Source organism: Ursus maritimus, unplaced genomic scaffold (genome assembly GCF_017311325.1).
Source record: "Ursus maritimus isolate PB19 unplaced genomic scaffold, ASM1731132v1 scaffold_12, whole genome shotgun sequence".
In the NCBI taxonomy this organism is placed as follows: domain Eukaryota; kingdom Metazoa; phylum Chordata; class Mammalia; order Carnivora; family Ursidae; genus Ursus; species Ursus maritimus.
Genome location: NW_024423564.1, coordinates 13,953,076 through 14,014,023, shown reverse-complemented (window position 1 = coordinate 14,014,023; position 60,948 = coordinate 13,953,076). Strand labels below are relative to the sequence as shown.

Here is a 60,948-nt window from a genome sequence, read left to right as displayed (position 1 = left end):
AAGAACCTGAGAGGCCACCTGAGCCTCCCTGAGCTACAGAAAAGCCCATGTGAGTGGGAAGCCAGCGTCAGGCTGGAATGCAAGGACTAGACAGCCGAGGGTCTGCTGGGGGCCAGCCTGACCGTGGTCCTGGCCACGTGGGGACATCTAGGTGACTGGCAGGACATCTCTGGGACTGCACTTCATAACCCTGCCCTTTGCTGGGACTGGTTCTGGATTTAGATTCACGACTTAGTCATTGATTCATTTCCACTTGAGCTAAGGGGTCTCAGCCACGTGACCGAAGGGCTGAGGCCTCCACAGGCCATGACGGAAACAGGTGTCCTTTTCTCTGGCCCTTGTCCTGGGCGGGAGTTCCCACCCACTGATGGTCTGTTCTCCAAGGCTGTCCTGGGAGGAATTTTCAGACTGGCCTGAGTCCTGGGCTCCCCTGGGACAGGCGCTGCTTTAAACTCCCGATTTAGGGACAAGGCTCTTTGGCTCTAGCTTGGAGCCAGAAGCTCTCTGGTTCCTGGGATCTGGGCAGCGCAGGGGCTCGGCGGAGCGATGCTCAGGGAGAAGAGGAGGGACAAGGGTGCCCGCTCTCTGTGATTCAGGCTCGTCTCTGAGCGCCCCGCCGGCTCCCAGACCTGGAGAGAGAGCTCTGGACGGGACCGGGAGCCGCGGGCTGGCGGAGAACCAGGGGCGCCCGAAGCCAGGAGGCCCTCCCCCAGGACGCCCCTCCTGCAGCCCGCGGATGCGGGGCAGACCGCGTCTTCGGGCGCGTAGCTCCCCCGCGGAGCCTCAGGTGGCGGAGGCTGGCAGGGGCGGGGCACAAGCTGGCAGGGGCGGGGCACAGGCGGGGCCTGGGGCGCAATCAGGCCCCGCCCCGGGCCGGCCCACACCCGGACGAACTTGCAGCCCAGTTCGGTCTAGGCCTCACCCTAAGACCGCGAAACGCTCGCTGACCATGGCCATGATCTTGGGTTACTGGGATATCCGCGGGGTGAGCGAGGGGGCCGCCGGGCTCGGTGGGAAGGAGACACACGGGGGCAGGAAATGCGCCGCGCTAGGCACCAATACTACCAGAATGTTCCTGCTCAGGGCTGGCTGCAGTTCAGCCCTTTACAGCGGTCTTTTCCTTCTCAGGTGGGCGTGTTTCTGACTCCGTGTGTGTGTGTGTGTGTGTGTGTGTGTGTGGACAGAAGTGCGGAGGGGGTGCCAATGCATGTGTCTGAATGTGCCTGCCGGTGGGGGTCCTGGGGTCTGTGCGGTTACCTGCTGCAGAGAAAGGCACCAGGCAGGACTTCATCTCTGACCTCCGGCTTGGGCGTCTTCCCAGCTGGCTCACGCCATCCGCCTGCTCCTGGAGTACACGGACTCACACTATGAGGAAAAGAAGTACACGATGGGGGACGGTAATGGCATCCACGTCGCATTCTGACTTTTACCCTCTTGGTACTGAGCAACCCTTGCTCTGGCCAAGTGCTGCTCACTCTGCCGCCCTCCACTGGTCGGAGCAGGGCCTGCGCTTCCCTGACTCCTTTGAGGTGCAGCTGGCCTTAGGAGGCAGGACATGAGAGGGGGGTTGCTGGAGCCCCTGTATCAGTCATTGGGGTGGGCTTCCCTTAGGGCTTGCATAAACGGTTTGTAAGCTTATTCACACACGTTCCAGAGCCTTCCAAGCGTTCTTTGCCCCCAGACCTGGAATGTGAGACTTAGTGTTCCAGATTCCAGATCCCCCTTTTGGGGAGCTTTACCACTGATCCTTGGTGGGTGCCCCACCCTGCCCCTCCCCAGGCCCAGTGACAGTGGGCTGTGGGGAGGTTTGTTTCACTCCATCTTCTCCACCACAGCTCCCGACTATGACAGAAGCCAGTGGCTGAATGAAAAATTCAAGCTGGGCCTGGACTTCCCCAATGTAGGTGCAGGGGGTGGGGGGATCCGGGGACAAGCGAGAGGGGTGTCTACTCCCCCTGCTTTCCCAGCTCAGAGGTTTCAGGATTTGCTGCCTCCTGCTAGCTTCTCTGCTTCCTGGTTCTTGTCCCTGCCTGTCCCCCACGCTCTGTGTTCCAGCTCATTCATCCATTTTACAGTGGTTTGATTTAGTGCCGACCATGAGCCAGGCACGGGGAACGCCCTTGTTCAAGGGAGGGGTGTCGGGGGCCTGTGGCCAACCCACCTGCCCTTTTGCCTTACAGTTGCCCTACTTAATTGACGGGGCTCACAAGGTCACGCAGAGCAACGCCATCCTTCGCTACATTGCTCGCAAACACAACCTATGTGAGTGGGGCAGGGTGGGATGCAGGGAACAGTGGTGGGTCCCTGGGCTTGCCTGCGGTGGGATGCTGAGGGCGAGTCTCTGTTGTGTGGGCCGTAGGTGGGGAGACAGAAGAAGAGAAGATTCACGTGGACATTTTGGAGAACCAAGCTATGGACACCTCTAATGAGCTGGCTAGGGTCTGCTACAGCCCCGACTTTGTGAGTCCCCTCCCGGGGGACGGGATGGACAGGCTTTGGACAGGACACTGGAGTCTTGTGTCCCCTCTACTTTGTATTTACTTGCCATTTGAACCCAGTGGAGATGATGACCCCCCGACCCTGAACTGTCACCAGAGTGAGAATGCATGGGGTGAAAACTCTGCCTCGGTTCCTACTAAACTTAAGTCAGAGTTCGCCTGTACATATGGAGCCCAAGTCTCCGGAGCATTACAACTTTGTTGGAAATTCAGTTCCTGGACAGTGTGTTTGCCTTGTGCGCTCAGCACGGTCTTCCTGACACCCCCAGGCCCGAGCACATCTGCCCAGCAGAGCGCGCAGGGCCGACTAAGGGATTTGTACCGCCTCCTTCCTCTCCGTCTCGCAAATTCTACATTTTTCCAGATACTACTCAAGTGTCCACTCCTATCTGTGCCCCACTAGGTAGAACTTAGGATTTCTTTCCCCTTGCCATGTCACTTGTGTGCTTCTTGCCTCCTAGAGATGAGTGGTGACAGATTCAGGGCCAGTGAGGTGGTGTTCTCGGCTTCCACAGCCTCTGACAGATGGACTGTGTGATGGGCTGAACAGAGCTTGGATAAATCATCGCCTGGGCAATGACCCCATCCGTGGGGCACATGGCTGCTGACCCCTGGCAGCTGGGGGTCATGCAGAGCCCGGGGGAGACCTGCCTCTCTGTCCAGGAGGTCCGATTCTGCGGGTGGTGACGGCTGTTCTGTGTCTCAGGAGAAACTGAGGCCCGGGTACCTGGAGGGACTCCCTGACAAGCTGAAGCTCTACTCACAGTTTCTGGGGAAGAGGCCTTGGTTTGCAGGGGAGAAGGTAAGGGGAAGGCTTTGGGGGTGGGAAGCTCTCATTTCCCCACGTTCAGACTTAAGTGCTCACTCCTTCTTTGCTTTTCCTTAGCTGACCTACGTGGATTTCCTGGTTTATGACATCCTTGACCTGCATCGCATATTTGAGCCGAAGTCTCTGGAAGCCTTCCCAAACCTGAAGGAGTTCATGGCCCGCGTTGAGGTGATTCCCCTGAGGCTGCTTAATCGTTATAGGTCTTCTGTATGGTCTCCTTTCTCTAATACTTTTCTAGCCTTACAGCCACAACAAAGACTAAGTAGCATTTATCCAGGGTTTGCGTAATGCCAGGATCTGTGCGCACATCTGACATACAGTGTGTGAAATGAAATCTTGACAGCATTCCTGCACAGCAGACGAGTGATCGCCTGCATATTACAGATTAGAGCAATGAGGCAGAAAGGGTCAGTCATTTGTGTTGGTCACAGGGGCAGTGCCGGCTGTCCTGGGCTCACAGGCAGCGGCTGGTTGCTGTGGGCACCAGGGAGCGGCTCTCCCTTTCCTGGACCAGAAGGTGCACCTTGGATCCATTTCTGTCTGGGTCACACAGCTCAGGACCCCAAGGACGTAGCGGGGTTCAGGAATGTGTGTGCAGCTGGCATTAGGAGAGCAGAGCCATGGTAGGGATGACAGTCCCTAAGAAGACAGCATTTCCTGGGGATCCCCGGGCAGCTTGGCAGCAATCCGATTCCCATCTGGGGCCGCCCTGAGGTCCCCAGGAAGGTCGTTGGTCCTGGGCTGTGAGCACATAGGTGGGGCCCCTGTGGAGCGAGTCTGTCTTGAGGCTTCTGTGGTGGGCTCCTTCCCTGCCTCCCTGTCTCCCTGCCCTTCTTCTTTCCCATCACTGGAGATTCTGAGTCAGAGATGGGGCAGCCCATCTATTTTCAGTCCTATTGGCCGAGGGATCTTCTCCCGGGTGTGAGGCACTGTGTCGGGCACCGTGGGGATGCCAGGGTGACCGGCCCTGGAGCCGCCGTCCTGGGGCTCAGAGCCCTTAGAGAGCAAGAGGAACACCAGCCGTGTGGTGTGGGTGGGACCAGGTGGGTGCTGGAGGAGCCCAGGCTGGACGTCACCTGATGTCACCGGTCCCCCTCAGTCCCTCGCTGGAGGGCACCCCGCTGTGAGCTTTGTGAGCGATGTGGGGCTTGAGGCCCTTGTGCTACAGGATTCCAGCCTGCAGTCTGTGTCTCTTTCCATTCGTCATCAAGAGATGCGCTTTTGGAGCTGGTTCTTATCAGCCCTGGTGGTGGGTCTGGGTGACTGGCCTTGGGGTTGCTGCCAGAGCTCCCGGGACTGGCTGGCAGGAGAGCAGAGGACAGCTGTGGGCTGCAGTGTGTGGCCCACTGGGTACAGGCAGTTCCAGGATCTTTGAAGTCTTTAGAACTCACTGGGCCTTTCCGTGTGTTGGGAAGATGGTGCTCAGATACCCCTGAGAGCCATATGCCCCCCTGGCTGCGGCAGGACTCGGCAGGAGGAAGTTGGTGTCCATGACATCGGCCCCAGGCGCCAGGACAAACAATGGACCTTCCCATTAAGAGGAGTAATTAGGGTCTGGCCTGCCCTGGCTTTCATGCTCCCCAGCCTCTCCCCCTTCATGCAGGCTTTGCTGAGTCTCCTATAAGCTGAGTGGGCATATTCTGAACCCCTGTTCTGCTGGGGTTCCCTCTGTGGCAAATGCTGAGAAGTCAGGATGTTCCTTCTGTGAAAGGGGGATTTTGTAAAGAGGGAGGTACAGGGCCTCCTGGAGGGTGTGGGAGGAGGGAGGCCAGCAGGGAGAGCACAGCCCTGGCAAGAGAGCCAGCTGCCCTCCAGCCCTTCCCACCTGCCAGCCCTGGGAGCCTGAGGGGGCCGCTGAAGCCCGTTGGGCCTCTGCTTCCCTTCTGCTGAATGGTGATGGTAGGGCTTGTGCTGTAGGGTGGTTGGTGGGGTTCCCCAGCTGTATGAGCATTTCTGGGGGAGCTCAAGCGCCTGTACCGGTAGTCTTTGTATCTTAGTCAGATGTGCCCTTAGTTACTGGAAGCGGGAAGAAGCAACGTTCCAGAGCGGGGGACCCCAGGGAGACGGTGCCATGTCTCAACACTGACCTCACAAGAAGGCTCCCGACCTTGGTGCACCTCGGTGGGGCTGCGTGAATCCCAGTGAGGCAGCAAACCCTGATGTTGGACCTTCTTTTTCCACCCTCAGGGCCTGAAGAAGATCTCTGCCTACATGAAGTCCGGCCGCTTCCTCCCACAGCCGGTGTACACAAAGATGGCTGTATGGGGCAACAAGTAGGCCTGCGTGAGGGGAAATGTGGGCAAGGAGCCAGTGCTGTGTTTTGTGCAGGGGTCCTGGATCATAGCTGGGCCTCCCTGTTCCCTGGAACCAGCTGCTTTCTCCTCTTTTCTCTCTGGAAACTCCCACCCAGCCTCATTGGGCCCCTTTACCTTATCCAGTGACATTCATCCAGGACCTTTCCAGGTGTCCAACGCCCCACTTTTCTTCACCCATGTGCCCCCCCCCCCGACATTATCCTTCCTGCACTCAAGGCAACCAGACCTCTCTTCTCTGACCGGCGGTTGGACACTGTGGAGCCCGACCGTCTCCCTGGCCCTTGGGCTCTGCCTGAGTTCCTCCAGCGCTGCGTGAGGACGGGAGTGCAGGCCTGGCTCCCGCAGCGGGGTCCCTCCCCGGCCCTGCCTGATTGTCAGTAAAGCCTTCATCCTGACCACTGCGTCCTGTCTTCCCTCCAGGGCACCTGTCTCTCTGCCGGCCCTGCGGCCCCAGGGCTGACGGGGACCCTCGGTGGCTGCTCCGTGGGGGCCTGTGTGGGAGGTGGGTGTTTGCAGACTTCTTCTTCCTCTGACAGCTTCAGAGCAGGAAGCCTGTGGCCTGTTCTGAATTTTTGCATTTCTTGACACTGTCTGATGTTCTGGAATGTACCGTATTCCTCTGGTTTGTTGACGTTACTGGGGTAGGTCCCCCAGCAGACACTAGCCGGCAACTGGGTAGGGCAGTGTTATACTTCCGTCAGATTCTTCTGTTGTTCCACGGGGAGAGTGTCTGATTGTGCGGCCACACCGGGAGGCGAGTGGGTCTGTGTCAATACCGTGGGCGCCCTGGCTCCACGAGGTCATCTCAGGCGAGCGTCCCATGATCCTAGTAATCCCGTGAGGTCCTCCATCTTTACGTTTTGCTAATGGCTCATTGGCTCTGCGTGTTTCTGCCTGATGAGCCCCTGTCCGTGGGTCTCCCTGTGGAGAGCTCTCTGTGACCATCTTGACCCACGACTGATTCCATTCCTGGATCACGGTGAACACTGAGGGGGTGGCCGTCCGCACCGTTTTTTTTTTTAATTTTAAATTTAAATTTAAATTTCTTTTATGTAAAGTTTGATGATTCATTAGTTGGGTATAACACCCAGTGCACCATGCGATACATCAGCACCGTTTTTAATGCACTGAATTATTTAATTGTGGTTCTGTTACAGACTTCTTATCATATAACAAGAAAATACACAATGTCATCACGATTCTCAATGAAGGTGCTGGTTACACCAAACAGACATAAAAGGTAGAAGCATAGCTGAATTAGACTGGACAGGCTGGCAGAAGAGTTGGAGTGAAGATACCATCCTTTCTCAGTGGTAGTCTCCTTGACCACTGCCACCTTCTTATGATTTTAAAGCGGCACCATCTGCCTGCACATTTTGCGAACCTGAGGTGTGTGAGTGTCCCTGGGAGCCCTGGCATGGCAGGGAACCCAGAGCACTGAGGATTGGCAGGGGTGACGCGTGGGGACCACAGGCAGCAGGGACAGAGCTCTGCTGGGCTCGGGTGACACGCCCTCCCTGCTCCCCAGCCGGGCCCAGATGGACAGACCTCTGACTTCTGAGATTGACGAGCGATCGGCTGCAGCCTCTTTCCCCACTGCATACTCCATTCCAGTGCTCGGAAATCCTCACACAAGACTGGGCTCACTCTTTGCTGTCCTAACACAGTGTCAGCTAATTTGAAGCTTATTTATCTGTGTCGCAACTTGTAAGAACGTTTGTTTTTCAAAGTTCCCTTCTTCTGTGTTCACACATCCACGAAGCCTGGCAATACCCTTTATACGAAGGGAAATGAGCCACAGGCCAAGCTCTGTCCCACTCGCCTAGTTTGAAATAGTCTCCTGGCTTCAAAGAAGAAAGTTGGCAGGCAGGACGTTGTTGTTGTCACAGATCACAGATCGCAGGAGAACCTGAGAGGCCACCTGAGTCTCCCTGAGCTACAGAAAAGCCCATGTGAGTGGGAAGCCAGCGTCAGGCTGGAATGCATGGACTAGACAGCCGAGGGTCTGCTGGGGGCCAGCCTGACTGTGGTCCTGGCGGGGGACCTCCACCCTCCTGCTGACCATCCCTCTGGCTGCCCTCTGGCAGAACTGGTGCCTGGCCAGTCAGAGGACTCCCCTTCTCTCTTCTGTCACATTCTGTGTGTGACATCACCACACTCCTGGTCACTGTCCTGGCCACGTGGGGACATGTAGCTGACTGGCAGGACATCTCTTGGACCGTACGTCGTAACCCTGCCCTTTGCTGGGACTGGTTCTGGATTTAGATTCACAACTTAGGTGCTAAGGGTCATTGATTCATTTCCAGTTGAACTAAGGAATCTCAGCCCTGTGACCAAAAGGCTGGGGCCTCCACAGGCCATGAAGGAATCAGTGAGTCCACGTTTCCTTTTTCTGGCCCTTGTTGCGCAGGAGTTCCCACCCACCGATGATCTGTTCTCCAAGGCTGTCCTGGGAGGAATTTTCAGACTGGCCTGAGTCCTGGGCTTTCCGGGACAGGCGCTGCTTGAAACTCCTGATTTGAGGGACAGGGCTCTTTGGGCATAACTTTGCCAGAGGCTCCTACAGTTGGTGTGATCAGGGCAGTGCAGGGGCAAAGGGGAGCGATGTCTAGTGATGAGGAGATGTGCCTTCTTACTTTGTGATTTAGGTTCATCTCCAAGGGTCCTGTCTGATTCTTATCTAGAAAGAGCGCTCTATTGCATGGTGAGTCAGGGGGCGGAGGGGAACCAGGACCCCTAGAGGCCAAGGAGCCTTCTGCATACAAGGCAGGCCCCGCCCCCAGAGGCTGGGGGACAGATGGGGGAGTCTTGTTAGGGCTGTGCCTTAGCCAGGGTTGCTGGGCTTCTTGGAATTCGTGGGGGCGGGTCTAAGATAAGCTGTGCTCTCTGGGCCCCTCCTACCCGTTCTCCGAATAAATTGCCAGCACTGCTCTTGGAAGCCCTTCTGCTCAGCGCAAAAGCCATCACCATGGTCATGATCCTGGGTTATTGGGACATTCGCGGGGTGAGCGAAGGGGCTGCCGCGCTGGGGGGGATGGAGGCGCACGGGGGCAGGAAATGCTGCGCCCTGGGGACCGTTCGTACTAGAAGTTCCCCTTTAGGGCTGTCTGCAGCTCAGTCCTTTCTAGCAGTTTGTCCTCACGTGGGTGCGTTCCTGACTCCGTGTGTGTGTGTGTGTGTGTGTGTGTGTGTGTGTGTGCCCGCGGGTGGGGGTCCTGGGGTCTCTGCGGTTACCTGCTGCAGAGAAAGGCACCAGGCAGGACTTCATCTCTGACCCCTGGCTTGGGCGTCTTCACAGCTGGCTCACGCCATCCGCCTGCTCCTGGAGTACACGGACTCACACTATGAGGAAAAGAAGTACACGATGGGGGACGGTAATGGCATCCACGTCGCATTCTGACTTTTACCCTCTTGGTACTGAGCAACCCTTGCTCTGGCCAAGTGCTGCTCACTCTGCCGCCCTCCACTGGTCGGAGCAGGGCCTGCGCTTCCCTGACTCCTTTGAGGTGCAGCTGGCCTTAGGAGGCAGGACATGAGAGGGGGGTTGCTGGAGCCCCTGTATCAGTCATTGGGGTGGGCTTCCCTTAGGGCTTGCATAAACGGTTTGTAAGCTTATTCACACACGTTCCAGAGCCTTCCAAGCGTTCTTTGCCCCCAGACCTGGAATGTGAGACTTAGTGTTCCAGATTCCAGATCCCCCTTTTGGGGAGCTTTACCACTGATCCTTGGTGGGTGCCCCACCCTGCCCCTCCCCAGGCCCAGTGACAGTGGGCTGTGGGGAGGTTTGTTTCACTCCATCTTCTCCACCACAGCTCCCGACTATGACAGAAGCCAGTGGCTGAATGAAAAATTCAAGCTGGGCCTGGACTTCCCCAATGTAGGTGCAGGGGGTGGGGGGATCCGGGGACAAGCGAGAGGGGTGTCTACTCCCCCTGCTTTCCCAGCTCAGAGGTTTCAGGATTTGCTGCCTCCTGCTAGCTTCTCTGCTTCCTGGTTCTTGTCCCTGCCTGTCCCCCACGCTCTGTGTTCCAGCTCATTCATCCATTTTACAGTGGTTTGATTTAGTGCCGACCATGAGCCAGGTACGGGGAACGCCCTTGTTCAAGGGAGGGGGTGCCGGGAGCCTGTGGCCCACCCACCTGCCCTTTTGCCTTACAGCTGCCCTACTTAATTGACGGGGCTCACAAGGTCACCCAGAGCAACGCCATCCTTCGCTACATTGCTCGCAAACATAACCTATGTGAGTGGGGCAGGGTGGGATGCGGGGAACAGTGGTGGGCCCCTGGGCTTGCCTGCGGTGGGATGCTGAGGGCGAGTCTCTGTTGTGTGGGCCGTAGGTGGGGAGACAGAAGAGGAGAAGATTCGCGTGGACATTTTGGAGAATGAGGTTACTGACACCCGAATGGCCTTCGCCATGCTCTGCTACAACCCCGACTTTGTGAGTCCCCTCCCCGGGGGTGGGATGGACAGGGTTTTGAGGGCGGACTGGACTCTTGTGTGCCATCTACGCTGGATCTCCTCTGTTGTTTGAACCCGAAGGAGTGACTATTCTCCAAGCCACTCCCTATACTTTCACCAGATTGACCCTCATAATTCCCTGGACTGGATGAGTACTCTGACTCAGTTCCTTCTAACCCTCGGGGAGAGGCTAGTCCCCAGGTGGAAATTCAGTTCCTGGACAGCGTGTTTGCCTTGTTCGCTCAGCACGGTCTTCCTGACACCCCGAGGCCTGAGCACATCTGCCCAGCAGAGCGCGCAGGGCCGACCCAGGGCTCTGAACCTGCCTCTCCTTCCCTCAGTCTCTGATTCTACACCTTCCCAAGAACTGCTCGAGGGCCGCTCCTACCTGCCCCCACCAGGTAGAACTTAGGACTTCTTCCCCCAGGCCATGTCACTTGTGTGCTTCTTTGCTTCTGCCTGACATCTGCATCCAGAACTCTGCCGGGTCCTCAGCACTCCTGGGTCTGACCTCTGGGAGGCCGTTTGGTGATGTGTGATGACAGATTCAGGGCCAGCGAGGCGGTGTTCTCTGCTTCCACAGCCTCTGACAGATGGACTGTGTGATGGGCTGAACAGAGCTTGGATAAATCATCGCCTAGGCAATGACCCCATCCGTGGGGCACATGGCTGCTGACCCCTGGCAGCTGGGGGTCATGCAGAGCCCGGGGGAGACCTGCCTCTCTGTCCAGGAGGTCCGATTCTGCGGGTGGTGACGGCTGTTCTGTGTCTCAGGAGAAACTGAGGCCCGGGTACCTGGAGGGACTCCCTGACAAGCTGAAGCTCTACTCACAGTTTCTGGGGAAGAGGCCTTGGTTTGCAGGGGAGAAGGTAAGGGGAAGGCTTTGGGGGTGGGAAGCTCTCATTTCCCCAGGTTCAGAGTTAGGTGCTCACTCCTCTGTTGTCTCTCCTTAGCTGACCTACGTGGATTTCCTGGCCTATGACCTCCTTGACCTACTGCATATATTCGAGCCCAGGTGCCTGGAGGCCTTCCCAAACCTGAAGGAGTTCATGGCCCGCTTTGAGGTGATTTCCTCCTACTCCTTACTGTTTGTATCTCTTTTGTGTTCCCTCCTTTTGCTTGATGTTTCCTTTTCATTCACGTGAAGTGAAGAATAAGTAGCATTGACTGAGGTCATCTATGTCATGACATGTGCTGTGGATCGTAGATATTTGTGTCAAATTAAGTCTTTACAACATTTCTACACGGTAGAAGAATGATCACCTATTTTTCCTGGTAGGGAAACTGAGTCTGAAAGGGTAAGTCATTTGCTGAAGGTCACGGAGCCAATATAGTGTGTGTTGGGCTCCCATTCAGCCTATGGCTTCTGAGGGCAGTAGTCCTTGGCTCTCCTTTTCCTGTGCCTGAAGGAAGGTTAGATTCTTTACTAGTCTGGGACACGCAGCTCCGTACCCCAAGGACGTAGCGGGGTTCAGGAATGTGTGTGCAGCTGGCGTTAGGAGAGCAGAGCCATGGTAGGGATGACAGTCCCTAAGAAGAGCACAGACAGCATTTCCTGGGGATCCCCGGGCAGCTTGGCAGCAATCCGATTCCCATCTGGGGCCGCCCTGAGGTCCCCAGGAAGGTCGTTGGTCCTGGGCTGTGAGCACATAGGTGGGGCCCCTGTGGAGCGAGTCTGTCTTGAGGCTTCTGTGGTGGGCTCCTTCCCTGCCTCCCTGTCTCCCTGCCCTTCTTCTTTCCCATCACTGGAGATTCTGAGTCAGAGATGGGGCAGCCCATCTATTTTCAGTCCTATTGGCCGAGGGATCTTCTCCCGGGTGTGAGGCACTGTGTCGGGCACCGTGGGGATGCCAGGGTGACCGGCCCTGGAGCCGCCGTCCTGGGGCTCAGAGCCCTTGGAGAGCGAGAGGAACACCAGCCGTGTGGTGTGGGTGGGGCCAGGTGGGTGCTGGAGGAGCCCAGGCTGGATGTCACCTGATGTCACCGGTCCCCTTCAGTCCCTCGCTGGAGGGCACCACGCTGTGAGCTTTGCGAGCGATGTGGGGCTTGAGGCCCTTGTGCTACAGGATTCCAGCCTGCAGTCTGTGTCTCTTTCCATTCGTCATCAAGAGATGCGCTTTTGGAGCTGGTTCTTATCAGCCCTGGTGGTGGGTCTGGGTGACTGGCCTTGGGGTTGCTGCCAGAGCTCCCGGGACTGGCTGGCAGGAGAGCAGAGGACAGCTGTGTGCTGCAGTGTGTGGCCCGCTGGGTACAGGCAGTTCCAGGATCTTTGAAGTCTTTAGAACTCACTGGGCCTTTCCGTGTGTTGGGAATTCGGTGCTCAGATACCCCTGAGAGCCATATGCCCCCTTGGCTGCGGCAGGACCGGACAGGAGGAAGTTGGTGTCCATGACATCGCCCTCAGGTACCAGGCCAAGCAGTTGGACCTTCTCCTTTAAGAGGAGTAATTAGAGTCTGGCCTGGCCTGGCTTTCATGTTCCCCAGCCTCTCCCCCTTCATGCAGGTCTTGCTGAGTCATGGGTGAGGTCTGGCCTCTCCTGCTAGCTGTGTGGGCATATTCTGAACCCCTGTTCTGCTGGGGTTCCCTCTGTGGCAAACCCTGAGAAGCTAGGATGTTCCCTCTGGGAAAGGGGGGATTCTGTAAAGAGGGAGGGACCGGGCCTCCTGGAGGGTGTGGGAGGAGGGAGGGTAGCAGGGAGAGCACAGCCCTGGCACGAGAGCCAGCTGCCCTCCAGCCCTTCCCACCTGCCAGCCCTGGGAGCCTGAGGGGGCCGCTGAAGCCCGTTGGGCCTCTGCTTCCCTTCTGCTGAATGGTGGTGGTAGGGCCTGTGTTGTAGGGTGGTTGGTGGGGTTCCCCAGCTGTATGAGCATCTCTGGGGGAGCTCAAGCGCCTGTACCGGTAGTCTTTGTATCTTAGTCAGATGTGCCCTTAGTTACTGGAAGCGGGAAGAGGCAACGTTCCAGAGCAGGGGACCCCGGGGAGACGGTCCTGTGTCTCAACATTGACCTCACAAGCAAGGCTCCAGACCTCAGGTTGCCTCCCGGGGGCAGCTGACCGGAGATCTGATCTTTTTCCCCACCCTCAGGGCCTGAAGAAGATCTCGGCCTACATGAAGTCCGGTCGCTTCCTCCCCGGCCCTCTGTTTCTAAAGATCGCCGTGTGGGGCAACAAGTAGGGCTGTGTCGGAGCAGATGCCAGCCAGGAGCCAGAGCTGGGCTTCCTGTGTGTCCTCGAACAGCTGTCTTGCTTCTTCGTCCTTTGTGACGTTCCTTTGTCCGCATGAAACCCCTATGGGCCACTCTTTCTCCCTCCCAACCCTGTCTTCATCCTGACCCTTTGTCGTCAACACCGGTGTTATCCCTCCTGCCCTAAATCCACCCAGACCATTCTGCTCTCTGTCGTTGCTCTACCTGCAGGAGCTGGGCTGGACTCCCGGCCTCAGCCCCGAGCGCCCCCGCGCTGCCCCGAAGCCCCATATGGCCTGGAGTGCCGGCCTGGCTCCCCCAGGGTGGTCCCTGCGCAGCCCTGCCTGATCCCCAGTAAAGCCTTTACTTACCCTGACCGGCTTGTGTGTTTTCCCTTCTGTCCGTTGGATTCGGGACCGAGCGTGTCTGGGGACATGGGAGTTCCCTTTTCCGGTGTCTGTTGTGCCAGCTCGTTGGATCAGGATGTCTGTATGGCGCCAAGAAAAGGGACACGTAGGATTATAAGGATTCTTGCTTATTTCTATTTACTTCCTACACTTCCGTGCCTCAGCATGGGGTCTCTACAGACAGAGAGAGGCCCTTCTGTGCCTGGGTCCCTCCTTAACGCAGCATTCCTGGAGTGCCTTCTGGAAGCTCGCAGTAAGTACTGTGCTGCGGTCCGGGGGCTCTCAGGGCTTGGGCAGTGCACTGATAGTGTGGGGTCCTGGCAGCCTACACACGGTCACCCTTCCCTGGGTGCTCTCCCTGCTTGGGAAACCCTTCCTCCGCGCGTCACAACTGTGGAAGGTGAAAGGACATGGAATCGCTTACGTTAAGGGGTTTTCAGAAGTGGCCAGGAGGCTATTAAGGAGATGGACCTTATGTGCATCCTCATGAATGAAACCTTGAACTTTGAACTGGGCCACATTGCAAATATTCCAAGGACCCCGCCCAAATGCCTGCAACTTTCTTTGGAAATTCGTATAGATAACACTTCAAGGGGGATACCCTGCTGGTTTTGAGTGGATATATGAACTTTTTAAAGAGATGAGTGATAGAGCTAATCCTTATCCGTAAGTTTTGAATTTATGTTGTTTCTTCCCATGTACAAAACCATTGTTTTCCTACAAATAGTTCTGGTTTTGCTTTTTTTGTGTTGGGGGATGTAAAAGAAAGCAGAATGTTTTATCATGATTTTTGCTTCAGCAACTTGGGACAAGTTAAAAGTCCTAAACTCTGGTGCCAGAGGGGGGAAAAGAGAGAGAAATTGAGAGAGAGAGAGAGAGAGAGCTTGCTCAGTAATGGCCTTAGCAAACCAATTACATTCGGCCAAGATTAGTTTTCTGCCACCGACACCAATCACAATTCTTTGTAAACAACACATACAAATATCTTCTTTTTGAAAGATTTATTTATTCATTTGAGAGAGAGAGAGAGAGTGTGTGTGTGTGTGTGTGTGTGTGTGCAAGTGGGGGAAGGGGCAGAGGGGGAGGGAGAGGGGAAGCAGACTCCCCACTGAGCATGCGAGGCAGCCGTGACCACACTGGGCTCCATCTCACCACTCTGAGATCATGACCTGAGCAGCAGCCAGCCCGATGCTTAACCGACTGAGCCATCCAGGCGCCCCCCTACAAATGTCTTTTAAAACCTTTGAATTTTGTCCCCCAGGGGAATACAATTGGGGTTGCTACCCACATCTGTGCTCCCCCAATTAAACTCTGAGACCCCAAACACATGCTTTTGTCTTATTTCAGCTCTGCCTCTTGGTCAACATACATATCTCAATAGAATGAGAAGGGATACGAATAAAAATGAAAGAAGTAATAGAAATTAGAAGTGACATGGGGCGCCTGGGTGGCACAGCGGTTAAGCGTCTGCCTTTGGGTCAGGGCGTGATCCCGGCATTATGGGATCGAGCCCCACATCAGGCTCCTCTGCTATGAGCCTGCTTCTTCCTCTCCCACTCCCCCTGCTTGTGTTCCCTCTCTCGCTGGCTGTCTCTCTGTCGAATAAAAAAATAAAAAAAAAATCTTTAAAAAAAAAAAAGAAATTAGGAGTGACATTAAGTTAAAAGATAAGCAGAGAGAACAAAACTATTAAAACAGAGTAAAATAGATCCAGACCTAGAACAGGAGTTGGCCGGCGTTTTCTGTAAAGGGCTAGATCATGCATGTTTTTGGCTTTGTGGGCCATGTGGTCTCGGTTACAGTTACCTCTAGCACTGTGGTCTTTCAGTTTGCAAGCTCCTTGGGAACTTCCCAGATGTAATTTGAGACGGCCCCCAGTACTAGGAGGGCAAGCACGGACAGAAGAAGCAGGTCATTCCAGTTTGGTAGGTGGCAGATTTACTAAGCATGGGAACTTATCATGTGATGAGGAGATCTCCACACCCAGCTATCAGACCTTAAAAAAGTTGATACAGAGGCCTTAACTGGGTTCAGTCTTGTGTACCATCCAGATGGTCTCAACATCACATCACTATCTGAAGACTATGTCCTTGGGGCAGCCTTTGGGAGCAGAGAAGGCAATGGGAGGCACCTTCCAGGGATGGGGACTGAGGAGTTTCTGATTGCTGGGGTCCAGCTTATGAGTCAACTAGCAGTCACCTCCCCTGGATGACCGCCCCCAACTTAGGGGGAAGGCAGCCATGGATAATACATCAATGAATGGGTAGGGATGTAATCCAACACAAATTCAAAAACAGGTGGCTGTAGTTTCCCGACTCCTGATCCAGAAACTCAGATTAAAAGGGCATAGCTATATGAAAGCTTTAATGTTAACATTTGAAATAAAAAAGGTGGTTATCTGGGCACCTGGCTGGCTCAGTAGAGAATGTGACTCTTGATCTCAGGGTCATGAGTCCAAGACCCATTTGGGGGTAGACTTTACTTGAAAGAAAGAAAGAAAGAAAGAAAGAAAGAAAGAAAGAAAGAAAGAGGCAGAAGGAAGAAAAGAAGGAAGGAAGGAAGGAAGGAAGGAAGGAAGGAAGGAAGGGAGAGAGAAAGAAAGAAAGAAAGAAAGAAAGAAAGAAAGAAAGAAAGAAAGAGAAAAAGAAAGAAAAAGGTGATTATTGAAGAAAAGAACAGAATAACTCAGTCCTTTAAAAAGAGGGAAGATGTGATAACAAAGAGAGTTGCAAATGAAAGCAATTTTCTAAACATGGTCAAAATCATAAAAGTAAAACAGTACATTTTCTTTTTTTTTCTTTTATTTTTTTAAAGATTTTATTTATTTATTTGACAGAGAGAGACAGCCAGCGAGAGAGGGAACACAGGCAGGGGGAGTGGGAGAGGAAGAAGCAGGCTCCCAGCGGAGGAGCCTAATGTGGGGCTCGATCCCAGAACGCCGGGATCATGCCCTGAACTGAAGGCAGACGCTTAATGACTGAGCCACCCAGGCGCTCCAAAACAGTGCATTTTAAAGTGGTAGAATGTATATACTGCAAACTGAGGTAACCAAAAAAGATTATTTTATTGTGGCTAGGATCTAGCAGAGGCCCCAAGACTTGGGATTCCTTGGCATTTCCCATTCTAGAATGGGGAACCCAGACACACTCTGAGCCCACGGCTGCCTGCATGGGTGGCTCAGCGTGGATCTGTAATCACTTGCTGTTAATTACAAGTTCCCTGCTTAGTATTTCTCCATTATCATTTTGGCAGCAGAGAAAGATAAAGGTGGTAGAGACCCCAAGACAGCCGCTTCTAGAACATGGAAGTTGATTCTCATTTCACGTTTCATGGGGAATGGGCCAGGCTGGTGAGGTAACCCAGCTCTGTGAAATTATCCAGGGACTCAGGCACCTTTCATTTTGTGGCCCTGCCTTTCCTGACGGTGTGGCGTAGCTGTATCATGGACAGGGGAAGGAAAAGAGAACACCCAGGGAAGCAAGTTCCCATTACGCAAGGGAGGCAGAAATCGCACGCGGTACAACCATGCACATTCCACTCATGAGCTTCAGCTGCGTGGCTATGCCTGGTCGTGAGGGTAGACCCCGATTTTGACAGAAGAATGGATTTTGTTGGCCAACTATAGTCACTCCCACACCCAGAAAAGTGAGGATAAAGGTTAAATTCAAATCCAGGAGAAATCTTGGGTTTCCGCCAGTGGTTTAAAACAGGTAGGATAGAGTTTAAGATATGAAACACAAGATCTTGATTTTTGATTAAACCTAAGGGGAGTGCCATGTCCCTTAGGGTTCCTTGTTGCTGAAACAGGAAAATGATTTATTAGAGGTATCAGGTTGCTCACTGACTCCCTGAGAGGGCCAGTGAGTTGGCCTTGGAAGCTGGGTAGCCGGGAAATGTGCCTAACCACATGTGAGATTGTTCTAGAGAAAGCCTCACAGCCATTGCTGGGTGCAGACACAGGAGCTCCTACCCCCTGACATGTGGCCAATGTCTCACCACTGCTGCCTCTAAAACCCTGACCCCTCCACGCCTATCCTTGCCAGAAAATAAATTCTCAGCACCTGCTTCTTTAGAACTGAAACCCTGCACCCCTGTGTGCAGTTAACAGAACCTGGGTCTACAGCTACAAGGAGGGGCTGGAAAAGCAATCGGATTAATTAGGATTAAGTTCTGCTGTATATAACTAGATAATAACAGTGGCTTAAATGGTTTACTTCTCATGCAAAAAATAAAAAAAAGGTCTGGAGGTAGCCAGGTGAACACTGGTGATGTTGGCTTCATCGTAGCCTTGATGACCTAGCTTAACTTTATCCTCCATCATTCTCAGCATAGGGTGTCCATTCTTTATGTCACCTCATGGCCCCTAATGGCTGCTAGAGCCCCCACCACATCTGCATTCCAAACAGCAGGGGGAAGGAAGAGGAATGGGGGTTGCTCTTGAGCAACCTCTTGAGGAAACTTTCTGGAAGTAAAGTATAACACTTCCATTTATACTTCACTGGCCAGAACTTCATCAGGTTGGAAATGACATCTTTCGCCTAAGAAGTAATGTGCCGGCAGAAATGGAGGGTCTGAGAACAGAAGCTGGGGAGACGGATCTCAAGAGTCAATTGGCAGTCTTCTACCGTGAGGAGATGGGACTTAAAACATGAGAAATTCCCCACCTGTAGGAAGGACGTTTCAAAGATACAGAAGACAGGGGCTCCTGGGTGGCTCACTCGGTTATGCGTCTGCCTTCGGCTCAGGTTATGGTCCCAGGGTCCTGAGATCGAGCCCCACATTGGGCCCCTTGCTCAGCGGGGAGCGTGCTTCTCCCTCTGCCTTATTTACTTGAAATTCAAATATACACATATCCATTTAATCTTTTCTTCTGGATTAAATCCCACATGCGCCACCTGTAATTATTTCCATTGAAAATGCCGAAAGAACACTGACAGCCTATCCCTGCTGGCTTTCAGAAATGTTCCATTCCACGCATGCCCGGGTGGCTCCGTTGGTTGAGCGTCCGCTTTTGGCTCAGATCGCGAGCCCAGGGTCTTGGGATGGAGCCCTGTATTAAGCTCCACAGCAGGGAGCCTGCTTCTCCCTCCCCCTGCCGCTTGTGAGCTCTCTCTCTCTCTCTCAAACAAATAAATAAAAATCTTAAAAAAAAAAAAAAGAAAGAAAGAATTGTTCCGTTCCAATTTGGCCTAAGCAAGGAACAAGCTGGACTCTGAAATCATAAAACCCACTCTCCATGCTTGGAGCTCTTTGCTGATCCTTGGGATCTCCTTGAACCTGAACTTTTGTCCTGACTTTAAGCACTTCTACCCAGACATTATCTCCCTTTTTTTACGAACAGGCCGTTCCGTGTTTCCAGAAGAGAAGAGAATGTGAAAAAGTTTTTTGAGAGCATTAAGCACTTACTTGAAACAAACTCCCTTTCTCCTTCCGATTCTCATTAAGACAGAGTGGAATGAAGGCATTGTGAGCGCCTGCTTTGTGTTGGGCTCCATACAAGCCCTAAATATAAAAATTTGCTTAAGACACAGTCCCTGCTCTCGGGCAACTTATCGTTTAGAGGCAGAGACAGACATTTGAACAAGCAATTAGAGTTCAGTGTGGTAAGTTGATGGAAGAAAACATCAAATCCTAAGGGAAGAGATATTTAAAATAAGTGCATTTAGGGGGCGCCTGGGTGGCACAGCGGTTAAGTGTCTGCCTTTGGCTCAGGGCGTGATCCCGGCGTTATGGGATCGAGCCCCACATCAGGCTCCTCTGCTATGAGCCTGCTTCTTCCTTTCCCACTCCCCCTGCTTGTGTTCCCTTTCTCGCTGGCTGTCTCTATCTCTGTCGAATAAATAAATAAAATCTTTAAAAAAAAATGAAATAAAATAAGTGCATTTAAATTTGCCTGGGGGAGGTGGACAACTGTCAGTCTTCAACCAAACCTCAGTGTTTTTTGTTTTTGTTTTTTAAAGATTTTTAAATTGTATATATTTGAGAGTGAGCGCACAAGCAGGGGAATGGGCAGAAGGAGAAGCAGACTCCCTGCTGAGCAGGGAGCCTGCTGCGGGACTCGATTCCAGGACTCCAGGATCATGACCTCAGCTGAAGGCAGATGCTTAACCAACTGAGCCACCCAGCACTCCATCAGGGGTTTAATATATGTTTATTTCTTACTCATGCTTCATGTCGGATGTGGCCTCCAGAGGCAGTGACTTCTAAGCTTACCGTAGAAGATGAATGAATGGGCATTAGGCAGGCAGGGCTGGAGCAAAAGCCTTCTAGGCAGAGGGAACTGCAAGTACAAAAGCGCGGAGATAAAAGAGAACATGGTACTTTTGGATAATTCATATTCATAAATATAAATTATATTTTATATATACTTTATATTCATAAAGTATAAAACATTGGTCTGTTCTGAGTGCTCTAGAAATATCAGCTTCATTCTCCTAACAACCCAGTGAGGGAGGGTTCATTTATGGGAGAAAGCACTGAGGCACAGGAGGCCGGAGTTTACTGGGGCAGAGCCAGGATCTCTAAACTGGCAGCCTCCAGACTCTAGAGGCTTGCTTCTCCCTAGGGAATTCAGCAAGGCTGGCACCCAGTGCTCAGGGGCAGGGACAGGAACAAGCCCAGAGACGTAGCTGGAAAGGAAACAGAGGTCAGATTATGAAGGATAATTAAAGCAGGGGAGGGACATGAGCACCTTTGCACATTAGAGAAATCACCACTAACGGTCCATTCCTTCTCTCCTCGCTACCATCCATCTGAACTCCCTAAATCCCTTTTGCTGGTGTGGCTCAATGACCCACCTTGTCCTGCAGATGAAGGACAAGGAATGTGTAATTTCTGTGCAAAAGTGCAGACATTCTCACAGGCCCTCGAGCTGGCTGTCAAGCCAGAGCCATCCACACACATCAGTGTCCCCTAGGCTACTCATCCCATTAATGAAATAACTCTACAACTCATTTTTCTTGAATCGTATAAGCTATTTCTGTCTGAAATGGGAGTGCCTTAGGCCAGTTGCTCAGCCTTCATCAATGAATGCAAATGAATTTCCCAAATTCCTTTGGGAGAACTGCCCCACCACATTTAAGGCACCCATCACAAGTTTTTGTTTTTGTTTGAAAGCTCTTATGAAGGTTCCCTGCCCAACCCCATCGCTGGCAGACTAATTTCTCAACGTGTGTGTGGACTCTGTGCCTCTGGGCTGAGAGGGCATCCACTTCCCTTCCTGGCTTGGAGGCCACCATGGTGACAGTAGTCTCTTCCTGGCCTGTGTTAGAGTCAGTCTTGGTGGTGGGTTGGAGCCTGTGGGAACCACACACCCTAGAACGGATCTCTTCCTCTCAGTGGCCTTCCCAGCTTTCTGGGCCAGTAAGGTCACTGGTTTTGCATAACTGTTGAGTGGATTTTCACTAACAAACATAATAACTAGGGAAAGTTGGAACACCGTTGGAACAGTGAATCATCCATTATCTACCTGGAATTCACGTGAAATCCGTTTCCTCGCAGACCTATGCTTTTTAAACTTCGCCCTTCTCGCTGCCTTGTCACTGTCTTCGGTCACCTTTCCCGGGAGTCTCCTCTCAGAGGACCGCAAGGCCAATTTCCTGTTTTCTTGCCTTCTTCCCTGTGGTGAACAGACGGTCCCCCATAATCCCACCCTTTGGTACCCACGCCCTTGTGAGAAATCCTCTCCCCTTCAGTGTGGGTGGGACCGGAGATCTGCTTCTACTAGAGGACCCCAAAGGGGAGGGGATGTGGCTTCCACGATTACATTACACAGGGCTGTAGCATTGTCTTCCCAGGAGACTTTCCCTTTTACTGGTGTGGATGAAGCAAGAAGGCCTCTTTCCGAGAAACTGAGGGTGGCCCGCAGCTGACAGTCAGCAACAACCCGAAGCCCTCTCTCTGTCCAACACGTCATAAGGAATCAAATTCTGTCAGCGATCTCGTGTCTCAGAAGCAGATCCTCCTCCAGCTGAGCCTTGAGAGGGGGTCATAGCCCCAGCTGACACACCGACTGCGGCTTTCAGATGAGCCCCTTGAAGCAGAGGACCCTGTAGAGATGTGCCCGGACTCCTCACCCACAGAAACCGTGAGATAGTGTGTTTTCAGCCGCTAAATTGGTGGTAATATTGTTACACAGCAATAAATCATTCATTCCCTTTCTGACTTCTGGTCAGATCCTCTATCTAGTGACAGAGGCATTCTCAACTCCTCTGGCCTTTCCTAAATCCACGAAGTCTTCCCTTCCCTTAGGGCACACTTCACCCACTCACACTATAGAAATTCATATCAGTAGTTCATGGGTCACAGAGAAAACTCCACCTTTGTACCTCTCCTGGCCAATGGCTCTCCATACCCAAGATACGGCCCTAGATACCTAACTACTGCCAGCAGGGGTTGAAACCACCTACTTAATACTGTGTGTCTCACACCTCCTCAGGCTGCCCTCCTGACATCCCCTGGCCATTCAGGCCCTCTTCCCCTCCAGAGAGAGATCTTTGTCTTCTGGTCCACCAGGGACAGCAGTCTGGCCCTCAGCTCACTGTCTAAGGCTGGAAACTACTTAGAGACTTTGCAGATGGAGCATGGTACCAATTAAGACTCCAGAGGAGTTCACTTCTCCTTGGTTTCTCTTACATAGTAATATATGAATACACTCCCCTCCGTCTCTAAAAAAAAAAAAAAAAAAAGACATCCTGATGGCCGAAAGACACATGAAAAGGTGCTTGACATCACTCATCATCAGGGAAATGCCTCACACTTGTCAGAATGGCTAGACTCAAAAAGACAAGAAATAACAAGTGTTGGTGAGGATGTGGAGAAAAGGGGATCTTTGCACACCCTTGGTGGGAATGTCAACTGGTGCAGCCACTGTGGAAAACAGTATGGAGTTTCCTCGAAAAGTTAAAAAAATAGAAATGCATATGATCCAATAATTCCACTATTGGGTATTTTCCAGAAGAAAACAAAACCACTAATTTGAAAAGATACATGCACCCCTGTTTCTAGCAGCATTATTTACAATAAAATGTGGAAGCAACCCAAGTGTCCATCAACAGATTAATGGATAAGGAAGATGTGGTATGTATATACAATGCATAGGATATAATATATAATATACATAATATGATATATCCACGTAAAAGAAGAGATTTTGCCGTTTGTGACAACATGGATGGGCGTCGAGGGTATTATACTAGGTGAGATAAGTCAGACAGAGAAAGATTTTACATTTTGTGGAATCTAAAAACCAAAACAAAAGAAATGAAACAACCCCCAACCAGACTTAAATACAGAGAACTGGTGGTTGCCAGAAGGAAGGTGGCGGGTGGGTGAAACAGATAAATGCAGCTGGACCCCAGTAGCCTGAATGCTGTTTATTGAAAAGAGCAGAGGAGAGTCCGCGCCCCCTAGGGACAGGATGGAATAAAACAAGCAGGGCGAGTCCACCTCCCGCTCAGCAGATTCTCTTGTTGCCCCACTGGGCCATCTTGTTGTTGACGGGCATCTTCAGGAAGCGGTCGGACTGCATGTAGTTAGCGATCTTCTCCAAAGCCTGAAGGGCAAGCACACCACACCTGATAAAGACTCTAACTCAGTCCACCAGACCCATCCCAAACCGGGGACATTGACGTGCTGCCTGTCTCTATACGATCCCTCCCTGCCCTGGCCATCGTTTCACGTAGACAGTGCCTTTAGGGTGTAGAAGCCAGAACCTTCCCAAGACTTGAAGGTTTAGAAGTGTCCAACCATGGATCCCTTTATGCAAATGCTGGTGTTGAGAAAGAATCTACCACAGTGGGGTCCCTTGGGGACCAGGGGAGCCTGTGAGTGTTTCTGTAAGGGAAAGGGGCAGGCAGCATCACCTCAAAACGGCACATGAAAGCCTTCAGATTTGGAAATTCATCCAGGCACTTGGGCTCAAACATACGGTTCTGATCTAAGACATCATAGGTGAGGAAATCCACAAAGGTGAGCTAGGGAACAATAAGACGGTCAGGTCTGCAGAGTTCAGGAATACTGGGAGACAGAAAGGCATCTTCCCCCTTTCCTTTCTTCCTACCTTTTCTCCTGCAAACCATGAGAATTTCCCCAGGAACAAGGAGAACTGTTTCAGCTGTCCAGGTAGCTGTTCCAAGTACTCAGGCTTCAGTTTTTCCTGGGAGAGAGGGGAAAAAGAGAGGGAGAGAGAGAACAGCTGTCGCCATCTTCAGAGCTAGTCAGGGCATGGGCCAGTGAGGGATGCTTAGGGGTCCCCTTCTCCATGTGCCTCCCTCTTACTGCCTTTAGTAGGGGTGGCAGGACAGAAAGGAAGAGGGGCCAACACCAGAGTTATAGGACAAATGGACCCCCCCCCCCCATTTCTGACAGACTGGGTTGGTGGGAAAGCAGAAGTAGCAGAATGGAGCAGAATGAACCCCGGGGTTTCTAAACGTGCCTTCTCCTCGATGCCCGCCTGCTAAGGAGACTCACAAGGTCAGGGCTGTAGCACAGTCGTATCAGCTGCATGCGGAAATCCATGATTTGGTTCTCCATGATGTCCACTCGAATCTTTTCTTCTTCAGTCTCGCCACCTATAGGCCGAAGGATGAGAAATCACCCTTGGAATTATCCACCTCCTGCGGAGAACAGCCAGCCTGGCCTCCCTCGCTGGCCCTGCCCCACTCACACATATTGTGCTTGCGGGCGATGTAGCGCAAGATAGCATTGCTCTGGGTGATCTTGTTCTTACCATCCATGAGGTAGGGCAGCTGGAAGGAAAAGGACAGGTCAGATGAACAACCAGCTCTCTCTTGCCTCCCTGCCTCTCTCTCCTGGGGAATTTGAGACTTGCAGGGAAGTGAACAGTAGAGAGAAGATGCTGTGTTAGGAGGAAGAAGAAAATTAGTAGAAAGGAGCGATTGGGTCCTCACCTGGTTCTAGACCAGCGTTCTTAGTCTCTGTGTGTGTGTATGTGTATGTGCATGCTATGGACCCTTTGTCAGAATAAGATTTTTAAATGCATAAAGCAAATCACATATATTTTCACAATTTATAAAGCATTAAAGAAACAAAATTATCATAGAGTAATAGGTGCCTATTAATGAGTTAAATAACAAGCAGGTGTAACAACAATCATAATTTCGAAGTATGATGCACGTTAACTAATATTTATGTACAAGGTCTGCCACGCATGTAATATAATATGAAAATACCCAATTTCTACTAGTGACAAGGTCACAGGCATGTTTAATAACCAATGTCACTTATTACCTATAATCACAAGGACGGAATCATTCACTTTTCGTTAGTGGAAATGAGAATAACTTTTTTACTCTGTTCAAGTTCGGGCACCCTTCAATTTTATTTTATCCAGGTTAAGAGCCCACATTCTAGGTCCCCCTAGACCAGAGAGGAAAGCAGCACGGATATTCTTGATGGCCTTCCCTTCTGCCCCCTCTTCTCCTACAGCCACCTACGTTAGGAAAGTCCAGGTCAAGCGTGAATTTCACATCCAGCCACTGGCTTCTATCATAGTCCGGAGCTGTAACAGAATGAAGTGGGACCCAACCTCCTTAACATCCTGCCTGAAGAGAGTGGAAAGATCTAAAGAAATAACCAGATCCTAATACCTCACATTCCCAGGACCCCAAGGTTAACCATTTACTCTCCAGGCCTATTTAGTAAAGGGTTCACACGTGGTTGGACGGAGGCAGAGGGAGGATCCCCAGCTAGATAAAGGATGTATTCATCTCTCCCCACACGGGACACAGGAGGGGGCTCCCGGGTGACTGGGGCAGACGTCCCACCCGATTTAGGCGTGATGCCTCCCTCGGGCAGAAGACCACAGGGACAGTTGGAGGGCCGGGGGGCTTAGCACTGGACATGGGATCACGGACACGGGACGCATTACCTTCCCCGCACGTGTACCGTTTCTCCTCATAGGATGTATCCGTGAACTCTAGGAGCATGCGGATGGCGTGCGCCAGCTGGGGGAGGAAAGACCCGCCGTCAGCGCCTGCGCAGCGTCCACCGGCCCCCAACCCCCGCCCGCCAACGTCCCCCTGCCCGGGGCTGCCAAGACCGTGCATCCTGCCAAGGCGGTCGTTAAGCGGCCCCCCTCCCCCCGTGATCGGCCCCGGCGGCTTGCTGTCCTCGGCCCTCTCCCGGGCCCGGCGGCGATCCCAGAGGCCAGGCGGCGTCGGTCTCCGCGTTTGGGGAGCTTGGCTGGGGCGGACTGCGCCGTGACGAGGGACGGCGGGCTCTGGAGTATCGCCCCTGCTCTCAGAGACTGCTGACCCTGAGCCCCCGGTCGCCTCCGCGACCGTCTCCCTGACCCAGCGGCTCGGCGGTCGAGACGGCACTCACCCCGCGAATATCCCAGTAACCCAGAACCATGGTCGACTTGGACAACGACATGATGACGCTACTTCCTTGCCTTCGAGCACTGGGGATAAACCGCGAACGGGCGGGGCTTTATACCCGACGTAAGTAGGCGGGGCCAACGCGAGCGCTCTGACTCCGCCCCCACCCATCTTCGTCCTCTCCCTCCGTGAGTCCGCAGGAATGGCGCCGGGCAGTTTCTGCAGCCTCCGGGCTTGGAGGCTGGGCGGCGGCAGAGGCCGCTTGGTTTAGGGCTTTGCGCTCCCCAGTGGTGGAGCAGCGCTCTGGTGGTTAATAGTGCCAGTCAGGGTAAGAGGAGCACCAACAACCCAGGCAGTGAGGGCCCTGGTGAATCCCTGGAGGGTGAGATTCCTGTTGTAACTATGTTGGGGGCGGGGTGGGGAGATGGGCAAGCACCAACAGGTGATAAAGGAAAATTTCAACTTTCAATGTTTGTGGGCCCTGCTCCTGGGCTCCCAGAGAAGCTCTACTGTTACCAAGGTCAGAATGACTTCCCGAACTTCAGAGCATGGGCTCTATTTCTGCCCCGAGCACACATTGTTCGTCTGTTAGCAAATAACCTAAAAGAAACATTTCAAACTAAAGATAAGAGTAAACGTCTCCCTAAGTTCTGTTCTCATAGCTCTGAAGCCTGTACCCTTGCACATATTAAAAGCATAAGCTAAAGTCTGTGATTTTTCTGAAATGTCCTTCATCATGATGATTTTTAACTCTTGATGCAACAAAAACCCGTATATAACCCTGTAGTGAACATTCCTTCTCAGGAGGACTTGCTTCTTTGTGAAGATTGTGTATCCCGGCAGCTGTCCTCACTTGGGCTCGAATAAAACTCTCTTCCTTTTTTTTTTTCTTTTGCAGTTCTGAAAGGTTTGTTCATTTTGCTGTGGATAGAGGGGCTGGGACTCTCGACCACCGGGAAATTGCTATTGTCGAGGGTGGTGGGAAGGCAGCTGCTCAGGAGTTTTCGCTTGGCCTCCACGGCATGGCATGGCCACTCAGGGCACTGAGCCTCCAGCCCCCTAGCCCGCGTGTGGGCAATCGCATTTCCCCCTTAGCTTGCTGAAGCCAGGTTGGGACTTTTTACAAGGACACCTCACTAAAACGAAGAAGGAAAAAAGTGCAAACGCATAGGGCCGTATGACTTCAGATGCCTGGATTTCTCTTCCAAGATAACAAAAAGCCAGTCACAAATTAACCTGAGGTAAAAGATGAACATGTTTTGTTTTTTTAAGATTTTTATTTACTTAGAAGGGGAGGGAGAGAGCACGAGCAGGGGGAGGGGCAGAGGGAACGGGAGAGGCAGACTCCCCTCTGAGCAGGGAGCCCACTTGGGGCTCCATCCCAGGACCCCCAGGATCATGACCTGAGCTGAAGTCAGACACTTAACCGACTGAGCCACCCAGGCGCCCCCAAAGATGAATATGTTTTGAACACCTACGATAGGTCGAGCAAGAACCTAAGGATTTCATATAGGTTGGCTGACATTTCAATTCGAGCTTCATAACAATTTTGTGAAATAGGTTTTATGCCCATTTTGTGAAGATAAGCGATGCCTGGAGAGGTTACGTTGCTTTTCTAAGCTTCAGTTCTCATGGGTGGCCTGGGATTCAAATCTAGGTCTGTCTACTAGCATAACCTCTGCCAGTTCCACTGAGCTCAGATGTCCTGGCAGCCCCTCATCTCGTTTCAGTCTTTGCTGGAAAATCTGGGGAGCCCTGTGCTAAAACACTTTTTTTTTTTTTTCCGGGTCCTGAAGTCTTTCCCTGTGTCTAGGATTCCTTCAGCTCTATGAAGCCCCAAAAGGTGATGGCTTAATATCTCCTGTCCTCATCCCAAGAAATTAACTTTTCTGGGTTAACTTTGCCCCTTGACGGTCAGACTCTAAGAGTCTTACCTTTTTTCTCTTTTGGGAAGGAAAGCTTTGGCTTTCCTATTCAGTATGACCAACTAAGAGAGGGGATTTTCAGAAGCCAGGCATCTGAGGGAATGGCACAGGCAGTCCAAAAATAGGATATTCTGGAGCTAGACAAAAGAGAGACTTAGGGGAACATCTTAAGAACACTTGGGGGGGGGGCCATTGATCACAGGCACATCAAGCCTTCTCTGTAGCCGAAATCAATAAAAGTATAACCTCTGTTCTGTAGGGAGGAGAGTCCATGACAGTTATGAGACTTAAAAAGACTGTGTATACTAAATATTAGAAGCCACAAACAGTCCAAAGCCTTCCCTTAACTAACTTTGGGAAAATAGGGACCCAGAGTGTGAAGTGACTTTACTACAGTTCAAACAGCCGATTGGTAGACTTTCAGCTTGCAGTCCAATGTTCCCTATGCGCCGCCACTAAAGAGACAAGCTGGGGGGAGGAGGGAGCTCAGGGTTGGCTCACCCGACAGGAGAGGACCACTGTCGTAGTAGAAGAGGCAAGTTGCCAAGTCGAGCCTGGAGCAGCTGACGTGTTTGTTCGTGCTTCTCTGGCTCCTCGGCCAGGGTGATCCAAACCAACCGCTGTCAGCCCGAGTACTCTTTTCCTCGTGAAGACTTGTACCTCAGCCTTCCTGGGTGCCTTGGGACATACCGGGAGCAGTGTGCCCAGAAGGAGAAAGACGGCGAGCAGAGCCTCATTTGGGAGTTTGTTAAGAGAGTACGGAGAGCTTGGGCCCCAGTTCTCTAATTCTCTCAGCTCCAGCTTTGCCGTGGGAATCCCCGCTCACCTTCCAAGAGCCTGGCCCACGGGTGGGCAGGGGGGGCTGCTGTTCCATGCCCAGGGCCCCCCCTCTTCCTGCCTCCCTGCCTTTGGCCCCCATCAGGCCCGGAAGAAGCTGCAAAGAGGCACATACCAAGCTCGAAGCTGCTTTTATTGGGGAAGAGAGGGACTGGACGGGAAGAGAGGGACTGGACGGAGTCCTGACAGATCTAGCCTAAGTGCTCCAGGCTTAGGAAAGAGATACAATAAATAGGTGATAACTCGGGAGGGCTCTCAACCTCTGGGCTTGCTCATCCTCTTTGCTGTGCGAGCTGGGGTGTGGGGTTCGCTGCAAACTGGGGACACGAGAGCGGATTTTTCAGGGCTCCCAAAAGTATCAGATCTGCCATCTTGCTTGTTGTGACAGGGTCTTGGTCTCAGAGGTGTCTGGGTGGGTGCCTAATGGCTCATCTGAGGGAAGAAAAGGATTGAGGTGAGGCAGGTGCCCGGCGAGGGATCCCCGGGGCTCGTGCCAACAGTCTGTTTGGAGCCTCCAGGCCTGCCCGAGCACGTGAAGTCGAGCCTCTGGGGGGACTCTCCTGTACCTGCCGCACTCCGTTCTAGCCCAGGGCTGGGCCTGCGGGCTTGTCCACCTGGCATTCTCCCTCCCACCCGGGGAGCATCCTGCATTTCCTGTGGGGGTCAGGGCCCCAGGGTGTCCTCACCCCCAGCATCCTTCTGACGGCTTCTAACCGTGCCAGGACCCGTGGGGCCTCCTGTGGACACAGCATCTGTAGCTCCGCGGGTCTCATGTGAAGCAGCTGGCTCCCTGTGAGGAATCTGAGGCTCTTCACCGTGCTGGGAACGGAAACAGCAGGCGCGGTCAGCGGGAGAGCGGAAGGACTTGCGCCTGCCTCTCTGGGCCTTGGTATATTCTGGAGTATTGGATGAGGAGTTGTTGGGGCTTGGGGGCTGGGGTTACAGGAGAATTCAGGGAATAGGGGCTCTGGCGGTGAAGGAGTAAGATATGCATGTTGGCGTAAACCAATTTCAGGACTCCTGGGTTTGAATAGAGAAATGCCCTGGAAGAGAAGTTTGTGGTGGGAAGGGGTGGCTGGCAGCTGAAGTTCCTCCCGGGTTCCCGGGGAGCCTGTTCTCTTCCCCAAGGCAGAGGCTCCTCATTCAGTGCTCCAGCAGGGGCATGGACACACCCGTTCTTCTGCTCTCTCTAACTCAGCAGAAGGGGGTGCGCGTCTCTTCTGTACCCCGTATGTTCTGGGTCTCTGGCTTTCCTTGGCTATTATCTGAGTCCTTCAAAGAGGTTCTCCCGACATGTCCTCTGTGGGTAGGCACTTACATGGTGGAGAAGTTCTCGGCCTGCAGCCAGGCTGTGACCTCCTCAGGCGTCGAGCTAAGTCGAAGCATTGGAGCCTAGAGTCAGGGGAGCTGAGGGTAAGAGGCCATCTCATCTCATTTCTACCCACAGCCCCCTTCATCCAGGCCTCCGCTCTGGGCTCCCGTCAAATCTCTTCTCTCACTGCATGGTTTGCTTATCTGGTGGGGACAAGGCTTGTTCTCTGCTCTGGCCCCATGATAAACTTGGCGCACAGTAAGCCCGTGATCATACCGATGAACTTGAACCAGGACTGTCTCCTCCACTTGTCATTGAATCCTTCCTGCTCCCACCCCCGACTTATAGCTTCTGGATAGTCTAGGCTGAGTAGTACCCGAGAAGGCGACTGGCTCTGGCTCCTGGAGGCCCCCGACTGTAGGGGCTCTAGGATGTTGCTGGGAATGTAGCCGCTCTGTCCCTTCTCATTCTGCACCAGCCACCACCGCTTGCTCTGGTTCAGGACCTGCCAAGAGTCACTACCACAGTCACCCGAGCCTCTGTCCACACCTGGCAGCCCCTCCCCGCCAACAAGGCTTTCTTCCTTCCTGCTCTCCCACCCGCCTTCTTCTCCCTATCTAGGCCGTCCATCCCAGCAGCCCCATACCCAGACCACCAACGCCAGGCTGCCTATTGCTCCCACCAACCACCACCTCCTTTTCTAGGCTCAAGCCCGTGTCTCACCTCCAGCACCTCTCCCTGGGCCACAGTCAGTTCCTGTGGGTTCCTGGCCTCAAACTCATATAGGACTTGCATTTTCAGAGCTGGCTTGACAGATCTGGGGCTGGAGGGCACGTGGTTGGGGTCCCCAGGCTGAGGGCCACGGCGTGTCTCCTCTTGAGCAAAGTAGGAGGTGCTCCCTGACCCAGGGCTTCCCCCCAACCACACACAGAGTCAGGATGGCTGGAGAATGGAGCCTCAGAGACTGAGTCCCTGTCCCAGCCCCAGAGACCCAGCTGTCTCCTGCCTGGAGTCTGGTGGTGACTGTTTGGCTGCCACAGAGTTTAATGTCAGGTCAGTGTAAGGCGGGGCTTGGGGTGGGGGCTCCTGCAGTCAGGAGGGGCCTGAAATGTCACTGATTTCTGAAGACTCTGCTAGCAGTGGACGTTTCTATGTCTGAGCTCTCCTCTGAGTGCTTTATATCTGACCTCTGGGAAATCAGAGACACGTGCAGGTCGTATAACACGAAGGATTGGAGTCTGGGAAGATAAAACACTGCTTTTTCACCCAAGGTAGGGGAGCACGTGACTGGCTAAAAGTGAGCCCAGAGGGTCTCTGAGTTGTAGAATCCGCAGATCCACAGGGTCAGTCCCTCCTCTCCCTCCCCAGAATCATACAGTCCCGACTGAGCCCAGGGCTTACCGGAGGGAGGGAGCGCTCTGGTATCCTGAGGGTGCCTGAAGGGAAAAACACAGAAAGAGCAAGAGCAGGGAGTCAGCCAGCATGGTGGTGGGGAGCTGGGGTATCAGACCACAGATCTACTTGCACACACGGCCTTATATCTCCTCCCCTGCCTGGCCACCACACAGATCCGGGTCCCTCCGTGAACCCACCTACCACTTAGTGGTCACGTGACTGTGGTTTGGCCTGAGAGGGCAGAAGCCGCCAGAAACCAGGGTTTTGAGCAGGGCTCTTTGCGAAACTCCCCTTACCTGGTTGGAGGGCTCTGGAAGCTGCCAGCCATCATAGAATGTGGGTTGGTAGGGCGGGGGCTCAATGCCTGTCCAGTCGGCCCTGGGGAGAGAACAAAGCTGAGTTCACTCCGTGCCAGGCTGTTGGAAGTCGAGAGGGAGGAGATGGCAGGGCCTAGCCTCAGGATCTTCCAGGGAAGGGAGGACATGGTCCGTGAACACAGGTGAAAGGCCCCAGACACCCACACAGGGCCTCACGGTGAAGCACGCATGGCTCCCGCCAAGTGGGCACCTGCAGCCCGGTCTCCCCTCTGCCCATGAAGTGCAGAGACATCAACTCCGTACGAATAGGCTGGCACTTTATCGCGCAGACTGGGGGTTTGGATCAAAGGGGTGGAACCACAGAGCGTCGGGCCTGGAAGACCCCCTTGGGGGCTCAGGCAGGGCCTCTCTGACCTGTTTTTCGTTTCATGGCGGCGGCTCTGTTTCTTGTTAGCTAACGAGTGGGTGGAACTCCACCTTGCGGTCCAGGGTGGGGGCTGCTACTTGCTTCCCAGTCCCACCCCACTGCACCCCCCCTGCAGGAAGGGCGGTGCTGTTTGTGGCGTCCAGGCTCGTTCTGCCAGGAGTCTTCTCCACGTGCGTGTCCCCAGGGAATCCCCACTCACCTTGAGGAAGTCCCCTCCCTTCCTCACCAGGGCAGAGGTGAGGATTTCCTCTTGGAACAGCCCAGATTCCTGCTCCTCTCCCACTGTATCCCATATGCTCCCCCCGCGTCTGCGTTTCTTACTCTAGGGAGCCCCTTGAGCGCGTCCTGAGTACCGTGGCTGGTACACTGGAGGCAGGTAGTATCTACGCAACGGGAACGAGTACATCATTCCGTCTTCTGAATCTTTTTAATAAGTTCCCTTTCTTTACCCTAAAAACATGCGCAAGTCTTTCCTTGACCCTGTTAATACTCCTTTTAGGCGGTCATTTTAGGACCTTCTCCTTTCTGAGAATGCTCTGCCTACCTTTTCTTACCTCCGGGTCTTTCCTTATTTTTTGCAGCCTGATTTTTACCTCTGCTATTACTCTATTGAAACTTGTTCTTGGCGCGCCTGGGTGGCTCAGTCGGTTAAGCGTCTACCGTCGGCTCAGGTCATGATCCCAGGGTCCTGGGATCGAATCCCGCAGAGTCCCATGTCAGGCTCCCTGCCCAGCGGGGAGTCTGCTTCTCCCTCTCCCTCTGCCCTTCCCCGCTTCTTGTGCTCCCTCTGTCTCTCATGCTCTCTCTTTCAAATAAATAAAATCTTTAAAAAAGAAACAAACAAAAAAAGAAAGTTGTTCTTCAAAAGTCCCGATAATCTCCCGGTTGCCAAATACAATGGCCTTGTACGGTCTAAATGCTTCTGGATTACCACAGCATTTAGTGCTCTTTATAACTTCTGGTCAGTTTGCCCAAAAGCAAGTCACCTGAATAGAATTTGCCAAGACTCAACTCTTTTGAGGGTTTTTACATTTTTTTGGTTAGTCTCTTTTCTGTTTTGTCTTTCAATTCATTCATCCACTGAGTTTTGGTTATTTTAAGAAATCGGAAAACATTTTAGGGCACATCTGGCTTCCTTTTATATTTGAAATAATAAACAGGGACAGAAGAGAGAAGAGAAATTACCAGGGACTGGGGAGAGGGAGGAATGGGTACAGAGTTCTGTTTAATTGTTTAATGGGTACACGGTTTCAGTTTGGCATGATTTAAAAAGTTCTGGAAACAGATAGTGGAGACGGTTGCACAACACTGAGGACGTACCTGACACTATCGAATTATACGCTTTAAGTTGGTAAATCTTATCTTACGTCTGTTCTACCACAATGAAATCAATAGATTACATTGGATCGTAATTCATCCCTTTAGATGGATTGGACAAAATCTCTTTTAACGAGGCCGCACAGGGAAGGGCTGCCCATTAGGCAGGAGACTCACTAGCACAACTGGCTGATTTCCTGGTCGACTCCTCTCTCTGTCTCTTTCCAAAACCCTCTTCTCTCCTGGTTTTCATGCCTCTCCTTTTTTGTTTCTCCTTTTAAGTCTCTGGAATTTCTCTTGGCCTCCTTGACCCTTTCCCCCCTTTGCCACCTACATGTGAAGTGTCCCTTCCTCTCCAGGGGCCTGGAGCCGGCCTCGCTGGTGTAAGAGAGTTCCTGGGGCTCCCTCTGGAGCGTTTGCCTCTAGGTGGCTCCAGATGGCACTTCTGTGCTGACCGTTCTCAAACCCACAGGCCAGCTGGGACCTGTCTCCTGAGTTCCGGGCCGTCTGTATCTGGGGAATGTTTCACTGACGCCCCAGCTCGGGGCACCCCTAGCTGGCTCGACCTCCCGCCTGCTCCCCGCAGCCCGGTCAGCGAGGCCTGATTGTGCTGAGGCCCATCCCGCGGCTACACCCGTGGAATATCTCTTTCTCTCTCCACCCCTTGGCCGGTTGGTTGCCAAGTCTTACTGATGTTACACTGGCATCTCTTACGTCAGCAATCCCTAAATTCTGGCTGGATTGAGACAAAGTTTTCACTTTGTCCTTGACCAAAATGAGAAAATATTTTAATAGCAGGTTGCCAACTCTGCATTCTTAAGAGTTGTTCTTTTTGCCTTCCGTGGTGTGGGTGATGGTGAGTGGCCGGTTTGTGGTGTTTTGTTTTGTTTTTTAATTGTTTGTACTTAGTCTAATAAAAAGTTGGGAACTCCATGTAGAGTGCCCCCGAATTTGTTTTGAGTTATTTCTGGTTTGTGACAACGTAGAGCCTGCCGTCTCCAATGTCCTGCCCGATGCCCCCGTGCCCCTTGCCCCAGTTCGGTTCCGGCGTTGTCCTCACTCACCGGCTGGTGGTCCAGGCCGCACCCAGCCTCTTCCAGAAGTCAGTCTCAGCCGGGCTGAGGCAGGACTGCAGCAGGTCGATGGCTTTGGGGGTGAGGAGGGGTGAGATCACTTGGGTTGCTAGGCCAGGCTCAGGGCAGTGGGCCAGGATCTAGGAGAGGAATGCAAGGTGTCAGGAAGCCTAGGCTCTCTGAGGGCCAAACAGGAGCTGGAAGGGGCCCGGAATTCCTGGATGCCACATTGCCTCAGGCCTGCTGCTCCTTCCTGTCTCCCTGGATCCCTGGTGTCCTCCGACCGACCCCAGCCCCTCTCGCCTGTTGAGGGGTTCTGACCCAGCAGGGATGGTGTCTCGGAGTCAAAGAGGAGGTTGTATTGTGGTGAGCGAGGTGCGGACCCCGCAGCCTCCCTCTGCCCCCTGCCTTCCACCCTCGCCTCGGCTCCATCTTAACTTCAGCCTGCCCCTCTTCATCACCCGATTGTCCCCGAACTCACGGAGTCTAGAAGTTGGAAGAGGATGTGCACGAACTCAGGGGCGTTCTTCTCCTGCAGCCAGAGGGCCAGCTTCCCCTGGGGGTACAGCACGTTATGTGCCGCCACCCTTCATCCATCCCACCTTCACCAGGACCCCAGGACCCTATAATTGTTCAGGGCCGTGGTTGGGAGCCTGGCACTCTCCAAAAGTCCCAAGAGGAGGAGGGGAGATTCCAGGGGGAGAAGCTAGAGAAGGGAAGGACTTGGGGTGGTTGGTGGGGTGGGAGGAGGGGAGGGCTGAGGACCTTGTGAGGAGTCACATACTAGAAGGTTGAAGCTGTACTTGATCTTCTGCAGGCAATCAACGTACTGGGCCTGGGTCAGCCCTGCAGGGGAGGGGGAGGGTGTTGAGTCGTAGATCATCCCAAGACCACGCCCTCACCTCTCGCTCCTCCCCTGCAGCCCTCAGCACTCACCCCACTTATCCTTGCCCTTTTTCTTCCCCAGTCTCTTCTTCTTATGACTGGTCCTTGCCTGGGCCTCCTTCAGCTTTCCCGCAAACAGCTCGATGTCCCTAAGGACGTGGCTTAGTATCTCCTGGACCCCAAACAACCCGTGGCCTTGAGTGGGCAGTTGGGCCCAGCCTGGAACTCCCAACCCTGCCCCCGACCCTTCCCCACCTCCAACCAGAGCCTCAGGCCCAGTGCAGGGTCTGATCTCGCCTCCCCGGCCCTCCTCAGTCCCGGGCCAGCCTTGGCCATCCTCTGGCCAAGCTGAGAGCCCCAGCCAGCTCAAGACAATCTACAGTTACCTCATCCCTCTCTGGGTTCTCTGGGGATGGGGGCCGCCTGGCAGGAGGCAGAGGGAAGGTGCTTGGTTCTCGGAAACTGGAGTTGTGTGGCAGGGGCCTTGGGGATGGTGGTGTGCCTGCAGTGGAAGGGGACCATGGCCCAGAGCCTTTTTGATCTTTGATCCAAACCTTCCTTTCCACCTGCCCTCATGCCCCACACTTACTGTGCTCTGGGCTCATCCAGTAGGGCTGTTCTGGAGGGGGCCCCTGCTCCAGTGGGGGCACCTGCTCCTTAGGGAATGGCCTTTCCAGAGGAGGTCCCCTCCATCTGTCTTGGCTGGGGTGATGAGCTCCAGATTGGGGTCTGCTGAGCACATGATGGGGAACACAGCTTTGACAGGGGTCTTGGGACAGAGGCTCTGCCCCAGGATCAAGGGATATCACCATCCCTCTTCAGGAGATCCACCAGCCCTGCTCTCTGGTCTCCATCTAGACTCCCCCCCTGCCTCATCTGCCTGCCCTCTAGGCCCTTTCGGTCCCATGTCAGTCTCCCGGGACATTCTCCAGTGTTCCCTGGGCCCAGTCCCAGCTCCTCCCCCATGCCCATCTGCACCCTAGTCCCAGCCTGGTCCCTCTCCAGTTCCAGGCCCAGGCTCTGAGGTCCTGCAGGTGGGCTGGGGCACAGACTACCTACCTTTGCTGGTGCTCCTCCTCCAGGGCCTTCTGCAGGCTGGTCCTTAGCTGCTCTGCCTGGAGGAAGTGGCAATCAGGCAGGCTGTGTGTGTTTGCGGGGGGGGGGGGTATGGGGGGAGAGTGGGAGAGTGATGGTCTTTGGACCCTGTCCCCACTCCCTCCCCAACCCTGCCTCTTGTCCCTCACCCCCACTTCCTGGCACTGGAAGAGCAGAGTGCTGGTGGCTGGCAGGCCCGACTCCTGCACCGTGATGGACAGCACGGAGTTGTAGGAGCAGGTGTTCAGCACGGCGTCCATGGCCTGGATGCTGTCCAGGTGGTAGGAGTCTAGCTCCTCCTGGGCCAGACAGAGAGTTCGGCCGTGAGGTCACTGAGCGCCACGGTGGCTCCTGGGAACTCCTAACCTGGGTTGCCCCATCTCTCCTGGTGGCCTGGGGCAGGGGTGTCGTCCTCCCTGACCCCGGTGCCTCTGTCCCCCAGCTCTCCCTAGGCCTGGGTGCGTATTGTATATGCGGACAGGTGGCCACTGTTTGGGGCACGGGAGGGGTTGGAGTCCATGCCTGGTGCCGGCTTGTGCACAACCCATGTTAGCTATGACCTGTTGCAGAGTCCGTGGCGGGGGGCTGACCTTGGTCTCGATGTCCAGCAGCTGCAGCCAGCCATCTTTGACCTGCAGTAGCAAGTCCTGGCTCCATACCCGGCCCTGAGCATCCATCTCCTGCAGCTTCCTCAGGGCATCCTTGGGCTCCTGGACTTTCTGCGTCCCCAGCTTACATGTCATCAGGTGCTGAGGGGAAAGGAGGTTTGGAGAGGGGGCGCACGGGGGGTGGCGGGCAGGGGTGGGGGTAGGGGAGAGGCAGCAGAGGAGGAGGACGTGTTCCTGGCCTCCTTGTCGGGGAGGTCCCAGGCCGTCCCCATACAGCAGCCTTCAAGGGTCAATGGAAGGCCAGGAGCCGTTGGGCTAGGATAGGGCCCCCAAGTCAGGGTACGATGAATGGCACGAGAGGATTTAGGACTCTGGAGGAAGGATGGCAGGGCCCTTACCAGTCCAGGCCAGTGGAGGGGGCTATTTGGTGGTAGATGGTGGGCTCTAATAACCCAACAAATAAAGTCTGAAGTCCTCTGGGTGGGATATAGGACCCTCAGATTCTGTCCCTGGCTTTCTTTGCCCCCTTTGGGAATCCCCCATCCCAGCCTGGTCCTTCTCTTCACAGACCGAGCATTCCTGCCTCTCAGCCTTGGCTCATGTTGTTCCCCATACCCAGAATGCTTTTCCCACTTCTGCTAGTCTATCCCTTCCCCGTCTCTGAGGAAGATCAAGAGCCCCTCTCCGAGTCTTGCCTGATGAAGGCCGTAGCCATCTCGGTCTCACTCAGAGCCTTGCCCACTGCTAGTCTGATCATCCTGGCAGGTTTTTGCTGTTATTCTCCTTCCTCGAGGAGCCCCCTCCCTTCTCCTATCCAAATGCCACCTGCACAAGCCACGGTCCCTCCCCTTGCCCTCCCCTCCAGGCCCTTGGTGGGGGGCCACCGTTGCTCCCTGCTCCTTGAAGCCCCCACCCTGCTCTCGGCCCAGCCCTCAGTGCCTCTCTGGGAGTTCCCGGTGTCTGCACGTCCAGGGGCCCCTGACCTTATGTGCATCCTGGCACCCCTCTTGCTCTCACCCACCAGGCCCAGTGGAGCCAGTTCCCAAACCCTGCCTCTGCCTCGAGGCCCAGGACTCCTGGCCCCTGGCCCAACCCACCTGCTTGGGGGAGCCCCACCCCTGCTGCCCTGTGAGCCTCCAGACCACTGCCCCCGTTTCCTCTCTGCTTCTTCTCCCTGAGGGCCTAAATCTGCGGCCGCCCAGGGGTGCTGTCTACCCCGCACGCTTCGGCCTGATCAGGTGTCCGCTCTCCCCCACAACACCCTGCCAGCCTGCACTTGCCCTGTGGTGTCAGCAGCCCTTCAGACAACTAGGTCTCAAAGGCCAGTGTCGTCTGCCCAGGCAGGGCCGGAGCCTTCCTTCCAGCCCCCAGGCTGCCTGCCCTGGGGACTCCAGCCGGACCTCTCCCCTCTTGAGACAGTGCTCTGTTCGAATCCTTGCAGGGACCGCCGTCCTCACACAGGCCTTCCTCCTGCCATGCCAGATGCTGGGCAAAGAGCAGTGCCTCAGGCTTACTCACCTCCACCCTGTGCTGCAGACAGGTGGGCTCTGAGGAGATGTTCTGCAGGTACTCCTTCCGGTGCACTGCAGGCGTGCAAGGCAAGGGGACGGTGACCGAAGAGCAGATCAGGGGAGACACGCAATTATGTGGGGTGGGGGGGCTGATCAGCGAGGGGAGGGAGACCCCTGAGGGCAGAGGGTCAGGGAGGGAAGGAGAGAGGGGACCAGAGGAGGAACTTACGGTAAATGGCTCTGCTGCTGGGCCGGGACATGCTGACACGGTTAGATGACTCCTAGAACGTACCCTGAACCAGAGAGACAGCCATCAGGGCTAGGGAGAAAAATCCCCGGGCGGAATGGGGCGGGAGATGAGTTCTTGCCGCTCGTCCCTCACTCAGGCCTGAGGTTTGGGCCAGGCTCTGACCTGGGGCCTCCAGGACCAGACCCCAAACTTCTGGCTCCAGGGGCCTTTCTGGAACCTTCTGCAGCCTTGCGTTCCTCCGAGGAGCCCCATTTTGGCTGGGCCGGAGAGGCCTCAAGGTAGGCTCCTGGCCTCCCATTATTTGGTCAGTAAGTCTCATTCCCGTGGGCTCGGGAAAACTGTGTGGACAGGCACCTGGGAACATATCCTGTCTTGGGCCTGAATGTGAAAGATGCCAGGTCCATGGGCTACCCCTGGCTGCTGGAGGAAAGACGTCAGGCCGAAACAAGCCTCTTGTCCAAGCCTGCTTCGGTTCTGCAAACTGGGAGGAGGTCGATGTTGCCTCTTAAGCTGCGGACCCACTTAGGAGGGGTGCTTGGTGTGTGTGTGTGTGTGTGTGTGTGTGTGTGTTTGCACGCATGTGTGCATGCATATTAATGATGGGGCTCTGAAGGATTTGTGGATGATCTGCACTTCCCTGAATGTCTTAGACGATCAAGACTCCTGTCTCTTCGCCTTTCCATACTCCAAACTCTCTGCCCAGAGCCCCTCCCTATGCGCCCTTGAAATCCAGTTCAAGGATCACCGCCTCCGTGAAGCCCCCCTTGACCACCACTCTCCCCTGCCCAGAGTGCCCTCCTGATGCCACGGCCAACCTTGTATGTTTCTCTCTCGCAAAGACAGCCCCTCTGTAATGTGCAAGCCTGGGGCCACGCCCCTTACAAACGCCGCATTTAATTTTCACTACCGTTGCTCGACTTCTCTGGCTCTACGTGCTAAGCACTGCTTGATGGACTTCACCCTCATCAGCTCACTTAATCCGCAAAACAACCTCACCCGGCGGATGCTGTTATTGTTCCATTGACCCGATGGGGACTCACAGGTTCAAAGGGGGTAACGGGCCTGAGGTCACCAGAGTATTTCTTGGAGAATGAGCCTAGCCCGATCTGGCGGCAAAGCCCGGGCTTTAATTGTGTAGGTGTGCCTGTCACGGGGCTGTGACCTGCTGAGGAGAGATGGGTCTTGCCACGGCTGTCTCCCCAGAGCCTTCCCAGCACAGGGCGAGGAGTTGTCTAGAATACACGCATGTTGAAAAGGAATGGAGGTAAGTATGGTGCGTGCGCAGGTGCAGGGTGGGGTGGGAGGGAACTGAGCGTGGGGGTCAAGGCTAAGTGTCATTTGCATGACATGTGTGAGCATCATGAATAGGGTGTCAAGTGTGTGGGTGCCATGCATCTCCGTGGTATGCCTGTGTTGTACAGAAACCCTGAAATATCCCGGGCAAAGTGTAAGAGAGCGGCCCACACCTGTTTATTAGGACTGTTATGAAAATAACAGAGGGTCTGATAAGATGACTCAGTGACGGGGAAATCAGTTGCTAGGAAACAACTGAGGGATTGTGGAGGAGGCCGCTGGCTGTTTTCCTTGTTGGGGAGCACCCCGAAACCTTGGAGGGGAGAGCGGTGCTAGAAGCCTGCTCGTCACCGGAAGAGAAAGAAGAGAAAATGAGCTCTGCCTTGGTCAGCCCTACTCCCCTCCCCCCATGTCAGGATGGTCCCTGTGGGTCCCCGTGGGCAGGTCCCGGGAACTGTCTGAACCTAGAGATCCCGGACGATAGGAGAGGGGAGGCAGCTGGCTTTGGGCTGCCTTGCCCTTGGGGGAGTAGAACTGTGGCTGCCTGGTTTCCCCCATGTATCCCCTGAACTTAGGGGCTTAGAGCAGGGAAAGGGTGCCTGCAAAACAGACCTTGGGAGAAGGAGCCCAGAGATGCTTCTGGAGCCCTGGTTCCCCTGCCCTGCTTCCTAGCCAGCTAGCTAGCAGCTGAGTCCCAAGCCTTTCTTGGGCTTGCTCTTCCTGACTACGTCTGGGAATGGGCTGGAGACCTTGGCCTGGGAAGACACTGACTTGTTCCCACCATCCTGGGATGGCCTGCGGCTGGGCAGGCCCCTGATCTTCCTGAAGGCCAGGCCCTTACCTGTGTTCCAGTGAGGCTTGTCCCCCCACAGGGGCTGGTGCTTGAGCAGGTGGTCCGGTGCCGGTGGTGGGAGGGCAGTGGCTTCTCTGCTAGCAGCCACAGACAGAGGCCCTGTGAGCAGGCAGACCCTGGGTGAGCAGGCGGGCCTTATGGTGATGAGGCCATGAGGCAGCCACACCTGTGCTCTTTGGACTCCGGTGGGTGTGGAGGCTTCCTAGGCCACCACCCACTCAGCATGGAAGCCTGACCAGTGGCAGTGCCAAGCTTCGCCAGGGACCCCTGAGGCCCAGCCTCCTCCTCTGCTTTCCTCCCGCGTTAGGGTGTGGCCTTCTCTTCCCTCTGCCTTTTGGGTACCTCTGCTGAGGCCCCGGGGCTACAAGCAGAGGGAGCTTGGCCCAGGGAGCTCTGGCTTCTGTGGTCAGGGGATGGGTGGCTAGGGGTGGTCCCCTGGCTTTGGGGAAGCTGTGGACTGGCACGTGCCCGTGTGGGCACGAGTGCTGTATGCGTGGACGCATGCGTGCCCGGGTGGTGCCTCTGGGCAGGACACAGATCTTGGAAGAGCAGATGGGGACCGGGGACCACCACGGGTATTACCTGGAGGGCTGAGACCTATACTGGCAGGGTCACTTCATTCTCTCCTCTCTTTGGTCTCCTCCCACCTGGCAGGGAGCCCTCCCCCCAACCCCAGTCCTTGCTCTTCCAATCACTTTCCTACCCACCCTGCCTTGTACTCTCAGACCTCTGGTCCATACCTGGCTGGCTTCCGCAAAGATGAGAAACTGAGGCTTGCCTTTGTTCCTATTCATAAATACACCCAGTTCCTGTGCTTCCTTTTACTTAAAAACCTTCCTTGACACCCAAGGTGGGCCGGGCTGCCTGCCCTCTGGGAGCTCGCAGTCTAACAAGGGGGGCAGCATATAAACAGACACCAAGGGAACAAGGCAGGAGGGGAGAGGGGGGAAGTCCAACTGGTGGTGAATCTCACGGGCGGAGGTCAGGACCTGGTAGGTGTTAGGATCCGTGGACAGTCCTGTGGTCTGCGAGTGCATGCCCGTCCTTGGCTTCCTGGGGCCACCCCGGGAGATCTTGGCTGACAACCCCCACCCCCAGCCTGGCCAACACTGCCCTGGATGGTCTGGAGTCCGGGGGTTAGATCCTGGCCAGGGCCTTCCCCACCGGCAAGAGTCCATCAGGCAGCCAGCTTTAGGGACCCAGGGATCAGGTGCCTGCTGGGCCAGCCCCTAGTCATGGTCGCACGGGAACCGGCCCTCCAGGTCTCCCTGGGGCTCAGTCTCTGAGCATCTAGCCCAGCTTGTCACCTTGCCTCCTCCAGTCCCAGCCCCAGCTTCACCGAGGCCGTAGCCACATTCCATCCCCAGCGCAGGCCCTGGTGCCCAGCTAAGACCGTGCTCCTACCCCGCTCAGGACAGGCCCGTCCTTCACATAGGCCTCCCCTGACTTCAGTGCAAGGACAGTAGGCTCTCGCACAGAGGACTGGGGACAGGGGCAGGGGCACTGTCCTCTGCAGAGATGCATGTGACTCTTAGGGCAGAGAGACAAGGAGCACCACCTGGCACCCTCGGCTCTTGCTCTCCACAGTGCCCCATAGGGGTGCCCTTGGGAGCTGTGTGGGCCTCCTCAGACAGGAGCCCTTTGCAGCCTGGGCGGGGCTGGGCCCAGGGCTGCTTTGGTGCCAGGCATTGTGGACGTCTGCCAGAGGGGAGCCACTCCACGGAAGAGGGGCATTAGGAGGGATGGAGTGGCCAGGCCACCCACCCCTGGGGATGTGGGGGCCGTTACTGGTGCTTCTGCACAAAGAAAGCTCCAGGTGCCAAAGTAGTTCTTTAGCAAAGTAATCGTGGCTGGGGCACGACGAGCTGGACTCAGAGGGCATCTCCTTGAACTGTGAGGCTGTGAGGGCTTTGGAGCTCATCCCCTCCCTCCCTCCCTCCCCAGCTCTATAGCCGCGTGCTGTGCTGGATGCTAGGAGACACCTTGGGACGCAGCCCAGCCCGAGTTCAGTGTCTCCGTCCAAACCACCCAGCCTCTCCGCCCACGTACCCAGCTCAGTGGAGGCACCAACCCCCAGCCAAGCGCCCAGGCAGGAAGTTGCTGGTCTGCTGCCTCCTTAGAAGTCTGCCGCCTGCCGCTCATTGGTTCTCAGGGCAGAGAGAGAGGCTGCCGAGCAGTGGGGGGTAGGGACGGACCCAGGTGCCCAGGCTTTAGGCTGAAGGGGCCAGGGAGTCCCTCCAGGTGACCCCGGAGGGGTTACTCTCTCAGAAACTCCAGAGCAGGCCTTGCTCAGGGTCCGGGAACTCTGGGAGCTGGGGCCTGAATGGTGGCCACGGCCAGGGGCTGATGCCTGGTGCTGGGGCTCAGAAACAGAGCCCATCTCTGCCACTGCTGCCTCCAGCCCTGGTACCTGGGGACAAGGGGCTTCTGTGAGCCAGGTAGAGGAGTCCATGAGAGACGTCATACCTGCGTCTGGGGCTTACATTCCAGAGGTAGAAGAAATGAGCAGATATAAAGCTAATCAAAGCGCTGATAAGTGACTGGAAGGAAACCAGTGCGGCGGTATGATGGAAGGCATGGGTGTGGGAGGATACTTTGGATGCATGTAATCAGAGAAGACATCTCTGAGGAGAGGAACTTCGAGCTGAGATCAAGGGTTGGAAAGGAGATAGTGGTATGAAGTGCCCATGGAAGGGACGCAGCAAGACCAAGATGTGGCCGCTGGAAAGGCAGCTGGGAGACTGAAGTGGAAGGAGGCGTTCCAAGATGGTTTGCGGTCGGACAGGCAGGGCTGGGCAGTGGTCACAGCGCATCAGGCTCTGCAGACCACGGCTGGGAATCTGGCTTTTATTTCAAGGGCCATTGGACGGCACGGGGCTTTCGAGTGGAGGAGTGGTGTGGTCTAATTTGTGTTTTAGGAGAACAGGCTGCAGTGGGGGTGTGGGCCCAGGGAGACCGAGGGGCAGCTTGGCAGCGATGGGGAGGATGCAGGGGCCAGTGAGGATGTGGGTGGACTGGCTGGGGCGCACTGGGGTGGAGGAGAAGAGCCCTTCGTGGGGCTCATGGTGTGGGCTTGGACAGCCAGGCGGGTTATGGTGACCCTTGGTGAGGTGGGGAAGACTGGACGAGAAGGAGGAGCCGGGAAGGAGTGATGGCTACAGTTTGCAAGGCTCCTGTGGCCTCTGAGTGGAAGCATCGAGAAGGCAGGAGGAACTTGGAATCAGAAGCTGAGCTCAGCGGGATGCCCCTGATACAGCCACGCCAGGCCGTGTGGCAAGACTGTTCATCCACATGGGGGGACGTTCACGGCGGCGAGGCCTTAGAAAGAGGGCAAGAGCTGGCCGCAGAGTGGTGGGTCCCTGGCAGGTGTATAGAAATCCCGAAGAAGGCTGAGTGGGAGAAGCCCAGCTACAGAAAGTATGTGAGTGGAGGGCCGTGGCCTCAGGCTGAGTGCTGGCGTGCCGCATTAGGAGATTGGAAGGCGAAGAGGAACCCACTAAGGAGACTGAGGGGCAGCCCGTGAACTCTGAGGGGAGCAAGGAGGGGAGAGTGTTTCTAGAAGGAAGGAGTGGACACCTGGCTGAGGTGGGACCGAGAGGTGTGGAAAAATGCTGAGAGAGAAGAATCCATGTCCTTGTCCACATGGAGGCCACGGGTGGGCCTGAGGAGGGCAGTTCCCTGGAGCCATGGTGGCCGGGGCTGGCTGGAGAGGGTTCGCGTAGGTGACTCAGAAAGCCTCGGCTGGGAATGGGATGGTGGGGTCAGGAGATGACATATGGAAACTTGTTCAAATGTGTTTAAGAGGGGAGATATCGTGGTGTATTTGCTGCTGGGGAGAAGCTACTGGTGAGAGAGCAGAGACACCGAAGGACTGGAGACTTTAGGAAGCTGCTGGAGAATGGGGTTGAGTGTAGATGGAGGGGCTGGTGTCTCTGGGGGGACAGGGGCTCACAGCCCGGGGAGACTCTGCTGTGCTCCCCACTCCCCATTCAGGCAGAAGAAGGCAAGGGGGCTGGAGCAGGAGGAGGCTGGGGGAGGGAGTGACTTGAGGGCATGTAGTCCATTCCCTGGGGTCAGTGTGGTGTCACAGCCTTGAATTTTCCAGAGAGAGGGCCAGGCCCGAGGTGTCCCTGGACACTGCCCCCTCCAGGGACTGGGAGACCAGGGCTGGAATCTCAGACCCAGCCCCCTTTGCCTAGCTTGCTCTCAGTCTCTCCATCTCCCGAACCTCCAAACCCAAAGCCAGCGCTCAGGCCTCATTTCTCCTACCTTTCCCTAAACGTCCCTGGCAGCAGGATATCGTTCTAGGTGTTTCTCAGCACCCCGCCCGTCCCTGCTTCTGCTCACTTGGGTCCACCTCTCTCCAGCCTTGGACCCACTGGGCCACTCTCGCTCCTGTCTCCTCCTCCCTCCCTTGTATTCTGCGGTCTCTCCCTCCTCTCCTCCCTCCTCCAGTTGCAGAGGTGGTCCTGGAGGCCCAGAGTCACCCAGCAGCCCCTTGGCCAGACAGCCCTGAAGGAAAGGCCCTCAGTGATGCCTGGTACAGCCCTTCACCAGAAGCCCGGACTTTGCACTGTGATTCAGAGCAGCCCTTCAGGAAAGCTGGCCTGGAAGGGCTGCTTCGGAGCTGGCCTGCCTCTGTGATCTCCAGGGAGGAGCCTGGCCGGCCAGCTCAGGCCTTGCCTCCTGGAGAGGGCCTGCTGCCCTGGGTGTGCAGGGGGAGGGGCCTCAATCAGCCCCTCCTGCCTCGACCCCTGCTCCTGTCTCCACTTCCACACACTGCCCAAGATACCAGAATGCAGCCATTCAGAACCGCCCGTAAAAGACCCTTCCGGGATGTGGGGGAAAGTTCATGATGCAGCAAAAGCTACAAAATAACAGATCCTCGGTCACGAGATCCTCCTGTCGGTTTTTGTGAAATAAATGAAGAAATAAACAAATAAATAAATTGAAATCCTAGAAATGGAAACAGAAAAAACAGAAAGCGTCTCAACAAAACCTATAATCATATACATCTTTTTTTTTTTAAAGATTTTATTTATTTATTTGACAGAGACAGAGACAGCCAGCGAGAGAGGGAAAAAGCAGGGGGAGTGGGAGAGGAAGAAGCAGGCTCCCAGCGGAGGAGCCTGATGTGGGGCTCCATCCCGTGATGTGGGGCTCGATCCCGTAATGCCGGGATCACGCCCTGAGCCGAAGGCAGATGCTTAACCGCTGTGCCACCCAGGCGCCCCTATAATCATATGCATCTAAATAGAAAACAGTGCAATCCTATAAATCTCCATACAGACAGTCTTCACGATGGGGGCTCCTGGCTGGCTCAGTTGTTCGAGCAGGCAACTCCCGATCTCGGGGTTGTGGAGTTTTGAGCCCCAGGCTGGGTGTAGAGATGACTTAAAAATATAATCTTAAAAAAAAAAAGAAGAAAAAAAAGTTCATGATGCAGTTCGAGGTGAAAAGGGCTACTTACAAAATGGTAACACTCAATTTTGTAAAAAAAAAAAAAATTGTCATTGTGAAATCTTGAGCAAGACAAAAAATTGTCACCATGTGAATCTAGACATTTATGCAGCACTGGCTGTGCCAGGCACTCATCTAGGGGGTCAGAGAAGGCTTAGGACAACCCAGGGAAGCGGATTCTACTATTTGCACCTCCAATTTACATATGAAGACACTGAGGCACAAAGAGTCAGAGAGGTCAAGTAATTTGTCCCAGGTCACACAGCACTAAACAGTGGGCCTGGGATTTGAACCTACGAGGCTGGGCTTGAGAAGACACCACAAGAATGAGTCCGTTATCTCTATCGTGTGGGCGCTTCCTTGTGGCTTTACTCTTTTTTTTGTGCTTTTCTGTATTTTCCAGCTTCTTCCCGAAGAGCATGTGACTGTTGTAATCCGTGCCTCTCTGCTCCCGCTCCGCCCCACACGAAATAAATGGAAATTTAAAAAATAGCAAAACAAGACAAACATATCCCAGGAAGTCACTCTTCCTGAGGCCCTGGGACTCTGTCTTGCCCCGGGGTGGCCACTGAAGGATGAGCTCCGTGGCCTGAAGCCTGGGAAGGCCAGCGCGAGGGCTCAGATCTCCCCTTTGTCCCATGTGGCCCTTGGGGGTCCCAGAGGCCTAGGCAGTGCCCCTGAGAATCTCAGGCCACGCCCACCAAGGCTGGGGCCAGGCCTCACCTTCTTCGGCCTTGAGAGGCACTGGCCTGGCCATGCAGGGAGCCTTGGGGAGGTGTGAGTGTGTGTGAGTGTGCGTGTGTGAGTGTGAGTGAGAGAATGAGAGAGAGAAGGGTCGGGGTGGACGGGAGCACAGAGCCAAGTAAGGAGTCTGCAGGCCTCTCCCTGATTTCTGGGCCCTCACACGCCTACCACACATTCCCATCCCACGCCGTTCAGCCCCCACACAAAGCACGTTTCTTCCTGGTAGCATCCAGCTGCCATTGGGACCCTCTTGGTGACCAGGTGCTTGTTACCCTCCAGCGATGCAGGCCGTGTGGGGCTCTACACAGTACAGAGCAAGGGCCTTGGTATCAGAAAGAACTGGTTGGAACCCTAGTGCTGGCTCTGAGCCGTGTGGCCTTGGAATCCAAGCTCTCTGAGCCTCAGGGTCATCATTTGTCAAAAGGGCTGACGTTGGCTGTGAGGGTTACACAAGACGGCATGGGTCACATGTCTGGAGCAGGGGAGGGGCTCCATGAATATGCTCCCCAAAGCTGGCCTCCCTGGAAGTCCTTCCTTTTGCTCCCAGCACCCCGGCAGATCCGCTCACAGTAGACCGGGGTCTCCCCAGCAGGCAGGCTTTCCCCGGCACCCTTAGCCCCCCCAGGAGAGCAGGCAGGCTGCCATGTTGGTCGCTCTAGAGCAGTTGCTCGGGTGCTGGGTCCACGGGGATCCCTGGGAATATTGGTTGAACATGGAAAGTCCTGGGCTCCACCATGGAGAGTCCATGAAGGAGTCTCAGAATCCAATTTTTTTTTTTTTACAATCTCCCCAGTGGTTCTGATGGGAGCCAGCGCTCGATCTTCCTCCAGTTGGCACTGTCCTGCCTAAGAAGTGAAGAGTGCTTGGCTGCTGCCTGACCAGCTTGGACCTGAGAGACTGTCCCTTTGGCTGCCTCTCACTCTCCCCACTCAGCCCCCTGAGTGTGCCCCATGGGGTGTGCTTGGGCCCCAGACACGCAACATCCTTCCAGAGAAGCTCGTCCTGCCATGCTCGATTCCGAAACTGGACAGTAGCTGGGGCCAGGGGCCCAGGACACGCCAGCGCTGGTCCCGAATGTTGGTCCATCTAAGGGTCTGGGCAGACGTCCTCACAGGGCTCCCAGAGTGAGCCTGATGAACTTGCTCTGTGGCTCCGTCACCCACCCCACTTGGCTGGAAGGGTCAGAGCCCCTGAACACAGCAAAGAACTCAGGCCACCAAAGACCCCCCCCCCCAGCCTGGCACAGGTGCACACCCCCTAAGACCGGCCTGGGATTCCAGAACAAGCCTTTGGTAAGAGAGATAGCCAGTGGGGGGTCTGCCCCTTGTTCTGTGACTGGGATCCAGCGCCTGCAGAGAAAACACCAGGCCCGTCTAGCCCTGAGGCAGACATGTTCCAGGAAGAGGGTCGATAGCCGTGAGGCCCCAGTAGAGCCAAGCCCCCGGGGGGGCAGTGGCCTCTGTCACTCAGAGCAGGCACCCACTGTGCCTGGCTCCTTGGTCCTCTCCAAATGTGGCCCCTGGGCTGGAGGTGGCCTTCAGACCCACCATGCCTGAACTCCTGACTCCCTGAGAGAGCCACGGAGTCCTGTCCCACCTGGGCAGCTCCGACCGTCACAGCGTTCTTCCCTGGGCCAGTGGCAAGCCTGCATCCCCGGAACATCTACTCCGTGTGTCCCCCCTTTAAGGCAAGTCGCTCAGATATTTAGAGATAGTATCATGCCCTCTGAGAGTCACCCACATCCTCATTAATGCCTGAGCCCCTGGGTTCAGGTTAAACTCTTGCAACCTCAGTTTCCTCGTCTGTGAAATGGAGACAACTACGGCTGCTGCTTACTGAATGCTTGCCCGGGGCCACGGTGCCCTGAGTGTGTCACATGCTGGGTACAGCGGGGATGCAGTAAACTTTCCTGACCCAGGGCCGGCCTCCTCAGTGCGGGCTCCAGGCTGGCTGGGAGGAGGTGCTGGCCCCCTCTGCTGGATAGCGGGTGAATCGCAGACAGGAACCGTCCTTCCTGGTGGGAGGGAGCTCGGCGGTGGCCTGGCCCAGCTTACAGAAGAAACTGAGGCCAGGGAGGCCACCTCACTGGATGAAGTTTGTCTGCGTGGCCCTGGATTGGGGAGCTTGCCCCACAGAGGAGAGCTGGGCCATTCAGTCCTAATGGGCTCCCTGACGCCTCAAGACCCCTTTGGGTCCCATTTCCTGCTCACTCCTCTGGGCTGCCCGGTGGAGAGGTGGGACTCAGTATGGTGGGGAGGACATGGCCTGTCTTCAGCCTGCTGTGCTCTTTCACCGGCAAGCTGCAGTTCCAGAGAAGGTCCTCAAGGGCGAGGCAGGGGATGAAGAGGGGTGGGCTAGGTCTTCCATCCAGAGAACACCATCGCTGGGAAGGACAGAGGCCCAGACAGCTGGGTCTCGCAGCCTGTGCCTCTCAGGGACATAAGCGGAACTTTCAGGGACATCTATGTCCTGTCTGGATTTGCTCATCCAGCTGGTGACAAAAGCGTCAGGTGGAGGCCCAAAGGGGCTTCTGGCCCAGAGCCCTGCACACTTGGACAATTCTGGAACCTTGTAGCTTCTCCAAGTTCGCCGTTCATGACAGTGGCTCTTACTTATTGAATACGTCTTGTAGGGAGCTGTGTGATGGGCTTTATGGCAGTGTTTCTTTTCCTTTCAATGCTACAACAAAGTAGGTATTATCGGGGCCATTTATGAATGGGGAAACTGAGGCTGCAGATGTGAAGAAATACACATCTGGAAGAGCTGCACCATGAGCCCATGTTCTGTGATGTGAGTGCCTCTGACTACTCGCCCTCTAGTTCATCCTTGCCCCCCTGTCTCCCCGGGGATTAGTTACACAAGCCCTAAAATGAGCTGGACACTCCCTCTCAACCTCCCTTCCCTCCCTTACCCACCGTCCTGGGTGAGTGCATCCACTCCCAGAGTTTTAGCCACCGTCGGAGAGCTGACGAGGCCTCCACCGAGGGCTCAAGCCCCAGTCCCTTTGCACCTCAGACCCAGCTGCATGCCATGTCTTGGTCACCCTTGGCCAATAAACCTCAAACATTTCAGGGGCGCCTGGGTGGTACAGCGGTTAAGCGTCTGCCTTCAGCTCAGGGCGTGATCCCGGCGTTATGGGATCGAGCCCCATATCAGGCTCTTCCACTATGAGCCTGCTTCTTCCTCTCCCACTCCCCCTGCTTGTGTTCCCTCTCTTGCTGGCTGTCTCTGTCGAATAAATAAATAAAAATTTTAAAAAAAAAAAAAAAACCTCAAACATTTCAGGCTCTCCATGCTCCACACTGAGCCTGCTCTTTCCACATCCCACCATCGGCCCCCCACAGACAGCCATCTAGTCCTGGGTCTTTCTTCCTTAACTCCCCAGAATCTGTTCATGGTTTTCCTTCCCTGCGGTTACTGCCTTAATTCAGACATGATTCCCCCCTTATTCCACCACGCCCTCCCAAACTCTCCTGTGGGGTTTCCTCCCCAGGGGTTCTCCTTCTGCTCCTTCCCTACCTCTGCCCAACAGATCTTTTAAAATTCACATTTGCACGTGTCATTCCTCTGCTTGTAAATCCTTCAGTTGCTCCCAGTGCTTTAAGGAAAAAAGCAAGCTCTAGATTCGTCCATGGCACCCGAGATCTGCCTTTGGCTTCCTCTCCACCTCACACCCTCCCCACCCCAAACCCGGCCCACAAAGAGGCACCCGGAGCCCCGACCTCGCCGCACCTTCTGCCTCCCCAACTTTCTTGTCTGGAATCCCTCCCCTCAGCTGGGTCAGGGTTCTGATCTGAGAGGGCACCCCTTTTCTTCTATCTCTTGTCAGAAACCCGAATGCAGGATATTGGGGAAGATCTCGATTTTTTCTTCCACTAGATGTTGAGGACAGGGTTTTGCGTCTTTTCTGGGTAATACCCCCTTGAACCAGTAAGGTCTAATGGTGAGACCCACAGGACAGTGGGGCTGGGGTGGTCTTCATCTTCTAGAACAATCCCGTGCAGGATGGCCAGGCAGCCCCTGGCACTCTGCCCACTCCCTACTCCCTCTGCACCTCGTCACCTCACCAGTTGAGGGGCCATTCCTGTGGTGGCCAGCAGAGGGCAGGACTGACCCACGACATTCCCTTAGCCCGGGTCTGGGGTGGGGTGGCTCCCCTGGCTGTGGGAGGAACACCAGGCACCGAGTGAAAAGGCCAGCTGTGCACAGATGGGCAGGAGGGGCACATCAGCCCCTTTCCTCAAAAGGCCAGTTTCTGGTCATTGAAAATGCCAGGTCGGGTGAGTTGACAGACAGCCCTGGGATGGGCACCCCACTCTTCCTGGGCATACACCCCCACCCCAGGCTAGCTCTCCAGCTGCACCCCTTTGCCTTTGGTATGCTCGGCCACTCCCTGGTGGAGAGAGCCCCAGCGTCAAGAGGCATCTGAATGGGGCCCCTCAGGGTACCCTAGCTCCTTTGGAATCAACCCAAATCCAGGAATCTGGGAAGGAAGAAGTCCCATTCCTCTGCTCACTCCTGTCCCTCAAGAGGAGGAGGGAAGGTTGTCCGTATGAGGGGAAGCGATTCATATGGGCATTTGACAGAGATTTATCCTAGTGGCCTCTGTGCTAAGGACAGGGACACGAAGATGGACGAGCAGCTCCTAGCCGTTCATCCCGGCCCAGGGCCCGCCAGCGCACAGGGCGAAGGACTGCAGTGACTCAGCCAGAAAGAGCTGGAAAGGCTATGACCAAAGCGCCCAGAAGCTCTGAGGAGGGGAGACTGCTTCTGCTCAGCAGAGGGGCTGCAGGGGTTTGGACAAAGGAGGTGATGCCACAGCTAGGCTTTGAAAAGCCAGATTTTGCCAACTGGAGAAGGAAGGGCCTGCTGGCCCGGGGAAGCTGCACGGGCAAAGACACAGAAGTGAGGCTGTGTTTAGAGAATATCGATGAACGGGTATGGTTCTATTTGCTTTCCACCCCCTCCGCCCAGCAGCTTTACGGAGATATCACTGACATGTAACATCGTGTGAATTTAAGGTGCTCCATAGTGAACTGAGATATGTATATATTGCAAATTGACGACCTCAGTAAGGTTCGTTAACTATGACACAATGGCAAACATCGTGCTATCAGATTTATTTATATTCTTTCTAATTCACACATCAGTCCTCAAGGTACCATGATGCCCACTTTACAGATGAAGAAACTGAGGGTCAGGGAAGCAAAGTGACGGCCCTGGTAAGAAGCTCAGAAGCTGACATCCCAATCGAGGACCATGGGACCCCACATGGACTGGAGTTAAGCTGGGGGGTGTGTAGGTAGGAGGATTCGCACAAACACCGGAAAAGTCCTGCTCTCTCATAACACCTCACCGTTGGCCCCAGCATCTCTGGCCAGGCTGTTAAGGTCTTCAGAAAACTCTACTCGAACAACTCTCTATTTGTCAGATTTGTCACTTTTTCCTTCCTTTTTAGAAAAATTCCTGTGCAAATTTCATTCTGTGGGTCACAGATTTTGTCCAGATCCAGTTGAAAGAGAAAGAGAAAGAGAAAGAGAAAGAGAAAGAGAAAGAGAAAGAGAAAGAGAAAGAGAAAGAGAAAGAGAAAGAGGAGGCCTGAGGAGGGGTGAGAGGGATGGGGCTGGACCAGACGCCCAGGACAAGTCAGCCTGCCCCTATAAGCCTGGGGAACGTACCAAAGGGTTGGCTTCTCCCCTCCAGCTCTGTTTGTCTCCCCTGTCTGAGTGCGATAGACTTCTGAGAGGGCAGACCTCCTCTTCCAGGCAAAAGAGAAGCCTACTCCTGCGGGGTCCCCCTTCTCTGCAGAGGACCTTCAAACCTCCCCTTTGGGGCCTTGGTGTAGCCATCCCACCCCCTCCCCTGGGCCCTCCTTCTTACTCATCCAGTCCGTATAAACTGGAACTCTCATTCTGTCCTTGCCAGGGGCCTCTTTTAAAAATCAATAAAAAATTTTTTATTAATTATGGTAAATACTATAACAGAGAAGGGCACGTACAAATTAAAAGCATTCTACCCTCCCTTGCCCCTTGCTCCAGCCTATTCTGCAGGAAACACCCAACAATTTCTTGTTCATCCCTAAGACATATCGTTCTATAGACAAGCATAGACAGCACAAGTCACTACGTATGCTTTCAAAAAAGTACAAATGGGGGGGTGCCTGGGTGGCTCAGTCGGTTAAGCAGCTGACTGCAGGGTCCTGGGATCGAGCCCCGCATGGGACCCTGCACTCAGCGGGGAGTCTGCTTCTCCCTCTCCCTCTGTCCCCCCACCCCCTGCAGCTCATGCATGCTCGCTCTCTCTCAAATAAATAAAATCTTAAATAAAATACAAACGGGACCATATTATAACCATGCTGTTTTATAGGTCACTTTTCTTTCACTTAATGTCGTATTTTTGACATCTTTTCCATGTGTTTTTTTTTTTTAAAGATTTTATTTATTTATGTGACAGAGAGACAGTCAGCAAGGGAGGGAACACAGCAGGGGAGTGGGAGAGGAAGAAGCAGGCTCCCAGCCGAGGAGCCCGATGTGGGGCTCGATCCTGGAACGCCAGGATCACGCCCTGAGCCGAAGGCAGACACTTAACTACTGCACTACCCAGGTGCCCCAAGATATCTTTTCCATGTTAATATCTGCAGATATACCTGTCATATTTTTAATGACTGCAAAGTTCTTTGTATAGACTTGAGCTACTGGTTTCTTCTTTGATAGACATCTAGCTGCTTCTAGTTTTTGCCGTTCCAAACAGTGCTGGGATAAACAGCTGTATTTGTAGATTAATTGCCAGGTAACTAATATGGTGTATGTTTAAAATTTGAATATATGTTCCCAAATTGCCTTCCAAAAAACACTGTACCAATTTACAGTTCCATCAATGTATGAGATTGCCATACCTTTATATCTGGGCCAATACTGGTATTAGCAACCTTTTAAGTCTTTGCTGATTTGACAGATGAGAAATTATATCTCACTTAAAAATGTAAATGCCTTTAACAGTGAGGCTGAACTTATTTTCCTATCTTTGTTGGCTATTTGAATTTCTTTTCTTTTCTCCCCTTGCATCCTTCCTTCCTTCCTTCCTTCCTTCTTTCCTTCCTTCCTTCCTTCCTTCCTTCCTTCCTTCCTTCCTTCCTTCCTTCCTTCCTATCTGGTGAATACCATGTTTTTGGCCTTTGATTATTTTGGGGGAGGGTTATTCATCATTTTCTCATTGATTTGTAGGGGCTTTTTGTATATTAAGGAAATAAGCATCTAAGACCCATTTTATTATTTCCTCCACTACAAATCCCATGTTTGGGAAAAATTTGTTAAACGGCAGTTGTTATTATTTCTTTCTGCATTTCCATAATCTGATCCTTGTACATGGACCCTCGGAATGTTTATCAGTGCAAGATGGCCAAACTTTCTGTGTTGAGCTGGTGTAATCCAAGCCAAAAGAAAAGCCTTGGAATTTTTGTTAATCCTAGAAGCTTCTCCATGGCTAAATGTAGGATGTCCGTTGGCTTTCTGAAATATTTTAAGTGGCATAAGAAACTCTAGAAGTCTGGGGCCTAGGATGGGAGCTGCAGCTCCGGCTTCGGCCCCCTTTACGCAGCTCCCTCGAGCCGCAATGCGGTCTGCACCTGTGTGCGTCCCTCTGTCCAGCTGCGGATTCTTCTGTTCTGGTGAGTGGGTGGAGTGTATGCATATTTGCTCCTTTGTTTATAGGCACTTAGGGGTGTGGTTCCCCCTTCCCTTCCCCAGAAAGTCCCGGAGGGCGGGGCTGAACCTACTACCCCCAGGCCAGGCCCAGTGGGCCTTTACTGGTGCCTGAGTCCTGGGGATGGACGAGGGGCTGGAGGAAGGCAGGCTGGGGCGGAAGAGGCCCACTCTTAGAGCCTCCCAGCTGGCCCCACCGCCTCTGGTCTCTTACTTCCTTAGGGAAATCTCCCCAGAACCATGTCCGCTTCCCTTGAGGGTGGGGAGAGGGCCCTGGGGCAGAATGAGAGGTGGCTGGCAGAGCCCCGGGTTGGGGAGTGGGGTGCGAGACACCAAATATGGGCCTGCGCTTCCTGAGGCAGAGTGGGGGGGGCACAGATGGTGGTGGGGTGGGAGCAGGTAGACAGGGGAGGCCCCAGGCAGGGGGAGGTAATTTTCAGGTTTCTGGGCACCTACCCCCAATCTAAAGGTGGTTTCACATGGGCCACACCGTTCCCTCCTAGTTCTGAGGTGTGTTGGGGCAGTGAGGGCGGCAGTGGGGCAGCGAGCAGAGCAGAGGAAGAAAGGGCCGAGCCTGGCAGAGCCTCAGCTGCTCACTTAGAAGCCTGGGTTGGTTCGTTTGTTTAACCCTGGGCTGACTTTTATGAGACCGTCACATTCCTGGGGATTGGTGAGTGAAGGTGATTAATGGGGTTGGCTATGGGCTTTGGACCAGCAGGAGGCAGGGCTGGAGGAAGCCGAGAACCCCAGAGTCGATGCCCCTGGACCCTGAGATGCCCAATGCTGTGGTGGGTGTCTGGGGGGGTGGCCACCTCTGCTGAACCCGGGATGCCCACCCGCGGGCTTGGGTGAGGGGAAGTACTAATACCTTCCAGACTTCCGAGGAAGGAGGGCTTGGCCCTGCTCTCGCGACCTGGTGAACAGACCTGAGGCGGGAGGGGCCGGGGCCAGGACCAGGGCCAGGACCAGGGCCAGAAGCAGGCTGGCATGGTTTCTGTCCTGGAAATATGCCTGGAGCTGTGACACACCTCTCTGAGCTTGAGTTTCATCTTTGAAACAGGGCCACGAGGTGACTTATACACCAATCCCGGCCCCATTTCCCTCACATGTTATCTCGTTGGCTCTGCCAGCCCGCCTGGGCCCTCCGAAGAGGCAGCGAGAAAGAACTGCCCCTTCTTCCAGAAGTTCTACTTCGGTATGCAGGAATATTATCGCACTAAATATATAAATGTCCTGCAACAGGAGATTTGAATGCCACTCCCTTGTATCGGGCACCGCAGTGGGCATATTAGATTCCATCTCCTCTATCCCTGTCCCCGTCGTGCCTGTCACAGCCATGGATGGCACTGGGAACCTGGGGGTGAAGAGCGAGGCTTCAGGGCCAGAGCCAGACAGATGAGGAGCTAAGCTGGCCCTGATCCCCAGGAGCTGGCTCTGGGGGCTCGGTCCACGTCTCAGCTGGGCCTGGCAGGACCTAGTACTCTGCCATTACTGAGGATTAAGTCCCTCCCGGGGCGCTGGGGCTCTGGCTCTCCCGGTGGCCCTTCTCCCCCCCCCCCCCCAGGCCCTGCCCACCCAGGCCCCTCAGAGTCGGATGCTAGGCTCCCCTGATTGCTCCCATCTATTCAATGAAGTCGCTCTCAGCTCTCAGGTGTGATAGCAGTCTCTGCCCCCAGCTGCAGGCCTCAGCTGTCTGAGTCCATGGGAGGCTGGGTTTCAAGAGGAGTCCGAGAACTTGGGACAGAGCTATTTTGGTGGGAGAGGAGTCAGGAAAGGCCTAGAACGCGAGGGAGGCATGGGGCCTCAGCTGGAGGTAGAACAGGAGGTGGTCGATGGTAGTTGGCATGGGATCTGTCTGTGCATCTGTGCTCATGTGGCTGCGGGCAATGGTGTGTGTGTGTGTGTGTGTGTGTGTGTGTGTGTGTGTGTGTGTTGGGGGCAGAAGTGACAAAACGCAGCTCTTGATAAGGCACCATCCAAAGGCTTCTCAGTTTCTTTGGTGATTGGGGATTTTTTTAGGTTCTGGCTGCACATGAAATCAAAGGCTTCTACTTCATTCATTCTTTTAGGCATGTGCTGAGTTCGGCCCAGGAGACTGTTCTGCGTCCGGAGACTGGCCCTCCCAGAGATAAATGGAGAACAAGGTGTGATGCCCACCGCCCCGAGCCCACGGCCCTGTGGCATAGTGTGGAAAGCATGGATGGGTTGTGAGTCCGGGCTGTGGTGTGAGTCCCCAGGCTATGAGTCCCAGGCTGTAGTGTGAGTCCCCAGGCTGTTATGTGAGTCCCTAGGCTATGAGTCCCAGGCTGTGGTGTGAGTCCCAGGCTGTGGTGTGAGTCCCAGGCTGTGGTGTGAGTCTTGGGCTGTGGTGTGAGTTCCAGGCTGTTGTGTGAGTCCCAGGCCTTGGTGTGAGTCCCTGGCTGTCATGTGAGTCCCCAGGCTGTGGGTCCCAGGATGTGGTGTGATTCCCTGCGCTGTGGTATGAGTCTCCAGTGGTGGTGTGAGTCCCAGTCTGTGGTGTGAGTCCCTTGGCTGTGGTCTAAGTCTCCAGGCTGTGGTGTGAGTCCCCGGCTATCGTGTGAGTTCCCAGGCTGTGGGTCTCCAGCTGTTGTGTGAGTCCCTGTGCTGCAGTGTGAGTCCCCAGGTTGTGGTCTTAGTCCCAGGCAGTGGTGTGAGTCCCAATGTTGTGGGTCCCAGGTTGTGGTGTGAGTCCCTGGGCTGTGGTGTGAGTCCCCGTGCTGTGGTCTGAGTCCCAGGATGTGGTGTGAGCCCCAGGTTGTGGTGTGTATCCCCAGGCTGTGGTGTGATTCCCCGGGCTGCAAGTCCCAGTGTGTGGTGTGAGTCCCTGGGCTGTGGTGTGAGTCCCCAGGCTGTGGTGTGAGTCCCAGGTTGTGGTGTGAGTCCCGGGCTGTGGTGTGAATCCCCAGCCTTTGGATCCTGGCTGTGGTGTGATTCCCCAGCCTGTGGTATAAGTCCCCAGGTTGTGGTGTGAGTTCCATGCTGTGGTGTGAGTCCCACGCTGTGGTGTGAGTCTCCAGGCGGTGGTGTGAGTCCCCTGGTTGTTCTGTGAGTCCTCAGGCTGTTAGGGGCACAGAGAGGCTTTCGTTCTGCCTGTGATGCGGTAGTAGGCGGCTCCACGTCTGCCATTTTCGGCTTGAGCCTAGACCAAGGATTGGGGGGCATCAGCACCATCCCCACAGTGGGCCGGGCACCATGGTCAAGGTCCTGTTTGCGTCAGCACTCAGAGGTGTGAAACAGTGTGGGCAGTAGGAGAACCAGAAGTAGTGTGGTGTGGCCAGAACTGGGGACAAGGACAGTGAGGACGGGTAGATGGAGATTGTCATCCTGAGTGAGGGTCATATCACCAAGGATCAGGGACCTGGCGGAGGAGTTTGGACTTCCGCCTGTGGGCGGGGGTCACTCTCTCCATCTTCCGCAGGGCCCAGGGTGGGAAGGGAGGGATGGTAGATGCCAGAGCAGGAAGAGGTTGTGGAGGTGGGGGAGGGGGAGCAGGCCTTCTCCGGGCAGCTCCGGCCACTTTTCGGTGGGCAGGCAGACCCTGTTGATATGTCGCCCAATGGACTCTTCAGAGAAGCTGGAAAGCCAGAGTTTTCTGCGGGCACTTTTATTTTTAGATGTTAGCAACTAATTCAAATTTAACACATAAAAAAACAAAAACACATGGTGTGGGCCGAACAGGGAAGGTCAGTGATCCAAATTTGGCTCAGAGACCACCGGTATGCTTCCCCCACCCCTACCCGCAGGTTCCCAGTGGGAGTGATGGGGTCCCAGGGGCATTTTGGAAATGGCTGCAAGAAGGGCAGAGTCAAGGGAGGCGGGGAGAGCACTTAAGAAGCTAATGGAAAAATCTCATTCTTCTTCATTCATTCATTTAACAAATGTTTATTGGGCCCATGCTCTGTGCCAGGCACTGTTCTGGAATACCCCAGGCGATACCCAGAGGTTCGAGTTGAGAGTATACTAAGCTCCCTGAGCTCCAGGGTTCAAGGCTGCACGCTTGTGTCTGTGTTCTCGGCCTCTCCTTCCTTTAGCCTCACTGTGCCCACCCACAGGCCAAAGTCTAGGCTAACTCTCCTGTTCCCTCCCAGGCACGCTTTCTGTCCCTGAAGGCCCCGGGGCTACACGTGGAGGTCCCAGGCCAAACCTGCCCTCTGCAGGGCCTCTGTCACAGCCTCTTTTCTAGATTTTGCCCTCCCTCTGGTCATACCACCCTGTTCTCCTCTGGAGTCCGTTGCTCCCTCCTTTGGAACTCACAGGTTCTCCAAAAGCTCCCTCTTGCTTCGTAGCTTGGGCCTGCACTCATCGTCCAGCCCTTGGACCTGGGTGTGAGGGGGCCCTCCTCCCACTTCCCTCATCTGCTCGTCGGCAGGAGGTTAGCAGAACTTTGACTCTGGACCCAGGCAAGCGCTCTCGTATCCATGCATCTGGCTGAGCAACCGCCTCGAGCCTGTGCTGGCCTAGCAGCAAAGCAGGACGCAAGGAGTCACCAGACCGGGTCTTGTCCTCAGAGCACTCCCAGGTACAGGGAGTTAAGGCCTGTCCACTAAACGCGCTTAGGAAAACCACTTAATGCCCGAGAGATGGTCCCCGTGAGGCAAGGAGGGCTGTGCGAGTCCGGAGACCCCATTCTGGTGCTAGACACTTGACCTTCATGGGCTCACAGAAGCCTCGCCACAGCCCATTCAAGTCAGCCCTGTTGTGGTACCATTGTACAGATGTGGCAAATGAGGCTCAGAGAGGCGTGCCCCCCACCCGACATGGCAGAGCTGTCAGCAGCAACCGGGGCGGTTGACTACAAAGCCCACTCTCCCCGTGTACACGTTTTCTCCTCCTAGATAAAGGATGAGCACTGGGCCGGGAGCCAGGTGCATAACTCTCCTCTGACCTTGACTCTGGGCCTGTGAAATGGGCATAAGCACTGGTTATCCTGCAGGGGTAAAAAAAATGTGAAGATCACACTTAGAAACTGCTAGAAGAATGATGAGGCAGGATTCAGTCATTCTTTCAGCAAGTATCTATCGAGCCTACGCTCTGTGCCAGCCCCTGGGCTGGATCTTAGGGATATGGTCCCAAGGGAGACAGACACAGTTCCTACTTACACAGATAAATACGTAAGTACAAAGTGAACCATGCCAACAAGACAGTCTAATGGGGCCCAGACATGGGGCCAAGGATGTTTTCCTGAGGAAATGGGATTTAAGCCAAAGCATGAGGGGTCAGCCAGGCACAGAGCAGGGCAGGGCCCCCCAGGCATGGGGTGTGAGTAGGGAACAAGCCAGAGGCATGAGCCAGGGGAGGCTGGGGGCACTCACTGGGCTCCCTTGGGTGTGGTCTTGCAAAGGGGAGCTAGCAGAGGATTTCCTTTAGGTGAACTAACAACAAACCTCAATTTCTAGATCTTTCCTGTTTGACCCGGGTCCCTGGAATGTCTCCCTGTCTTCTTCGCCCTTGGTGTCCATTCTGCCCAGTGAGAGCCGGGCCTGGGGAGGAGACCTCAGCCCCCTGCACTCCCTCCCCGCCCCCCCCCCCCCCCCCGGGATGAGGGGCAGCTGATTGGAAGCAGATGCCTGGCCCTGAGGGGGCCCTGCTGGGGCTGGCGAGGCCGCGGTGGGCCCGGCTCCCCACTGCTGACCTCAGACCTGCACCGCTGGCATGTCCAGGCCGCAGACTCTCTGTCAGCAAAGCCGCATCCGTCCTGCAGAGAGACGGTCACTGTGGCTGTCCGCACCCCAACCCAGCAATTTCCCTGCCACGGTGAGAAGCCTCCTGAGCTCCCTGGCCAAGGCCCAGCCTCCACCAGTTGGGCCTGAGATGCCAAGTCAGTTCATGGACAGGCACAAGGCTGGAAGAGGTCTGTGTCACCCGCCCCAGTTACTTGGACACCTGTACC

At 54.6% G+C, this 60,948-nt stretch overlaps 4 protein-coding genes across 6 annotated transcripts; 2 read left to right on the top strand and 2 right to left on the bottom strand.

Annotated features, from left to right (window-relative positions):
- Positions 1 to 851: 851 nt before the first annotated feature.
- LOC103675003 (glutathione S-transferase Mu 1) lies at positions 852 to 6,037 on the top strand. 3 transcript variants are annotated; one of them, XM_008704025.2, is made up of 8 exons: positions 852 to 985; positions 1,322 to 1,397; positions 1,836 to 1,900; positions 2,181 to 2,262; positions 2,360 to 2,460; positions 3,205 to 3,300; positions 3,385 to 3,495; positions 5,515 to 6,037. In XM_008704025.2, exons 1-8 carry the CDS (start codon positions 950 to 952, stop codon positions 5,602 to 5,604), a joined length of 657 nt encoding a protein of 218 aa, XP_008702247.2. In that variant the 5' UTR covers positions 852 to 949; the 3' UTR covers positions 5,605 to 6,037. The 3 variants fall into 3 exon arrangements, with proteins under 3 accessions (XP_008702247.2, XP_008702245.2, XP_008702248.2); XM_008704023.2 differs by lacking the exon at positions 852 to 985 and adding an exon at positions 992 to 1,128; XM_008704026.2 differs by lacking the exons at positions 852 to 985; positions 1,836 to 1,900 and adding an exon at positions 992 to 1,128.
- A 2,452-nt stretch (positions 6,038 to 8,489) lies between these two features.
- On the top strand, positions 8,490 to 13,661 carry LOC103675005 (glutathione S-transferase Mu 1). The gene is made up of 8 exons (XM_008704027.2): positions 8,490 to 8,646; positions 8,941 to 9,016; positions 9,455 to 9,519; positions 9,801 to 9,882; positions 9,980 to 10,080; positions 10,875 to 10,970; positions 11,055 to 11,165; positions 13,188 to 13,661. Exons 1-8 carry the CDS (start codon positions 8,611 to 8,613, stop codon positions 13,275 to 13,277), a joined length of 657 nt encoding a protein of 218 aa, XP_008702249.2. The 5' UTR covers positions 8,490 to 8,610; the 3' UTR covers positions 13,278 to 13,661.
- Positions 13,662 to 23,053: 9,392 nt separating this feature from the next.
- LOC103675006 (glutathione S-transferase Mu 3) lies at positions 23,054 to 26,178 on the bottom strand. Its single transcript, XM_008704029.2, has 8 exons — positions 26,040 to 26,178; positions 25,585 to 25,660; positions 25,151 to 25,215; positions 24,361 to 24,442; positions 24,165 to 24,265; positions 23,755 to 23,850; positions 23,558 to 23,668; positions 23,054 to 23,247 (listed from the first exon to the last, which is right to left on the bottom strand). The coding sequence occupies exons 1-8, from the start codon at positions 26,088 to 26,090 to the stop codon at positions 23,149 to 23,151; spliced, it is 681 nt and encodes a 226-aa protein (XP_008702251.2). The 5' UTR covers positions 26,091 to 26,178; the 3' UTR covers positions 23,054 to 23,148.
- Positions 26,179 to 28,911: 2,733 nt separating this feature from the next.
- EPS8L3 (EPS8 like 3) lies at positions 28,912 to 39,153 on the bottom strand. Its single transcript, XM_008704030.2, has 18 exons — positions 38,967 to 39,153; positions 38,745 to 38,809; positions 37,209 to 37,367; positions 36,768 to 36,917; positions 36,583 to 36,638; positions 36,113 to 36,252; positions 35,910 to 36,025; positions 35,575 to 35,695; positions 35,423 to 35,484; positions 35,120 to 35,194; positions 34,630 to 34,778; positions 31,801 to 31,882; positions 31,511 to 31,545; positions 30,833 to 31,019; positions 30,486 to 30,614; positions 30,116 to 30,189; positions 29,484 to 29,616; positions 28,912 to 29,229 (listed from the first exon to the last, which is right to left on the bottom strand). Exons 1-18 carry the CDS (start codon positions 38,995 to 38,997, stop codon positions 29,218 to 29,220), a joined length of 1,776 nt encoding a protein of 591 aa, XP_008702252.2. The 5' UTR covers positions 38,998 to 39,153; the 3' UTR covers positions 28,912 to 29,217.
- Positions 39,154 to 60,948: the final 21,795 nt, after the last annotated feature.

Excerpts from the sequence above, each read along its gene's own strand:
- LOC103675003 (XM_008704023.2), top strand. The coding sequence starts at position 1,039 with ATGCGCCGCGCTAGGCACCAATACTACCAGAATGTTCCTGCTCAGGGC. Across the intron at positions 1,129-1,321 it reads AGCGGTCTTTTCCTTCTCAG|CTGGCTCACGCCATCCGCCT; the intron begins GTGGGCGTGTTT and ends GCGTCTTCCCAG. Across the intron at positions 3,301-3,384 it reads CTTGGTTTGCAGGGGAGAAG|CTGACCTACGTGGATTTCCT; the intron begins GTAAGGGGAAGG and ends GCTTTTCCTTAG.
- LOC103675005 (XM_008704027.2), top strand. The coding sequence starts at position 8,611 with ATGGTCATGATCCTGGGTTATTGGGACATTCGCGGG. Across the intron at positions 10,081-10,874 it reads TCTGCTACAACCCCGACTTT|GAGAAACTGAGGCCCGGGTA; the intron begins GTGAGTCCCCTC and ends TCTGTGTCTCAG. Across the intron at positions 11,166-13,187 it reads AGTTCATGGCCCGCTTTGAG|GGCCTGAAGAAGATCTCGGC; the intron begins GTGATTTCCTCC and ends CCCCACCCTCAG.
- LOC103675006 (XM_008704029.2), bottom strand. The coding sequence starts at position 26,090 with ATGTCGTTGTCCAAGTCGACCATGGTTCTGGGTTACTGGGATATTCGC. Across the intron at positions 24,443-25,150 it reads TTGACCTGGACTTTCCTAAC|CTGCCCTACCTCATGGATGG; the intron begins GTAGGTGGCTGT and ends TTTTCCTTCCAG. Across the intron at positions 23,851-24,164 it reads TGTGCTACAGCCCTGACCTT|GAAAAACTGAAGCCTGAGTA; the intron begins GTGAGTCTCCTT and ends CCTCTCTCCCAG.
- EPS8L3 (XM_008704030.2), bottom strand. The coding sequence starts at position 38,997 with ATGTCCCGGCCCAGCAGCAGAGCCATTTACC. Across the intron at positions 37,368-38,744 it reads GTCTGCAGCACAGGGTGGAG|CACCTGATGACATGTAAGCT; the intron begins GTGAGTAAGCCT and ends CTTTCCCCTCAG. Across the intron at positions 36,639-36,767 it reads TCCAGTGCCAGGAAGTGGGG|GCAGAGCAGCTAAGGACCAG; the intron begins GTGAGGGACAAG and ends CACTTCCTCCAG.